We start from the raw sequence: 72089 nt of genomic DNA, 5'->3' as shown, positions 1-72089 counted from the left end.
GCTCCGAGAAATATGAACCGAAACAATGCAGAAAAGTATACTCCTGATTGTTGTAGTGTCAGGGAAATATGCTTCACTAATAACGACTATAAACAAAACTGTGTAATTAGGTTGATTAATTTTGCTTAGTTTTCAGAGTCTTTTTATAAATTACAAAATAGAAATTTACTGCAACTGTGTTTATGAAATGAAACACTACGGTCGTCAGTCCAATTAAGGACAAATGTTATGAAACTGACTACGTTGAGTTGAAAGTGAAATTATGTAACAACTACTGAAACGTACGTAGACGACAACTGTCAATACACGTGCCAGAGCTCGACTGAAAATGTCAGAGATTATAAAATGTTTCAAAGTAGTTAATTACCACTGTATTGAATCATATAAATCTAAATTGATGTACTAATTGCAACACCTAATGTGGTACTGTTTTAGAAACGTTAGCTCACTACACTGTTCACTGTTGCTATATTTTACTAACGATTACGTTCATAGATAAAAAGTCATTACCAGAAAACATTATAATCAAGTTCAGATGTTATCACAACTAGTGCCAACTAAACAAGGCGACACCGAAAAGACGAACGCCGAGATCAACACAACATGTTAACAAATACGTAAAACTGAACAACAGTTTAAAATCATAATACAAACCTTTACTTTCTCAGAATAATTGCTTTTGTTGTGTAAGGAGCTTCCTTCTCAAAGAATAATGAATACAACTAAATTGCAAAATTGACAAATACTTTCTGTTAACAAATGAAACTGATCTTTTCATTGGAATATCAAAATTTATGTTTCACTTTGTGTCCGTTTCATGATTTTCATATCACTGACTGAATAACGTGGCTCTCGTTTACTGTAGCGATACGAAAAGAATCCCACTATTGGCAATTGTGACGCAGGAAAATGATTAACACAGAATGAGGATTAAAAATTATATAAGCTCTACATTGTTCGATAAAATGATTCTATGACGATGGCAAGTCTTCGACATTTATAAACATCTGAAATGACACAGTTTGGCGGCAACAGTTATTACGCAAAAGGCTCTTCTTCCTGTTTGCTGTACGATTACTATTTATAGTTAATATTCCAATAGGCCTTTTCCGAACTTCTTCCAGTAATACTGTGGAAACTTCTCCTTGAATAAACATCGTGGTGTGACCCATACAACTGCCCGTTCGTAACATCAACAATGCTTTGGAGCACATTTTGTCACCACACCATCCACACACTTAACTGAGCGCGCTCTCGCAGTTACCTCTTTCACTGTTAATTTATGACTCCTTACCTTTGCTCTCGCATACTACAGACACTAGTACCATTCAGACAGTATCTTTGGATTTAACACAAAGCAAAGTCCCTGAAGTTGCCACGATGTCTACTTACGATATTTACAAAGTACATAGACTGACACTTCGTCTGTACCATTTTCCTGACTTCACATTCTGCGTTGGGTACTTGGTGCAAAATTTTTGCCAGAACCACATCCGTTTTTTATTGCAGTTTCTATGCGTTACTTCATTTAAAATTTGCTACTTTCTATGGATCATTTATTGAGCTATCCTTGTCTTGTATCCATAAGTTGCTGCGATTCTGTTTTTGTTTTTCCTGTCTTTTGTTTTACAGCCTTTCAGACTGCTTTGCTTTTAATTTCGGCATTTAATACTGTTTTGTCATTTGCTGATTTTTCTGTGGCAAGCAACATCTTCTTTTGTATCTTTATAATAGTGTAGGAACTCTGGCTTACTATGAATTTTTCTTATAGAACTACGAAATTTCACGATCTGGAAGGATTTTCTTATACCTGTTGTCATCCAGTTTCCTTTCTTTATTTTTGGACATTACTGTTGTTGTGGATACTTACTGAAATGACTACCCAAAGTTTAGTTTAATTGTTGTAATAACTTAGAAAAAATTACATGTACATTGTTTTCTGATGGTATAATAACACTTAAAAAATGGAATTTTGTATTTAGAAAGTAGTGATTTACTTTTCTTAACTGGCAAAAACAATCAAGCAGTACAAGATCTTTTACATGTAAAACACAGTGTTCCCTGTTTATACTTGTAACAATGTGATCGGTTAGTGATGACAAGGTTTTAGTTACCCCTGTAGCACTGTTCACCAACTGTGATACGCCAAAACTGCGAAGAAAGTTTGTAAAACTGCTATTGGTTTAATCTACGATATTGTTGTTTATGTGTCTCCGCATAAGATTATGTTGTCCTTGAGAACTGAAACTTTGTCCAGAACATATGTTAATCAATGGTAAAAGGTGTCTGTATTTCCATTAGTTAATCGCACACACAAATATGTAAATGAAAAGCGCTACTTTGCTTTTGTTCTACAGTACTGTTTTCACTGTGGTAACCGGCTTTCGGTTTATAAGGCCATCTTCAGACATTTATTGGCTACTGTCGATAAAGAAGCTACAGTGTTTGTAAACAACATTGGAAAAGAAGTTACACTTCTAGATTGCATCAGAAACATACAGCAAATACCATCTTTGACAATATGGTGGTAATACAATGTAAAACGTAAAAAGTTGAATAGTAAATAAACATAAACGGAATAAACAGGAAAAACTTTAACACAAAACTGAAACAGCTAGCCTACACAACAGTTTATATTAAAAACAAAAGCAGCAAAATAAATTAAATTAGTACTTGACAAGGCTACTTCAGGAGGTATAAAACATATAGACTGATGCACAAACCAATGACAGAAGAAATAATTGTCAGTGTAACTACAGAATATCTGAGGAACTGAAGCAATATCAGTAAGATAAACAGAAATGAATAAATGCAAGAAAATGGAGGAGTGTGAGGGAACACACAAATAATGATTATTCCATTTCTGTTAGTTCAGTCCTTGATATTTCAAAATGTCTCTCATCACTAACTGTGGTAAGGTCATGTCTGATTTTAAATTGTGTTCCCTTCTTGATAAATATATGTGATCCTCCTCCCTTTAAGGAAGTGCTGCAATGAGAGCTTGCCCTTTCATACGAGGATAGTGCTGTATGTTGTGTTTTAGTATCTTTCCACCAGTGTTCGGAGCCGTAAATTACTGTATAATTTAAAGATTGAAAATCAAATTCAACTTGATGTATTTCATTTTTTCATGAAGGACTGTTAGATCTGTATGACTTTAAGTATTAATCAACCCTGTGGCCTCTTTCCGATACTGATACACAGGAAATTGTGCAGAGCGCCTTTTTACATGTGCTAAATCTATCTTCAATTTGAGCATGAATCTGTACGATTTACCCCTTTATGACTAGACTGATTATTATTTATTCCTTTATTATTAAAAGATGAGTATCGCCGTAAAAGGAGATAACACTATGTTACAGTTTTAATTATCACTTGACATTACTTGGTTTCCTATCGGATCATACGTTGACGAGCTAAAACATTATGACCAGCCGCCTCATAGCTTGTTTGTCCATCACTGGAACGAGATACATCACTGATTTTGAGTATCTTGATCCGACAGTTTGTTGTTACGTTTGTCGAGGTATGTAGCGTTAGATGTCTACGCACAAGTCATGTAATTCGCGCAAATAACGGGCCACTGATGCATACGCGGTGATGGCGCCCGATAGCGACGCAAATGGGTTCCATAGGGTTTACATCAGACGAATTTGGTCGCCGAGACATCAACGTGAGTTTACTATAATGCTCCTGAAACCACTACAGCACGGTTCTGGTTCCGAGGCACAGAAAATTATTTTTCTGAAAGATGACATCGCTATCGGAAAAGACACCAAGCATGAAGCGATGCCGGTGGTTAGCAGCTGTCAGCGTGTCTTCAGTTACTACCACAGGTACCATGCATGGCACAATGTTTGCTATAGAAAAATACTGCTCCCACCAGCCTGCGTCCGTGGCGTGCTGCTCGTTTCAAACTGCTGTTCACCTCGATGACTACGTTTATGGAGACAACCATAGACCTAGTGTTGCAAAAATGGAGGTCACCCGAAGAGCCGACACGTTTCTATTGATGAATAGGCCAATCTCGATGGTCCCGTGCCCTCTGCAATCGTAACTGACGATGCTGTTGCGTCAACACGTGAACACGTAGGGGTGGTCTGCTGCATACCTCCATGTTCGACAATGTACGATGAACGCTGTGCTCCGAAACACTTGTGCGTGCACCAGCATTTTGCTCTTTCTGGAGAGACGCCACCGATCACCATCGATCCTACTTAACAGGGCAGACAAGTCTCCAAACACCAAGTTCTGTGAAGAGTCGGGGATGTTCAACCATTTCACTATCCTTCTATCTCTTTCTGCAGTTTCTGACGACAGTAGCACTTGAAAATTCGACCAGCTTCGCCGTTTTCGAATATTCGTTCACAGGCTCTACGTAAGAATAATCTTCACGTTGTCAAAGTCGCTCATCTCAATGGATTTCCCCATTTGCAGCCCATATCCAGCCTAGGGTGACCGCCTTTGCGTGTCTGCTCCTCTTACATGGTTTTGTTACCGCGTCACGTGCCCGCAACACCACCAGGCGGCAGCCAACGTCGCGGTGGGCAGTGGTTGTGTTCAAATGTGTGTGAAATCTCATGGGGCTTAACTGCTAAGGTCACCAGTCCCTAAGCTTATGCACTACTTAACCTAAATAATCCTAAGGACAAACACACACATCCATACCTGAGGGAGGACTCGAACCTCCGCCGGGACCAGCCGCACAGTCCATGACTGCAGCGCCCTAGACAGCTCGGCTAATCCCGGGCGGCACAGTGGTTATAATGTTTTGGTATATCAGTGTATCTCCTTCAGAAGCAAAAACGAATGCCGGAACTAAAACGTAGTTTCACTGTTGTTCTAAATTTCTCTTTTTTCCAGTTTTCACTGCGATGTTGTTGTGCAAGGTAGCTAGTAATATGCCGAAATTCAGTTTTGTTTGACGCAGTAAATTACATTAATACTTTCGTATCCGACGTATTTCATACTGACGGTAAAATACTTCTGTACAAAATGTTAGCACGCAATGAACTAAGATAAGAAATATTTCATTTCTGCATATCTCAGTACAATCAAACACAAAAATGCACACTCCAAACAATACTGGGAAGAAAATTTATTTGCTTCCAATGACAGGTGCAAGACCGAATCAAATAATCGCAGTTTGCCTTCGACTTATGTAAAACTTTTATTGATGCCAGAATCAATCTGTCAATCTACTGGATCCAACGTTAAGACAGTTTTTGCGAAGTATTCGGACGAATTTCTGGCCAGTAAGTAAAGTTTGAAAAAATGTTATTTAAGTGGCTGTTACGTTCAACTACTGCAAATCTTTGAAGAGGAAATAAAAATTAAAACGATCTGGATTTCAATCGATGAATCAACTAATCTTACGTTTTATTGCCAACTGAACCATTAGTTTCTTAAGAAGGCAACTGAATAAGAAAAGTCTTACTTACAACAGAGCATCTGAAAAAAGTTAAAATTCAACTGACGCATTGTTGTTTACCAGTTCATTACGGTTGCAATGGTCTGAAGAAACTCTATACGACAATGCATTACTTTCCAACTCGGGCGCTGCACCATACATGAAAAAGAGAGGGTCATCTTCAAAAGTGCTTTTTCCAAACATGCTTCACGCAACTTCAGTAGTACATGGTTTTCACAGAGTGTCAGAGTAAATACATAGCTTGTTTCCGGGTGTCGACGAATTGATTTCCGGTAATAAGATCTTTGTGGAATCCTGTCAAGGATTCAGCCATTTAAAGACATTGCGGCAGGTGTACCTTTGCCCCCTCAACCTATCATAACGAGATGGGATTAAGAATATTAGCATCAGTTTACTACTCTTCAAATTTCCCGTTTATAGCTAAGGTGGTCATGCTCTGAAAGATGAAGTATCTTCAACTATAGCAGCAAAGAAACTTCTCGTATCTTCGGAAGCAAGAAACGACTTAACTTTCATTGTGGCCGAGTTCTGTTTCCTTCCACAAGTACACTAGCTTCAAGAAACAGGGCAGCCTTTGATGAGTCAGTAAAAAATGTCGATGATGTGGTGCAAAGACTGGAGAGCCTGGTATGGAAATCGGGTTCATTAGTTAGGGGAAAATGTAAAACGGGGTTTTCAAAAAATCCTGATCTTCACAAACTTAGATATAATTAAAAAATTATACAAGTGACAATTTGTCCTATCGCAATAGAACAGACCCTACAATATTCGAGTGTTTTAGGTGTGATGCAGCTACCTATTTAGATGTTATGAGGTCATTTTCTCAGATGAAAAATGTATTATCTGACAGGTAACTCAGCATGGCCCAGAAAATTTCAAAAAGGACTTGGCTGTCATGTCCAACCAATAGGACGTTAAGGCATTGTAACGCTTAGGATACAGTAAAAAAATTTATTTTTCTATCAAGTACAATCAGCATTCTGTATACAACTTTAAATGAACTTTAAAAATATAATACAACACTATGTTAACATAAAGACGCAGGTTGTGTGATTGTCTGAATAGCGCAATCTAGTAAATAAATAGGCATCATGTGAGAAGTTTTTCTGCACTGCCTTTTATTGCTTACTTTAGCTTCCTATAACGTCTTTAATCAACCTATTTTAATAATCTATTATTGCTTGCTTTAGCTTTTTATAACGTCTTTCACCAACCTATTTTAATCATCTATTACGTCTAAATCTTCAGTGTCTGCTAATAAGCAAATTATTTTCTATCATGGCATCTGTCTTTCGTGAAATATCTGACTTTCAGTGATGCAGTTTCATAATGAAGAATATTATATGACTGTCAGAATTCTTTCAGAAATTCCCCACTACAGACACTTTCAGGCAATGTTGATCACACTTTACAGACCAGTCAGAAGGGAGGAGATTCGTGATCACTTCATTTACCTCACAGACCATACACTTTGTCATGTCATCCTGCACTTTAAAGAAGTACTCGTATTTGGTTTCATAACAGTTTAAGAAGATTCCACCACGATATCTTATACAAAGCGAGCTGGAACGCTTACTCGGGAATGCTTCCCTACCTCTCTTTCCATCTTTTTTATTAACGTCAGAAAATTACTTAGGCGGTAGAGGCAGGGCCTAATTCACGTGGTTCCTCTGGCGCTGGCGAAGCTATGATGATAGTGGTTAGCATTAATCCCTCGCATGCTGAAGCTCCCAGGAGACTATTAAACACACATTTCATCCAAAAGCCCCTTGCATGTAAACGAAACACTCAGCTTTACTAATAATTTTATGCGCGATCAGTAATCCGCCTGATAACAATTTCTTCTTGAGAGAACGCATCGTTAGCCCCACACATTCCTACTAAAGCAACATTTCGTTGTGAAACGAAATTACTCTCTGCATCTTACTATCGTTTTTCCTATTTCCTTACTTTTTACTGATTTCTGAATGATTTCTTTTGTCTTATTTATTTGTCATTTTTCCACTGGTTTTGTTTGCGTACTCTATATCTAATTACATATGGGGTACTGTCAATGTACCATATATACCAAGCCGTCAGTGTACACTAATGACCCAAAGTAATATGCCCTGCCCACAACGAGACTGAACCCCACCTGATGATGCGGTAAAGAAATTCGAGCTGCGTTCAATAAGTAATACAAAACTTTTTTTCTGAAAGTAAGTTGGTCTTATTAAGGAGTCCAGTACGCAGTATTATTCCCTACTCCTTTGGCTAAAAAGCCCTATTTTCCAGCACAATGTCCGTTCAATGCGACGGCCTTGCACAGCTCACTGGGAGGGCCTGTGTGCCCAGATGGTGCCACTCTGCTGGTCGACGAACCGAACTACCAACAGAGACGCCCAGTTGAGCGGCGAGGTGTTTGTTTGTGATTCGACGATCACCTCGAATGAGAGTGTCCATACATTCCAACATTGCAGGAGTCACAGCTGTGTGCGGCCTTCCGGCACACGGGAGATGTGAAACGCTAGCACGTTCTTGATGCGATGATGACAGACGCTTCGCTCAACGATTCACCGTGCTTTTGTTCACTGCCAGGTCTCCGTAGACATTCTGCAAGCACCTGCGAATATCAGCGATGTTCTAGATTTCCGCCAAAAGACACTCAGTCACAGCTCTCTGCTTGGAACGCACATCCGTTACAGACGCCATTTAAAAAGGTTCGTATAGTGCAGCAACCTATCTGAGCTTCTTGACAGTATAGTGCTGAAGTGGAAATATTCCACGATGTCCCACGGCAAATTCTGCAATTTTTCAATCGAAAATTGACGAAAATAAAAAGTGCTGCATTACTTATTGAACGCCTATCCTATGAAAGCGGAGCACAGATGAATGCCGAATCATTGTAGCGACGATAAGGGCCGCACATGGGAAAATTCTCTGAGGTAAGAGACTTTGACAAAGGACAGATTGCTGTAACCCAGCGATCGGGAACGAGCATCTCGGAAACGGTGAAACTAGTAGGCTGTTCACTTACGGCTGTGAACATCTACAGAAAGTATATTAATGAACGGTAAAAGCAGGGGACAGGCTATTGGATGTACAAGTCTCGTCGTAGAATGCGGACCTCGGAGACTCGCCCGCTCTGTAAAACGGTATAGATAACGATCTGTGGCAGATCTGATGACAGATGGCGCAGGCACAAGTGTTTCTGAGCACAGCGTTCAACATAGTTGATTGAACGCGGGACTCCGCAGTGGACGACTGCTACGTGTTCCCACATTGATCCAACGACCCCATCAATTACAATCGAATTGGCCAAGTGAATGTCGAGATCAAACCGTGAATCAATGAAAACGTGTTGCCTGGTCGGTTAAATTACGTTTCATGCTGCACTAGGTCGATGGTGGTGTCTGGCTAGCTCTCGATCAGTTTATGGCAGCAGGTTGGAGTATCTCGTACATCGTGTCTCCGAGTCCTAAAAGATATGTAATTAAAATTCTATCGTGTCAGGGTTGCGCTAGAGTTGAAATTTCACTAGCAGGAAAAAGAGATCATTATTGTAACTGGCTGTTAACATCAATTTCTAACGGTTACTTGGACCCTTTACTTTACTTCACGTCAGATGAGGCCTGCTTTCATTTGTCAGGTTATGTAAACTCCCAGAATTGCAGATAATCGTCGCAGGACAACCCACATATTCTGCATGAAGAACCTCTCCACTCAGAGAAGATAGGTGTACGGTGTGCGCTGTCCAGCATCCGCATTATTGGCCCATATTTTTCAATTGCAATTTAAACAGTAGAGATCTTTGAGTCTTTCTGTGTACAATTAACAGATACAGAGAAGATGAAAGCAGTATACCAACAAGATGGAGCAACCACACACACATCCAATCGAAGTGTGGCCAACATCATCAACTTTTTCTCTGAAGACAAACTTGTCAGTGGAGACCTCTAGCCCCCAGGGTCGCCCAACTTAATACCGTACGATTTTTATTTATGGGATACGCGAAACCAAAATGTATGGTATGAATCCACGCCCAATAGACGCCCTTAAACGGAATATTACTAGAGAAATTAACAAATAACTTCTGGGAATTCAGCCAGGTAACACTTTCAGCGACCTCCGATATTTCGGCGGGAGAACACCCCGCCATTTTCTAGGCCAACTGCAACAGACAGGCGACGTACATGCAAATGCATTTACGTCTTCTGACCGTTGCAGTTTGCCTTGATAATGGCGGGGTGTTCTCCCGCCGAAATATCGGAGGTCGCTGAAAGCGTTACCTGGCTGAATTCCCAGAAGTTATTTGAAAGTTGTATACGCCAGGAGAAACTCAGGTCTCATAGAGAAATTAACATCATCACGCCTGCAGAATTACAGCGTGTTGCTGGTAACGTCATCACACGAATTCAGCGATGCCTGGATGCCCATAGTCACCGCTTCCAGCATCTCTTATAAACAGGTAATTACATTTTTTTAATGTTACTATTATCTATTGTTTTTAGTTAGTTCGTCGTTACTTGAATTTCAGGTGTGAGGCGTACCGGTTTTATGTGGGAGAACCTGTACTAATCGAAAGCACCATCACAGCCGTCGTCTATGTGTACATTACCGTTCGCCACCTTCATTACTTCATGCTTCACGCCTTCCCCGACAGCGATGGCATTTTCAGATACGATAACTAGGCATGTCACAAGCCTGTATCGTACTGCAGTGGTTTCAGGAGGATGATAGTCAATTCACGCTCTTGTCCTCACTGTCCAGCTCGCTCGATCTGAACATCTGGGACGCTATTGTGCCCTATCTCCGCACCCACAAACTACCACCCCGTAATATACGGGAACTGCGTCATCTGTGCGGAGATATTTGGTGCCACATGTCTGCAGAATCTTATAAATGATTTTTAAAATCGATAGCACTCAGAATCGGTAATGTCTTGCGTTCCAAAAATGACCACCACGTTATCAGGCAGGTCATCGTACTGTTTTGGTTCATTAGTGTAAAGGTAGCACATTGCGAAAGAGAGAGAGAGGGAGAGAGAAAGCATTAGTGTAAAGGTAGCACATTGCGAAAGAGAGAGAGAGAGGGAGAGAGAAAGCATTAGTGTAAAGGTAGCACATTGCGAAAGAGAGAGAGAGGGAGAGAGAAAGCATTAGTGTAAAGGTAGCACATTGCGAAAGAGAGAGAGAGGGAGAGAGAAAGCATTAGTGTAAAGGTAGCACATTGCGAAAGAGAGAGAAAGGGAGAGAGAAAGCATTAGTGTAAAGGTAGCACATTGCGAAAGAGAGAGAAAGGGAGAGAGAAAGCATTAGTGTAAAGGTAGCACATTGCGAAAGAGAGAGAGAGGGAGAGAGAAAGCATTAGTGTAAAGGTAGCACATTGCGAAAGAGAGAGAGAGAGGGAGAGAGAAAGCATTAGTGTAAAGGTAGCACATTGCGAAAGAGAGAGAGAGGGAGAGAGAAAGCATTAGTGTAAAGGTAGCACATTGCGAAAGAGAGAGAGAGGGAGAGAGAAAGCATTAGTGTAAAGGCAGCACATTGCGAAAGAGAGAGAGAGAGGGAGAGAGAAAGCATTAGTGTAAAGGTAGCACATTGCGAAAGAGAGAGAGAGGGAGAGAGAAAGCATTAGTGTAAAGGTAGCACATTGCGAAAGAGAGAGAGAGGGAGAGAGAAAGCATTGCTGCAGCCACGAAAAATGGAACAGTTCGGCGTGCACGTGACTGGGCTGTCACCAAATAGTGAACTGGCAGTCGTCTGCCGACTGCAGAATGGATAAGACTTAAGATATAAGCTCATGTGATCGTGCCCGGTTCGTGGATGTCCAACGCACGGAACAGACCATCCCCAATGTTCTACAGGTATTGGCTGGGCTGCCCACGTACCACTATGCCAATGTTGTATCATTAGCAGTTCGATTCGGGGAAAACAACCGCCACCAGAGTCAACTGCAGTTACCGTCAACGAGATAATGACAGGCCTCACCGTCAAACATCAAAGATTTAAACAATGGAAAGATGGGCCGCAGAGCAACGAATCACTCTCCAGTTCAAGACCAGCCACAACATCTATTACCACCTCCTCTCTATGGGGCACAGAAGCAACTGTATCACTCATGTATCTCTGCTTTTCTCAAGCCGTAGTGCGCAGGGATAAACAGGTGTTCAGAAAAACCTTCGTTGGTTGCTGGAAGCACAGGAAAATGACCCCAGGACTGGAGAGTGGCGATCTGCGTTGGTACATACCGAAGGCGATGTACACCAGTAGGTCCAAAATTACGTAAGGGAATGTATTTTTTGCCAACAGGACATCTCTCAAGCTGGTGGGAAGGTATCTTTTGGTTACAGATGATTACATGGGATGAAATTGGGCCGCTGATGCGTCTGCCTTCGTCTTTCATAGATTAACGATACAAGACTGTATTATCTGACCACGTGCTTGTGTTTGTTCGCCTACGGCGTCCTATAGACGATCTGTACGTTCAGCAAGACAATATATCACTCCACTCTGTAGTTAGAGTCTTTCCACAGGCATGAAGATACTTTTGTGTGCTAGAGCGCTGATTCCGCTTGGTTAAACCGAAAAAGCGAACTCACGCAGTTCCGTCTCCGTTCACGTGGCGGGCACACGCCGATTTCTTCTCAACAGGAGCGTGGTCTCTTCCACGTAACTTAGGAAACAGGTCGGTTAGCGAGACCAGAATAAGAGCATCGAGCCTGCGCACACTGCAGTTTCGTGGTCTATACGATCCGCTATGTTCTTCGTGGCTATGCAAACCGTACAGGCGACCTTCCCACTGGGCAATGTAGTGTCAGTCGTCCTCGGCAACATTTACCGTGATGTGCCCTCGCACGCCACAGCCGTGTGAACACTGAGCAGATCGGACGCGCGCCTGCAGTAATGTAGTGTGCACCCCCAAGTAATCAGTCGTAGTGAGCTGGTTCATGGTGCTATCAAGTGGAATGTGCGAGCGTTTGACTTGTCCCTATCTCCTACATTCTTTGAGAACGGCGATCGTTCGATCGTGCTCGAGGATTACTGCCAACATTTTTTTTTCTCGCACAGTTCGTATCTCAGAGAATCCCATGGATCAAACATCTGAATATGTATGACAGAGGGGTACCAATATTAGCCACTCGCTGTCCTAACCATTAGGTTATAGAGAAAGGAAAGTATGAATGTCTGTATACCTCCGTACGCGCCCTCATTTCTTTATTGTATCCTCATTTTGCTATGCAATATATAGATGTGAACTGCTCCACAGTCTGCCTCAAATACCTTTCTTCTTCTTCTTCGTTTTCCTACTCCTTATCCTGTATTTTCATGAGTCGCCAGCCGGAGTGGCCGAGCGGTTCTAGGCGCTACAGTCTGGAACCGCGCGACCGCTACGGTCGCAGGTTCGAATCCTCACTCGGGCATGGATGTGTGTGATGTCCTTAGGTTAGTTAGGTTTAAGTAGTTCTAAGTTCTAGGGGACTGATGACCTCAGAAGTTGAGTCCCATAGTGCTCAGAGCCATTTGAACCAACCATTGAGTCGGCAAGTTAATTATTGGATTTGGCAATATTAGTGATAGAGGGTGGCGGGATGCTGTTCCTGGCCCTACCCCATTCCCCACCAGGATTGGATTTGTGTTCCGCAGCTGTCTGCGTCTAGTGTTGTCACATACGAGTGGGTAAGGATGTTTTCTAGATGTTTGCGAACAGTGTAATTGTGGCGCTACGTGGATGCCACAATGTCTTCGTTTTCCCAAAGATTCTGATTTTATCATCTCCCTTACTCTTCTTATGGGCTTTTAACGAACTGTTAAGAGTTCAACAGCGTGTGTTTTAATGTAGTGGATGACTGCACTTAAGCCTGCTCGATAAAAGTTCCAGCATCGTAGCAATGCTCTAGAATAGTTCGCTGAAGCGTCTTTTGTGCGTTTTCCTTAACAGACGGAATGAATTTCCTTAGAACTGTCACAACAAATCTTAATTGTATTTAATGAACCTTTCTTTTGAGCGCTCACATCCTTGTGCTCGAGCCGCAACTGAGGAACATATGGGATGAGTCTACTTTCTGTTCACGAGCACGTCTTGTCATTGTAAGTTCTTTTAATATTCTCTGGGTGCGCAACTGATGTATAAAGGGTGATGATGTTACAATCTTTCAGGGATGATGAACACGTATAAATGTATCAATTTGAAGCGAGGGTCCCTGGTTCTGAAAATAAATAGTCGATAGTTAAAAGCGAAAATCTTTCTGATACCTCTGACAGTGGAATGCATGTATCGCTACTGTTGTTACTAAGAATGTAAGGTGTGTAACATTCAGAGGTAGTAGTACGGAAAAAAACAAGACACAGTGTCTAGTACACATTGGCTCTTAAAATGCATACCATAAGAGCTATGAGCGCTAGAGTGTGTTTCACGAACAAGTGCCCATAGCTCTTCAGGTATACATTTTAGGGCCAATGTATTCGACATTTTTTCCCTGTTTCGGTCCATACTACCACTTCTGAAAGATGCATACACTAAATTCTTAGCAACAACAACAGCTGTTCATGTATTGCACTGTCAGAAGTGCAGTGGTTAAGACACTGGTCTCGCGTTCGGGAGAACGACGGTTCAAACCCGCGTCCGGCCATCCTGATTTAGATTTTCCGTAATTTCCCTAAATCGCTTCAGGCAAATGCCGAGATGGTTCGTTTGAAATGGAGCGGCAGATTTCCTTCTTTATCCTTCCCTAATACGAGTTTGTGCTCCGTCTCTAATAACCTCGTTATCGACGGAACGTTAAATACTAATCTCCTCTTCCTCTTCCTCCTCCACTGTCAGAGGTATAATAATGACTTTCTTTTGCAACTTTCGAGTCGTTCGTTTCCGAACTCGGGAAACTTACCCGAAATTGATACGTTTATCCGTCTCCATCAACCTAGAAAGTTTGTAACATCACCACGGAAACACCCTGTATACATTTACAGGAACCGGCACCTATAACTTCGACGTTCTGAAGCATCATTGGATCAACGTTTCGGGCGTGGGTTCCTATTCAAAATTTTATGTACTCACTCCCTTTTGCAAGCTCTAGTAGGCTGTAACGAGAATTTCGGAACACCCTGTATCGCAAAATGAGACATACTAATGATTGCCTGGTTGCCTCTACTTACCATCTGCTAAAGACGTGTGACTGAAAATTTATATAAGACCCGAACGCGTAGACTCTGAGAGATGTCACAGTCTAGCACAAAACGGAATGGTTGTGGAATGACAACAAGTACTAGCTGTGCAACGAATTGGGAGCAAAGAATCCTATACCATCAGGTAGATTCACGTCGGCTGCCTTTCAAGTTAACTCAGCATGTGGTTTCAAGCAATGTAGACGCCACGTCCGCTAAATTTATAAATTGTCGCAGTTGCTGATGCATTGAGCAGTGATGAAATGACAGGTGTTTTCGCTCACCCACGTCAATAAAGATATTTGTGTGACATAGTGAAGGAACTGTGAGTAGGCAGAAGTGTGGTGGCGGCTCTCAGGCCTTCCACTGCGCTAATGAGGCGCGTCCCTGTGCCTGTGTCGCCACCACACTGGAGGAGTCCACGACACACTCATTTCAGTTTTCCTCCTTCTTAGTCACATTGTTGTGTTTACGAATAGCTGTTGCCTAAATAAACGAGGGAAATAATGTTTCCACGTATCGAGCACCTGCATACTGTTAAACTTCTTTACGTGGAAGGTGCCACTCAGTGTTTGCTTTTTCCGTTGCGCCGTCAGTGTTCCATAAAAGGGCTTTTCAGTCTTCCTGATAGAGATTTTTCCAAATGTGCTTGACATATGTTTTGAATAGCCTCCGTTTGTTTGTAGCCGATGTGATACATTTGGTGGTTTCCCTACTCAATATACAATGAGGTTCCCTCTCACACCATTGAAACGTACCGTTGATTCTACCCGTAACTACGCAGGGAGAAAACCTTTGCCTCACACTGTATCTTCCAGAGAAATTGTAACAACCACATATACTTCATGCTAAGAAGTATTTATGCAGTGTATGTCTGTGTACATGCTTTGAGTATAGGTTTTTATATCAAGACAAATAAGATACGACGTATAAACGCGTGTCGGGATGCAGGCAGAATGCAGAAATGTTTACCAAAAATGAATCGTTCTGTTCTGTGTGCTAATGAGCGCATCCTCTAAGTTCTAAGGATGCATGAGGACTTTAATTTTTCGGTTCAAGTCCCAGTCACATTTTATGTTGTACTAACGTTAATTGTCACAAGAGGACAGGTAGGGCAAACCAGTCCCATGACCTGCACGTTCGTTAGATCCAATTTCAGTAGATTTATATCTATGGAGACTTTTAAAATCCTCAGAACATGCAAGTGCAAGATACAATAAGTAGATACTGCGAATAAGTCCGAAACCATTAGCAATTAGCCCTGGAGTTTTAGAAAGTGTGAGACCGTTTATAGTTTATTGTCCAGGAGTACAGTGAAACAAGAAGAGGTAATTTGAAACTACTTTTACGATTTGGTACTACAAATGAGTTGTTGCAGTAGGCCTATATCAATCAACATTGTTTTGCACATAAAATGCAAAATCTGCGGCATTACGGTTGTGTCACGTTTGCACATCTAGCTAGGAAACCAGGCATTTCCGGACAAATCTTTATACGGTATTTCTTACCTTGATGTGAGTAGCCTGTACTGAAAATACGCTGCCACCTTTTTCTGTAAGTTCATTGTGAGGGAGCCACACCTGCTGTCTACTGCAAGTGTTCTTCAACTAGATTGTAATATTCCTGTTTCTACATTTCATCGTATATTGGTTTTCTTTAGAGAAGTTATATTCTCACAATGTTTCACAGGGTAACCACTGTCGAGTAATACAACAAACATTTCATACATTTTGTTTTATTTTACTTATTTTCCAGAATTCGTACCGTTCCTCCAACTGGACTTGTTTCGGGAAACGGAAAAAGGCTTACATATCTCACGAATGGACAGGCTGTTGCTTCACTGGTGGAATCTGGTGCCTAGCCAAGACCTGTTGCACAAGCTGTGATCCACTCTGGCTTTGCTCGCCTCCGCGGTAGTATAGCGACGACCTCTTGCGATTCTTACTACGACAATTTGCCCTAACGATCATGTGTAAAAGTTTTCATTTAATGTTACACTTGCCATATGTTGAGAAGTTCTATTAAAGTTAACTTACAAAGAAGTCGTCAGTCCCTCAACATTGCTTTATATCGAATAATTCCTTCTTCTTGACGTTATTCTCTACATACATACATGAACTGACGGACAGGTGAGCATCAATGTACGGCTGTCAGCTGATGAGGTTAGGGTGTAGACGAAAGTGTCGTCGTTGAGTTACCCTAGGAGTGTACAAGATGATCTAGACAAAATTTCTAGTTGCTGTGATGAATCGCAGCTTGCTCTAAATGTAGAAAAATGGAAGTTAATACGGATGAGTGGCAAAAATTGTTCTGTAATTTTTGAATACAGCATTACTAATGTTCAGCTTGAATCTGTCACGTCGATTAAATATGTAGGCGTAACGTTATAAAACGGTGTGAAACAGAATGAGAACGTCAGTTTGGTAGTAGGGAAGGCAAATGCTCTACTTCATTTTATTGGGAGAATAATAGGAAAGCATAGCTCATCCACAAACGAGACTCGTGTAGAAGGTACTGCTCGAGTGTTCGGGATACCCATCCAGTGGAATTAAAGGAAGACATTGAAGCAGTTCAAAGTCATGCTGCTAGGTTCGATCAGCACGAAAGTATTACGGAGATGCTTCGTGAACTCAAAAGGCAATCTCTGCAGGGAAGACGACGCTCTTTTTCAGAAGGCACTATTGTGGAAATTTTGAGAACCGGCATTTGAGACCGACTGCAGAACGATTCTACTGCCGCCAACATACGTTCCGCGTAACAGGAAAGAAAATGACAAGTAGTGGTCTGAGGTACACTCCGCCATGCACAGTACGGCGGTTCGCGGAGTACGTATGGAGATTTAGTTTCAGATAATCTCACTTTTTGTAGGTCACTCATTTTATTTTTAGTATTTATTTTATCAATAAAGCATAGACTATGGATGTTTTACGCTATTTATCTTTTGAAGCGGTTTTCTACTTACGAAACTATCTTCAGACTATAAATTACAATGGCCCTCAAGGACCTTAGCATGCCGGTGAACAATTTTGAGCAAGATACTACACAATGAAAGGTGTATAGCAAAACTCACAGAGCAAAACTCACCTTTGACAGTCCAGTCGTAACATAATGAAAAATAAAATAAATTTTTTGTCTGTAGTTGATTGTGCTTCCGAGACTGTAAAGTTAGCCGTGTGATATATCCGTCCTGGAAACTGCAGACTTCTATAGCGTGCCTGATTCCAGACGAACATTTCAAACCTTTCCTTTCCTGCATGCATCATACATCCCATCTGTTTGTCCCTTCTCGCCAACACACCCTATATAATTTTTCACCTTAACTTTCCTCCAGTACCACCTCATTATCAAAATATTCTATCCAGAATTATCACCAGCAGACCTTACAATAAACTTCAACATATCACGGAAAATGGCTCCTTATCATCAGTATCTCGTCACGCAGTTTACTAGCAACAAATATTTGTATGTGTTAAATGTTCTAAAACAAAGGCTCAAGAAAAATAACACGGCTACCGCCAAGCCGATACAACGGGAAACGTATGTAACAAATTTATAAAATCTCTAGCCAAAGGCTTTTCCTGTCGCTACATATTTATCTTAACCCTTCACAAGAACTATCGTACACAACTGTCAGCGTACCTTGCAATTTTGTTGTGTATCTATATATTGCGTTTAACTGTTCATAAGCTTGTTTCGTAGGCGAAGGGGTAGATTCAAATGGTATTGGTGTACTTTTGCGTGAATAACCGTCCCAACACCACACTCAGGCTATCCGGTGTACCAGACAAACGGCCGTATGGTAGCCACCTCAAAAGCTTGCGGCATTGGCCAGACAACATTCTAGCTGCTTTATCTTAAAGAAGAAATTAACAGCGTCTGTATTTACGGTCTGACTGTTCTTGACGTCTAATATCATTAGAAAAATTACGTTATTCCAACTTCCACATAATAATGGGTACCGTCTGTAGATCACATCTTTTCTGCAAAGTCCAGAAATTATACAGACAGAACGATAAAGAGGTCAGCAGGGATCAACAGATTTCTGTTTAAACAAAGTACAGCGCTGGTGACGTCCGAATTCTAATCTCTCGGAGTCTTATACGACTCAGTGACATTTCGACGCGGCCACGCAGACAGATGTGCTACGCACGCAAATGACCAGGTCTATTTAACCGGTAGCTTTTGATCGGAGCCACTATGTAGCGCGAGTGTCCCACGTAATTTTTTGTACATCCGTAACTCGGTGGAAGTGTTCGGTAACAAGGCTTTGAACGCAAGCAGCGCGCAGCGCCGCGGCGCGCGCACAAGGCGGCATTGTTCGCGTCAGCGCACAATCGGTTCCCTGTACCCGCCGTCTGCTGCTAAATGCATGCACACCTGCCGTACACAGCGGAGAAACCATGCTCTCACCACCTCCCAGACTTCGCACTTGTAGCCCACGCTCGCAGTTTTCACTGAAGAGTAATCTGTACCGTCACTGAAGATGCATGAGAAATAAGAACTGGGCGCCGGAATCGGTAATCGAACTTGGAACTGTAGCTCTCGCAGGCAGTGGTCTCACATGGCTGAGCTATCCAGCTACCACTAACGGCTTGCCCTCATACCTTCCCTTCTGCCAACACCATCCTCATATTTCGGATCTTCACAAACGATTCTTAATTGTGGAAGGAAAACATCACAACACCAAAAAATAGTTAATGTAGGGTAATGAAATTTCGGAAATAGATTTACCTAGGTGGCATATTTAAGTGAATGACGTTGCAAGATCATGGGCTTCCGTAAGCGCGAGATAAAAATGGTTCAAATGGCTCTGAGCACTATGGGACTTAACATCTATGGCCATCAGTCCCCTAGAACTTAGAACTACTTAAACCTAACTAACCTAAGGACAGCACACAACACCCAGCCATGACGAGGCAGAGAAAATCCTTGACCCCGCCGGGAATCGAACCCGGGAACCCGGGCGTGGGAAGCGAGAACGCTACCGCACGACCACGAGATGCGGGCAAGCGCGAGATAAGCCATTACAAATGTGAAATGTGAAATGCTGGTACATTAATAAGCAGTGTAACCGCCAGAAAGTTGAATGCAAGCATGCAGACGTACATGCATTGTGTTGTTCAGATGCTAGATGTCAGTTTGTGGGATACAGTTCCATGCCTGTAGCACGTCGATCAATACAGGAACGGTTAATGCTCTTTGTTATGTCGCTGGATTTGTCATCCGGTTACGTCTCATATCTGCTCGACTGGAGACAGATTGGCGATCGAGCAGGCCAAGGCATCGTGTCGACACTCTGTAGAGCATGTTGGAGTGAAGTGGATAGCACATCTGTCTAATAAGCAGGAAACCGAGGTTCAAATCCCGGCCTTCACACAAATTTTAATTCATTACTTCAGCTTCTGTCCTTATCGAACTTAATTTTATATTCAGTGTTACTAAAGCTCTCTTTCTCTATAATTCTTGTTTTGCTATTAGTCTGCATTTTGTATCTTCTATACTTCGGCCATCGTGAGTTATTTTGCTGCCCGAATAACACGACTCATGTACTAGTTTTCGTCTCTCATTTCCTAATACTCTCAGAATCGCCTGATTTAATTCGACTACATTCCACTGCCCTTGTTATATTTTTATCGTTGTTTATTTTTTAACCTCTTTTCACGAGGCTATCCTATAGCGGAGAAATGGCTTATCCAGAATGAATCTTTCACTCTGCACTCTGCAGCGGGATTTTGAAACTTCCTGGCAGATAAAAATTGTGAGCCAGATCAGGACTCTAATCAAACAATAGGCTAGGGCTAAGCCATTTTTCTATGACAGACAGTTTTTTTCGGAGTACTGGTTCAGAAAAGTATGCAAGCGTTCAGTGGATTTTGGAAAGTAGGAGAGAAGAAGAGACAGAATTGTAGCTGTGATGGCGGTTCGTGAATCGTACTTGGTTAGCTCAGTTGGTAACAGCATTAGCCGCCGAGCACTGGGATACCTCAGCCATTTGTCCGCCATATCGTTTCTTCCAGAAAGATGTGTAGGAAAGCTTCTGTGAAGCTTAGAAATTACAACACAAGTAGTGGTGGAACTGAGAGCTGTGGCTGGAGCCTGGATAACTGTATCGGTAGTGGCGCTGCTCATGGAAGGCAAGGTAGCCTTGAGCTAAACCACCGTTTTGTTAAACAATAGTGAAATAAATTTTCACTATAACACTCTGTTGCCAAGGACAGGCGTTACAGAGACAGTAATGACCCACTCGAAGCATTAAGCAGTGCAATTGCATCAGATCGCAGCCAGACGCTTATTCGATCATTAATTATCTCGAAGACAATTGCCTCAGTGTGGAATAATGTTGCTAGTTCGTAATCGGGGTCCTTTCTTTACACGGATTGTAAATTTTTTCTCGCCTGGCTCACTCTGTATTTTATATTACTGATGCTCACTTGGACTTATGACAAACAATTTATCGCTGCTGTAGCTGAAGCAATAATGAAGGAATAGGTATGGGTTTCCAATTGTGAAACAACAATGGAACCGCGAGAAATCATTTTATTTTTGGTTGGCGAACTTTATACACAGGCACGCCCACTCCAGGGGCGATCTGTTACTGCGGAGCATTTTTCCATCCCTCTTGAATGGAAATTAATAGTTTCAGAACATTCGTGGGAGTAACTAACAAGATGTACGTCCTGAAAAAAATCTGGTCACGCCGTCCAAGTGAAAGGTACCCTCACGTCACAGTACGTCGTCCGTTATCTGAGTTCTGTTGGGGAAAGCAATTTCGTCTGAAGAAGAAGAAGTAAGCTCTTCCCTTACACCAGACCGTCACTGAAATAATGAGATATATCGTGCACCCGCTCCCTCTGCATGCAAATATTCAGAAATCAAGCTTGGCACCAGACTTTAGCTTGTCAGAGAACCAAATACAGCTGTTTTTTTGGATGCTCCATTTATCATGTTCCTCCATTTATTGTCTTCGTATACTACAGAGTCACTTTGTTAACAGAGTAGACACCTCTATGGCTGCCTGCATAGAGGCTATCTTCGAATACGATTGTGGACTGTTTTGGCTGATATTCTGTATCTCTTTGCTCCTTACTCTGCTGAGCTTCTTTCTGCCGCATACTTTAACGGACTGCAAGCGATATGATGCTATGGTCAAGGCTCTCGACTCGCATTAGGGAAGAGTGGGGTTCAAATCCCCATCTGCTCACTCGGATTTAGATGTTCCTTAGCTTCTCTAAATCGATAAAGGTAATTGATGGGATGGTTCCTCAAGAACATGGCCAACGTCCTTCGGCATCCGTGTCCATTCAAACTTTGTGCTCCATATCTAATGATCTCGGCAGGACTTTAAATTTCACTTGTGCCTTTTTTCCTCGAGCTGCAGCAATCATTAAACTACTTTGTTCTAATCCTCTTCGTACCATTATCTTTGTTTGATAGCGAATCAACAGACTTGAGATGATACTTTGCGTAACTCTAGTGCCTTTTGCTACTACAAATTATGAATGAGGAGTTGTACCAACCGTGGTTCAACAGGTTAGAGATCCCTCTAAATCACCATGCTGAGACCAAAAACCGCTAAGTGGGCACTAACAACAAGTACAGCAAACTCCGAGAGCAAAAGAACCCACCTGAGTCACATGTCTTTTCTCGAGCTCTAGTAACATTTGCACACCATTGTTTGTGCTAGAAACTCTCATTGAATGATGTCTAGTCGGGGTAAGAAAAGCAGTTGAGTTGAGAGGCTAAAAATCTGTTTTACGGCATCAAGACCCCAGAAACGATAGATTGCTTACACCTCATGTTGTTGAATTGTGTTGGTTTCCTGCAACACCAAGCCGGCCGAAATGGCCGAGCGGTTCTAGGCGCTGCAGTCTGGAACCGTGAGACCGCTACGGTCGCAGGTTCGAATCCTGCTTCGGGCATGGATGTGTGTGATGTCCTTAGGTTAGTTAGGTTTAACTAGTTCTAAGTTCTAGGGGACTAATGACCTCAGATGTTGAGTCCCATAGTGCTCAGAGCCATTTGAACCAACCTGCAACACCAGTCAGTGTTTCCTGCAACACCTTCAAATGATTGGATCTAGAATAGTTTAAATTCTTTTCAGATATGTTTTACACTGGTGTCCAAAGGTTAATGTCGTGAGCATGTACGGAAAGAGGTAGAAGGACAGCGAAACTAGCAGTAGGTGCCAAATGGTTGGACGTCCACTACTCTTCACAGAGCTTGGAGTTAGTAGACTTGTCTGCTCTGTAATGTAGGATAGATGGTGATCTGTGGCGTCTCTGCCGAAAAATCACAATTCTTGTGCACGCACAAGTGTTTCAGAGCACACCATTCATCATACATTGTTGAACATGCAGCTCCGCAGCAGACAACCCCTACGGGTTCACATATTGATCCAGCGACATCGTCAGTTACGATTGCAGTGGGAACGGAACCACCAGAATTCGACCATCCATCAATGGAAACGTGTCGGCTCTTCGGATTAATCACATTTTTGCTTCACTAGATCGATGGACGTCTCCACAAACGCCGTCATCGAGGTGAGCGGCGGCAAGAAAGGTGCAGCGCGCCACGAACGCAGGCCGGGAGGGGTGGGAGCAGTATTTTGCTATAGGAGACATTCTCCTGCTCTTGCATGGTACCTGTGATACTGCTTGAAGACACGTTGACAGCTGCTAACCACCGGCATCACTTCATGCGTGATGTCTTTCCCGACAACGATGTCATCTTTCAGCAGAATAATTGTCTGTGACACGGAGCAGAACCGTGCTGTAAGGGTTTAAGGAGCATCATAGTGAACTCACGTTGATGTCTCGGTGACCAGATTCGCTGATGTAAATCCTATGTGTCCCACCTGGGTCGCTATCGGGCGCCATCGCCGCGTACGCAAATCAGCGGCCTGTTACTTACGCAAAGTACATGACCTGTACGCAGACATCTATCGCCACATACCTTCACAAACCTACCAAAAAACTGCCGTCTGCCTGATACGCAGATTTATTTCGTTCCAAAGATGAACAAACAAGCCAGTGGTCATGATGTTTTGGCTCTGTACAGGAAACGAGTGTTCATTGCTTTGAATACGTAAATGTTACAGTGACATCGAAAAGAAGTTCATTACACCCACAGTTCACACTTTCTTAATGAGCAGAATGAAGATTACACCGTGTGCGTTGCAGATTAGAGAGGCGTAGAACGTCTTGAAGCAAGTCCGAAATACACTAGAGAGTCTGGAACACTGAATTTTCTACACGGAGAAATTTAAAGCCTTTGGAAACGATTCAGACGCACAGGAAATGTTCATCATAGGCCAGCAAAAGATAGACTAACAGTGGCTATTCTACAGCCTTGGACAGTTAATCAGAGAACCGACTCGTGTAGGTAAAATCTTAAGCCTGCTGCTGACAAGCGGACCCGAAATTTTCGATTCAGTTAGCCTATGCCCAGGAATCAGTGATTATAACGCCGTTACAACATCACTGAATACAGTTGTGAAAAGGAATACAACGAAGGGTAGGAAGATCCTTCTGTTTAGCAAGAGCGAAAAGAAATAGATTTCAGATTATCAGTGGACAAAGTGTGGTGTCACTGCCAGACACCACACTTGCTAGGTGGTAGCCTTTAAATCGGCCGCGGTCCATTAGTATACGCCGGACCCGCGTGTCGCCACTGTCAGTGATTGCAGACCGAGCGCCACCACACGGCAGGTCTAGAGAGACTTACTAGCACTCGCCCCAGTTGTACAGCCGATTTAGCCAGAGATGGATCACTGACAACTACGCTCTCATTTGCCGAGACGATAGTTAGCATAGCCTTCAGCTACGTCATTTGCTACGACCTAGCAAGGCGCCATAGCATTTGATATTGAGATTATAACATGTACCGTCAAGAGCGATGTACACAAATTGTGGATTAAAGTTAAGTATTGTATCAACTACGTACTTTATTTGCTACTATTAATTCCCTTAACTGTTCCAGACCTCGCGCCAGTCAGCGTGTAATTAAACGCGTGCATTTCGGCCTCCTCTAGCAACACAGTGTTGGCTCTTCTGCCAACACTTCACAAAGTCCAAGAGTACTGTGCAGTACGCTTTAGGCAGGTATGTGCCGAGTGTTGAGGGTTGGACAAGACCCGCCTCGGTTCGACAACCGCGTTGGAAAACTGCAACGAAAACAAAGAGGGTTTCACTGCAAATTTAAACGTAACCAAAGTCTCGCAGACAAACAACAACTACCAAGCGAGATAGTGCAATCATTAGCACACTGGACTAGCATTCTGGAGGACGACGGTTCAAAACAGTGTCCGGCCATGCTGATTAAGGTTTTCCTGACTTCCCTGAATCGCTTAACGCAAATACCGGGATGGTTCCTTTGAAAGGGCACGCCCGCTTTTCTTCTCCAACCGTTTTTAATCCGAGCTTGTGCTCCGTCTCTAATGACCTAGTTGTCGACGGGACGTTAAATACTAATCTCCTCCTCCGTCACAAACAACAACTAAACGAAACCAGTATTATCGCAATGATGGTCATGTGTGAGGCGTTCAGCGAGTTCGAAAGTAAAATTATACATACTGACTTGACAGTGAATGCAAAGAAGTTTTGTCCTTAATCAGTAAACGCATCGAAGCCATCTGTCGAGACACTCTATGACCACAATAGCATTGAAACGGAGGATGACACAGAAAAAGGCGATATATTAAACGTCTTTTTCAAAGCCGTTTCGTAGAGCAAGATCGCAGTGTAGGAGTTCTTTAAATCGTCGCACGAATGGTAAAATGACAGATATAAAAAAAACGTGATCAAGGGATAGAAATGTAACTTAAATCGCTGAACAGAGGAAAGGCTACGGGACCTTACGGGATACCAATTCGATTCTACACAGAGTATGTGTGCCGGCTAGTGTGGCCGAGCGGTACTAGGCGCTTCAGTCTGGAACCGCCGGACGATTACGGGCGCACGTTTGAATCCTGCCTCGGGCATGGATGTTTGTGATGTCCTTAGGTTAGTTAGGTTTAAGTAGTTCTAAGTTCTAGGGAACTGATGACCTCAGATCTTAAGTCCCATAGTGCTCAGAGCCATTTGAACCATTCAGAGTATGTGAAATAACTTGCCCCTTTTCTAGCAGCAATGTGTTGTAGGTCTGTAGAGAAGTGAAGACTTTCTAATGATTGGAAAAGAGCGCATGTTAATTCCGTTTTCAAGAAGGGTCGTCGGACAGACGCAAAAAACTATAGTTCCATATCTCTGACGGTGGTCAGTAGCAGAATTTTAGAACATGTTTTATGCTGACGTATTATGAAATTTCTGGAAACCGAAAATCTCCTCTGTAGGAAACAAGATGGGTTCCGAATACAACGATCGTATGAAACTCAGCTCGCCTTGTTCGTCCACGGAATATCAACCAGAGCAGCTGTAGGATTGAACTGAAGAGTTTCTAGCAAACAGGACACAGCACGTCATTTTCAGCGGAGAGCAGTTGTCAGACGTAAAAGTAACTTCGGGTGTGTACCAAGGAATTTTTGTAGGGCCATTGCTCTTCACAATATATAAAAATGACCCAGCAGTTAACGTCGGGAAGTCCATGAGGCTCTGCACGGATGGTGCTGTTGTATACAGAGAAATGTCAATGCTAGAAAATAGAAGCGAAATGTAGGATGACCTACACAGAATTGTCTCTAGGTGTAACGAGTAGAAAGTGACCCTCAACAAAAACAAATGTAACGTATTGCGAATACATAGACACAAAGACCCATTACTGTGCGATTACACGATTGCAGAAAGCAGTTTCTTCCGTAAAATATCTAGGCGTGTGCGTAGGAAGTGATGTGAAGTGGAACGATCACACAAAATTAATCTCGGCTAAGGCAGATGCCAGACTGAGATACACTGGAAGAACCCTCAGGAAATGTAGTCCACCAACAAAGGAAGTAGCTTATAAAACACTCGTTCAACCAATACTTGAATACTGCTCATCAGTCTGGAAACTGTACCAGATTGGACTGATAGAGGAAATAATGAAGATCCAAAGAAGAACAGTACTTTTCGTTACAGGTTTATTTAGTCAGTTCTAAAGCGTCACAAAGGTGCTCAGCTAACTCCAGTAACAGCCGCAACAAGAGAGGCATTCTGCATTACGGTGTGCTGTACTTTTAAAGTTACAGAAACGTACGTTCCTAGAAGAGTTAGCCAATATCTTACTACATCCTACGTATAATTCGGGAAAATACCATAAACAATAATGATTAATTTAGAGATATTTGTGCCCATACATAGGCTTCCCAGCAATCGTTCTTCGCTTGAGCCATTCGTTACTGGAACAGGAAAAGGGAGAAATGACACTGGTACACAAAATACCCTCCACCACACATAGTAAAGTGCCTTGCGGAGTATAGATGCTTATGTACACGTAGATATACAACTACACTACCAAATCCAGCGTTGTACAATTGTCTGCAGAGATTGCAGCTAACTCAGAAGTTGAAGTTTTGAGGCAAATTGTAACGCATCGGCTGTCAGGCAGGAAAATAAATAAGAAGTCTGCAGGAAATAAAAAGGAACTCTGTCGAGTGTCTCTGCGCCTGGTATTATTTTCAGGCACTGTGATGCGATGTCGTTGATTGGACATAGGCCTACACCTCAAGCCTAGGTGCTCGGAAGCTGTCTCCGCTAATTGTGTGTGGTTTAGGATGAATAGCTGTCTCCTTAGCTATCTTCAAGGTTTACTGCAGTCGAATGGCATTCTGCCGCTTATTCCGACAAGCCGTGGGGGAAACAAAGAGGTTAGGTCCTTAGTACCCCATGAAGAAGAGGTAGGAAAGGAGGGAAAGTTAGTGTTTCATGTACCGTCGACGATGAGGTCATTAGGGACGGCGCGCAAAATCGGATTTAGGAACGACGGGGCAGGAAATCGGCTGTGGCCCTTTCAATGGAACCATCACAGCACTTGTTTGGTGAGATTTAAGGAACTCACAGAAAACTTAAATTAGGATGCCCAGAGGGAATATGAGTCCAGTGCCCCAGGCCCGCCGCACACAGTACGCAGTAGAGGAAGAGCAGAGGAGATTCAGCTTTTGCAAAGGAGACTTTCCAGTGAGGCGTACACTGCACGCAGCCGAGGCGCAGGGCAGGACATTAGCTGCGGCCCCCATGTCCCGTTGTCCGAGCAGCAGTTTCCTTCCACCTGCTCGCACCTGCGTCGTTCTCGGGACCGTCGATTCGGCGCGATAGCTAGCAGCCTAGCTCGATTGAGTGAACGGCAAAGAGCGCAAGCTGGACGATTTGCAGTCTTTCTCAAACGGTTGTAAACAAACCATTCAAAAAAATGTTTTTTTCTCACACATCTCATACCTTCATTCGTCAGCTTCATGATGAACTCCCTGTCATTTTTTAATACTCATATTGAATGTGATATTTCCACATTAGGTAAAATACTATAACGAATTCTTAAAGTCCGCATTGAAAAATACGGGTAGCTATGAATTTGCGTTTAGTGCATGTTAGGAGAAGTGGAACAAAGTATATTTCAGCGCATTATGTTAGAGCGGGTGGCCTATATCAGGGGCAGGTATGCGCTCAGTGGCAAACCTATTGCTCTTCTTTGATTGACAGGTCATTAAGTTATTGCTCTCCTTTGATTGACACGTCCTTAGCCTATTGTTCTGCTAAAAGGATGCTTCATTTTGATTGACAGGTCCTTAACCTATTGTTTCCCCACTCTCTACCCCTCCCCACCCTCTACCTCTCAGGAAACCTCCCCCCTCACTGCTACAGGTACACTTTCAGGTCTGAGCTATAGGATTAGCCCCTCTCACTCTTATCAATTTGATTGACTATTTAATTCAATTGATCCATTAATTTACCTCTCCCCCTCTGGTAAAGCCCTTTCCCTCCCACCATCACTCCCAGAAATTGGCAGGAGAAAGACTCAGTTGATCGGTCATTTGGAGGGAATTCGTTTGCTATGTGTAAAATATTGTTTAAACACTTTAGACAATGTAAGAAAACTATTTAATTATTTATACCAGTGTATAGAACATAGTTTATTTATTTAGTTACAGAATTTGTCCAGAAATCGATTGCATAAAATAATGTTGGGCAGTGTACTCTGGGTGTCTTAACATAGTGTTCAGCCCTTTGGTGGCACTTAACCTGTTGTTCTGTTAAGTGATTATCCATGTCACACCCATTTCCTGAAACTACTGTATCGCCTTTGATACCAAATTAAATAATTAGTTACGTCTTCTCACCACTCTGGTACACTTTTCGAATTTCACATGCTTTTGAACGCCATTTTTCTTTGTCACCTACGCCCTTAAATTATTGTACTGCATTTTACATAAAAATTATGCAAAATAACCTAGTGTTCTGTATTTAACCTGCTGTTCTGATCCATGTCACCAACTCATGCACACCCTCCCCTTAACTATTGTACCACTAACACCATGTTGATATAAAATTTATGCAAATTAATTAAATCAATATTCTTCACATGTATGTGGTAGCTTTTTTTTTTTAAATTCACAGCATCCTGTTGGTGGGTGAAATAGATGACGTATAGTTTAAACAGGCATGAAAATAAATAAGAAGTCTGCAGGAAATAAAAAGGAACTCTGTCGAGTGTATCTGCGCCTGGCATTATTTTCAGGCACTGTGATGCGATGTCGTTGATCGGACATAGGCCTACACCTCAAGCCTAGATGAAGATGAAATGGGAGATATGATATTGCGTGAAGAGTATGACAGAGCACTGAAAGACCTGAGTCGAAACAAGGCCCCCGGAGTAGACAACATTCCATTAGAACTACTGACAATCTTGGGAGAGCCGGTCCTGACAAAACTCTACCATCTGGTGAGCAAGATGTATGAGTCAGGCGAAATACCGTCAGACTTCAAGAAGAATATAATAATCCCAATCCCAAAGAAAGCAGGTGTTGAATGATGTGAAAATTACCGAACTATCAGTTTAATAAGTCACAGCTGCAAAATACTAACGCGAATTCTTTACAGACGAATGGAAAAACTGATAGAAGCCGACCTCGGGGAAGATCAGAAATGTTGGAACACGTGAGGCAATACTGACCCTACGACTTATCTTAGAAGAAAGATTAAGGAAAGGCAAACCTACGTTTCTAGCATTTGTAGACTTAGAGAAAGTTTTTGAAAATGTTGATTGGAATACTCTCTTTCAAATTCTGAAGGTGGCAGGGGTAAAATACAGAGACCGAAAGGCAATTTACAATTTTTACAGAAAGCAGATGGCAGTTGTAAGAGTCGAGGGGTATGAAAGGGAAGCTGTAGTTGGGAAGGGAGTGAGACAGGGTTGTAGCCTCTCCCCGATGTTATTCAATCTGTATACTGAGCAAGCAATAAAGGAAACAAAAGAAAAGTTCGGAGTAGTTATTAAAATCCATGGAGAAGAAATAAAAACTTTGAGGTTCGCCGATGACATTGGAATTCTGTCAGAGACAGCAAAGGACTTGGAAGAGCAGTCTTGAAAGGAGGGTATAAGATGAACATCAACAAAAGCAAAACGAGGATAATGGAATGTAATCGAATTAAGTCGGGTGATGCTGAGGGAATTAGATTAGGAAGTGAGACACTTAAAGTAGTAAAGGAGTTTTGCTATTTGGGGAGCAAAATAACTGATGATAGTCGAAGTAGAGAGGATATAAAATGTAGACTGGCAATGGCAAGGAAAGCGTTTCTTAAGAAGAGAAATTTGTTAACATCGAGTAATGATTTAAGTGTCAGGAAGTCGTTTCTCAAAGTATTTGTATAGAGTGTAGCCATGCATGGAAGTGAAACGTGGACGATAAATAGCTTAGACAAGAAGAGAATAGAAGCTTTCGAAATGTGGTGCTACAGAAGAATGCTGAAGATTAGATGGGTTGCCGCCGCCGGCCTGTGTGGCCGTGCGGTTCTAGGCGCTTCAGTCTGGAACCGCGTGACCGCTACGGTCGCAGGTTCGAATCCTGCCTCGGGCATGGATGTGTGTGATGTCTTTAGGTTAGTTAGGTTTAAGTAGTTCTACGTTCTAGGGGACTGATGACCACAGATGTTAAGTCCCATAGTGCTCAGAGCCATTTTTGAGCTTAAGGGTGCCGATAAGGGGACGTATTGTTACGGCCGTATTGCCCGTCTGGCATGTACACTGTATCAGATCCAGCTAAACACTTGCATTGCTATATTGTGCAAATGTTTACGAAATGAGTCTATCACCACTTACGTCTGGATATACTCCTCAGTCTGTTGAAATCACAATTCACCATGTCCAATATATTTTTCCAATACGGCTACACATAAGTAATTGTTTTTGCTTTTACATGAACAGTAGTTTGATTACCTCCCAGAAACATATGTCAGAACATAAGCCACGGTACCTTTACTTTCAAGCAGCGGCATAACATTTCTGACTATCAATTATAGGTGTATAAAAAAAATTGTGATACCTCCACACTTACACCAGCTGGGTGTCGTTTTCGCACTGCAAAAAAGCCTCCCACCATTATGTACTTGTCAATGAATAAAGGATGTAATTACAATTTAGAGAAGCCCTAGAGTCTTTTCGGTTTATCGAATTCACCACTTCCACGAAACTTCTTGGTACTTTCGATACTTGTAAATCCAGCCAACACACAGTGGCGTCTTTTATATTTCTTCAGATTGCCAAATCGGGGTTGGTGTCAGTGTATTCCACGCATAGCTTCCACCACCCAGATCACACAATTTTCCCCTGACTAAGAAATCATTGTGAGTGCAAAATATACTAGAGTACGTTCATTCTGTATTAATTTTCACGGGCAGAGCAGGTGGGTGGAGAAACCGCAAAACTGTAGTAGTCTAAGTGCATTTTTAAGTTCATGTTCCTAAGCACGATACGTGTTTCAGACTTTGGCGTAGGAGTAGGATCACCGCCAGATGATTCTGTTCTTTCAGGTGGCAAAATTGAGTTTGTTGCGAAAAAACAAAAGAGGCTGTTAGAGCGTCATGTCTAGAGAACCAGCAAACGTATCTTCCGCTCGTCTTTCACCTGCCATATGCTGACACCACAACTGATGTTCCCTCAACTAAATGAAGGTGCGAAATTTGCTGACGCAGTCAACCAGAAAATTTACATGGGCGGGAATAATGGTCCAGCGCAAGCACAATACGCGATCACGAAAGTTGTCCAACACATACTAAGTATTAGTTCACTATTCGGGTGTATAGAGGACGACACGGTGAACTCAACTACATTTCTGCTTCCCAGCAGGCCTCTCCATTCGGACAGCTCTTACCATTAGCCGGAGACGCGAATAATTCCTGTCACAGGCAACTGCCACGCGCCAAGCACGCATAGACAGAATCGACCTAGCAAACTGACCACACATATATTTGATCACTGTACTTACAATTAAATATTACGATCGAGGTCTCAATTAGACTACATTCGACAATGATTGAGGTATCGGAAATACACCCTGCTGACAGCTGTGGTCCTGTAAATAGAAATATCTGTGCCATTCTCATGACTTGACATACTCTTCCCTTTGCTGTCACAGTATTCCACATCAAATCCATACATTCCTTATGACTGGACATACTCATTTCCGTTGCAAATGTCGGAACAAACACACACACACACACACACACACACACATTCTTTATAATCCTGATGCTCAAGGCGAGCCTATCACGCATCCCCAACCACTAAGTATAGTACTTCGCCAATAACTGATTGCTGGCGATACGAAACAAAACCGACGGAAAATCAGCGATGGGTGGATATGTCTCATAAGTTTTTCCTGCGAATACTTCCGCTGCGTCTTAGAAAGAGGCGTAATCGTCATACAAACAGGTATATATGTTTTAAAAAAAACACGATCTCAACGACCATATTACTACACTCCTGGAAATTGAAATAAGAACACCGTGAATTCATTGTCCCAGGAAGGGGAAACTTTATTGACACATTCCTGGGGTCAGATACATCACATGATCACACTGACAGAACCACAGGCACATAGACACAGGCAACAGAGCATGCACAATGTCGGCACTAGTACAGTGTATATCCACCTTTCGCAGCAATGCAGGCTGCTATTCTCCCATGGAGACGATCGTAGAGATGCTGGATGTAGTCCTGTGGAACGGCTTGCCATGCCATTTCCACCTGGCGCCTCAGTTGGACCAGCGTTCGTGCTGGACGTGCAGACCGCGTGAGACGACGCTTCATCCAGTCCCAAACATGCTCAATGGGGGACAGATCCGGAGATCTTGCTGGCCAGGGTAGTTGACTTACACCTTCTAGAGCACGTTGGGTGGCACGGGATACATGCGGACGTGCATTGTCCTGTTGGAACAGCAAGTTCCCTTGCCGGTCTAGGAATGGTAGAGCGATGGGTTCGATGACGATTTGGATGTACCGTGCACTATTCAGTGTCCCCTCGACGATCACCAGTGGTGTACGGCCAGTGTAGGAGATCGCTCCCCGCACCATGATGCCGGGTGTTGGCCCTGTGTGCCTCGGTCGTATGCAGTCCTGATTGTGGCGCTCACCTGCACGGCGCCAAACACGCATACGACCATCATTGGCACCAAGGCAGAAGCGACTCTCATCGCTGAAGACGACACGTCTCCATTCGTCCCTCCATTCACGCCTGTCGCGACACCACTGGAGGCGGGCTGCGCGATGTTGGGGCGTGAGCGGAAGACGGCCTAACGGTGTGCGGGGCCGTAGCCCAGCTTCATGGAGACGGTTGCGAATGGTCCTCGCCGATACCCCAGGAGCAACAGTGTCCCTAATTTGCTGGGAAGTGGCGGTGCGGTCCCCTACGGCACTGCGTAGGATCCTACGGTCTTGGCGTGCATCCGTGCGTCGCTGCGTTCCGGTCCCAGGTCGACGGGCACGTGCACCTTCCGCCGACCACTGGCGACAACATCGATGTACTGTGGAGACCTCACGCCCCACGTGTTGAGCAATTCGGCGGTACGTCCACCCGGCCTCCCGCATGCCCACTATACGCCCTCGCTCAAAGTCCGTCAACTGCACAAACGGTTCACGTCCACGCTGTCGCGGCATGCTACCAGTGTTAAAGACTGCGATGGAGCTCCGTATGCCACGGCAAACTGGCTGACACTGACGGCGGCGGTGCACAAATGCTGCGCAGCTAGCGCCATTCGACGGCCAACACCGCGGTTCCTGGTGTGTCCGCTGTGCCGTGCGTGTGATCATTCCTTGTACAGCCCTCTCGCAGTGTCCGGAGCAAGTATGGTGGGTCTGACACACCGGTGTCAATGTGTTCTTTTTTCCATTTCCAGGAGTGTATAACAATCGGTCGTGGTTCCACAGGTGGACACTAGTATTCATGTTAAAAGCTATACTGGCTTCATAAATCGATGTAGGGTATTACTTCCGAAATATTTGGTTTTTCCCGACAAAAACCGCGACACTGAATATAGAAGGTGATCGTAGGAGTGTGTATTATCAGACCAGCAGTGCGATTACACGTAGCCCACGATGCAACCTCGTTCTAGAATCGCTGAATTTTGAAAGTGATTCGGCATGTGAATGTGATATGAAACCGATATTTGTAACTCCCTCCTGCCACCTCTAGATATGTTCCAGTATTTGTAACGTATTCTGTCTCGATGCCATGTCAGAGGTTCCGCGATATATCCACTGGGTTACAGGCGAGGGTACAAACAGTAGATGGTGTGCTGATTGAGGGCATAAGAAATGTACACAGGCTTCTCAGACCTCTAGCGTAACGCTACGCGCTAGAAATGCTGTCCGGGATTTGGAATCAAGTCTTTCCATTCAACCACATTCCTGTGTTGGATCCTATGGAGAATTCCTTTAATGATTACAGCCACTAGTGAATCATATTTCTGGTAGTCCCATATCTCCAAATGAGTCACCTTTCTCGAACCTGTTTGCTAAAGCAAAATTTCAATGTGGTTTGGGTAATCCATATCCGTCTTGCAACTGCCGCTCAGACTCTGCGCTAGCATCCCTGCAGGTTTGTGCGTGTGATGTTTCAATTTAAGTGGGAACTGAGTAGAAGACGGAGAAAGCTATATCTAACAAATTCTGCAACCCGTGTAGCAACAGGCTAAGCTGAGTTAGTGCGACAGGACTGTATTTTGACCACTCAATGGAAACAGGAACACGTTGTCGTAGCTCTGCCAACTATGTACGATGTGTAAGGTCAGCGCCAAATGAAGCCCGCTCCTTCAACACGATGTAGTTTAAAAGACAGTACGGGAACAGGGAGAAGGATGCGGATTATGCTACTGCATTGTGGTGCGTCACCAAACTTCATACAGATACTGCAGTCCGAAGGAGTTCCGTGTCCCTCAGGTCCCATTCACGTCTGTCATCCCAACATGCTATCATCGTTATTCTCTACCATCCAAGAGAGAATTATTACGGACTATAAAATACAGTCTGCGTGCCGGGATTGAGCACATGTGATGATCCTATTAACTATACAGGTATTAATCCATTGCGTAGACCAGTGTAAAGTAGCATCGTCTGTACTGTAGGAGGATGACCGTATCCCACAAACTATACAATAAGTCGAAAGAGACGGTCCCTGTGACCCTGTGTCATTGTTTCAAACATTGCTTTTTGTGCTGTAACACGCTTTGTGTACTGCCATACGTTTTGTTTTTCCGCCACGACCTCGAGGTACACGTCAGTTTCTAAACTGACATTAAAACGATCTGATCCATTGCTTCTCACAGAAAACTAGACGTTGCACAGTGTAAATCATGTTGTTACTGCTGCTACCACAACATACCACACACACTGCGTGATTTTAAATAAAATACACTTACGAGATTAGAAAACTGGAAGATTTTGGCAGCGTTGTGATGCGTTTCCAAAGTGCTGTCTACATTTAAACTCATCTGTCACAGTGACGGAATAGCTAATGACTCTGTGTCCGATTTCGACTGATTCCTCATATTGCAATCGTGTAAGCGATCGCTGTTTCGCTGCTAACCATTCCCAGAAGGTGTTGCCCCTCCACCGAACTCTTTCTCCATCTGAAACAAGCGATGTCAGTCAATCATTACGTGGTAACCAACAGCGTACCAGTGTATGGCTGGGGTAGAAAAGACACCGTCGATCTACTGTAATAATAAGTATTACAGTTGATAGTGAGAACAATTTTAGCAACTTTACAGTAATTTCGGCACTTACAAATGACGTGACAGCATGTTATCCAGTTTCAATATCATAGCTAAACCGCCCCTTCTCTACTTTGCGAGTATCATTGCGATTGTAGATAGATGACTGTGCACTACGTCCATTCATTGTTAATTCTCGAACATATACATCATCAAAGCATACTAGACAGTGCCCTAAATATTTCTAGCACCTCGAGCATAGTACATAATTTACGATCCATCTCTACGCGGATGGGTGTCAGAGCGCATTCTCTCAGTCTTAGGATAAAATTAGAGACTCAAAGACCCTATCGCACTGTCTTTCACCCACCCACTCTGCAGCATCGTTCTCGTGGTCGTGCGGTAGCGTTCTCGCTTCCCGCGCCCGGGTTTCCGGGTTCGATTCCCGGCGGGGTCAGGGATTTTCTCTGCCTCGTGATGACTGGGTGTTGTGTAATGTCCTTAGGTTAGTTAGGTTTAAGTAGCGACGTCATAAGCGCGTGACTGCGTGTGAGATCGCTCTCTAAGTTTTCATCTATTTTTAGGTTTCAGATATATATTTTAACTGTTTTTGTGATAATATTTACTATATAAGTGACTTATTAGTTGCTTCTTCATTCACCTCTGCATTTCTTGTGCTGTGGCCTGATATTTGTGAGTGTTTCGTATCAAGCAACTTAACCTCTTACCCGTGTTTACATTCCGCGCTGACCAGTTGCAGCTATAGCTAAGTACTAATTAATTGTTTGTGTATAGTAGTTTATTTAGGAACTTTAGTAGTCCTCAACCGGTGTTCTTGGTGTTTTCCGGTGAAATAACTTCTGAAGAAATTTTTGCGAACTGCTTTCAGTTTCGTTACTGTCATTAGACGTTTGATTTTCTTTCTGTGTTAGTATTTTGTTATATTCTCATTTGTTGTTGATTAATACTGTCAATAATAATAGTTACTTCCCTTGTAGAGCAAGTTTGTGATTATTGTAGTCAGTTTTTAACATCTTCTTATTGTAGTAGCGGAACTTAGATAAAGTTGTTTTCTTGTTTCAATAATTGTAAAATTTTACCATGAGTGAGAAGTGTGGGCTTTGCCGTAGGTTCGTGAGTAGTGGATTGCGGTGTGAGACTTGTTCGAAGTATTTTCACTGGGGGGAATGCAGTGGGGAAGCCAGTGGGCATTCTGGTGAGATCCTCTCCTGGAACTGCAGGTTACGTAGCAAGAGTAAGTTGATAGAGGAGCAGGAGCGTAAGATCTGTGCCCTTCAGGTGCAGTTGAAAAACGCACAGGAGGAGCTAGATAGGATGAGGAGGGAGAAGGGGGTTGGGGAATGGGATCTGGCTGTTGGCAAGAGATCTGCTAGGAGAAGGAGATTTTCAGATAGTTTTACTATTGGTGTTTGTAATAGATATGACCAACTGTCAGAGTCTAGTGGAGAGGAATCTCTAGTAGCTGTAGATGTAGGAAGTATGCAGCAGACCTCAGCAGTTACGGCGGCTAGGACAGTTGCAAAGTCTAAGAGAAAGAAGAAGGTTCTGCTGTTAGGTAGTTCTCATGGTAGAGGTGTAGGCCAGCAGTTGCAGGAAGTTTTGGGGAGTGAGTACCAGGTCACCAGCATTGTGAAGCCTAATGCAGGATTGGCTCAGGTGACTTTTAACATAGGGGGGTTATGTAGGGATTTTACTAAAGAGGATCAGGTAGTGATTGTGGGTGGGGCTGGTAATAGTATTGATAGGGATGGGGAGTATGACATAGATGGTGACCTGGAAAAGATAGCCACTCAGACTGGCAACACGAATGTGCATTTCGTGGAACTGTTTCAGCGTCACGATAGGCCTCATCTTAATACAGCCTTCAGGCGTAATAACATGAGACTTGGGGGTGCGCTGATGACAGAGGGCATGAGTCACATTTCAGTGGTGTCGGTGGAGTCTATCAGCAGGACGGGTTTCACTAGACATGGCCTGCACCTCAACAGGTATGGGAAGGGGAGGTTGGCAAAACTTATAGGTGACAGCATAGGTGGGGGTGGTGGGATCACACATGGGAAAATTCCGGTAGTTGTGGGTGTTGGAGCTGTACCTTTTTTAGATTGAAGTCAGCTGACAGGTATTCCTGCTTAAGGGAAGTCTCTCTAACACAGAAACCACTTTCTACAAAGCTTGGGTATCCGATTAATGAGGGAATTAGTATATTTCATCAAAATATACAAGGTATTAGAGATAAAGTTAGTGAACTGCTTATAGATGTTGACTCTGAAATTATTGGTATATCTGAACACTTCTTAAATAAGGAGATAATTCAGAGGCTTCCTTTACCAGGATACAGGTTGGCTGGCAGCTTTTCTAGGAGCTCTTTGCGGTGTGTGGGAGTAGCCATGTATGTGAAAAACGGTATCCCATTTGAGTCAATTGATGTTTCAAAGTACTGCACTGAAAAGGTGTTTGAATGTTGTGCAGGTGTGGTTAAATTTAGTGGAGCAAAACTTCTTACTGTTGTTATTTATAGATCCCCAGACTCCGATTTCACAACATTTTTGCTAAAGCTAGAGGAGGTTCTTGGTTCACTTTATAGGAAATACAAAAAGTTAGTTATATGTGGTGACTTCAATATTAATTGTATAAGTGATTGTGCAAGGAAAAGGATGCTGGTAGACCTCCTTAATTCATATAATCTTATGCAAACCGTATTCTTTCCAACGAGAGTGCAAGGGAACAGTAGAACAACCATAGACAATATTTTTGTTCATTCGTCATTATTGGAAGGGCATTCTGTTAGCAAAAAGGTGAATGGCCTTTCAGATCATGATGCACAAATTTTAAGTCTAAAAGATTTTTGTGCTGCAACACATGTTAAATATAGTTACCAACTTTTTAGGAAAGCTGATCCAGTTGCTGTACAGACTTTTGTAAACCTTATCAAGGAACAAGAGTGGCAAGATGTTTATAGTGCTGATACAGTAGACGATAAATATAATGCTTTCCTCAAGACTTTTCTCGTGCTCTTTGAAAGTTGCTTTCCGTTAGAACGTTCAAAACAGGGTACTAGCACAAACAGGCTGACTAAAGGGATAAGAATATCTTGTAGAACAAAGTGGCAATTATATCAAAACGTTAGAAACAGTCAAAATCTAAATGCAGCAGCCCATTACAAACAGTATTGTAAGGTGCTTAAAAAAGTTATTAGGAAGGCAAAAAGTATGTGGTATGCAGATAGAATAGCTAAGTCTCAGGATAAAATTAAAACCATATGGTCAGTCGTAAAGGAAGTGGCTGGTCTGCAGAGACGGGTCGAGAATATAGAATCAGTGCGTAGTGGGGATGTCCGTGTTACTGATAAGTCGCATATATGTACAGTACTTAATAATCACTTTCTGAATATAGCAGGTGAACTAAATAGAAACGTAGTCCCAACAGGGAATATATAGCGCTCTTAGAAAAAAGTGTTCAGAGACTGTTACCTGAAATGCTCCTCCATGATACTGACAAGAGGGAGATTGAGTTAATAATTAAATCACTAAAGACCAAGAACTCTCATGGATATGACGGGGTATCTAGCAGAATACTGAAGTATTGTTCCACGTATGTTAGCTCAGTACTTAGCCATATCTGTAACGTTTCCTTTAGGAGTGGTCGGTTTCCTGACCGATTAAAGTACTCGGTAGTGAAGCCACTTTATAAAAAGGGAGACAGGGATAATGTTGACAATTATAGACCTATTTCTATGCCATCGGTGTTTGCTAAAGTTATCGAGAGGGTTGTATATACAAGGTTACTGCAGCATTTAAATTCACATAATTTGCTGTCAAATGTACAGTTTGGTTTTAGAAATGGCTTAACAACTGAAAATGCTATATTCTCTTTTCTCTGTGAGGTTTTGGACGGATTAAATAAAAGGTTACGAACGTTAGGTGTTTTCTTTGATTTAACGAAGGCTTTTGACTGTGTTGACCACAAAATATTACTGCAGAAGTTGGAACATTATGGAGTAAGGGGAGTAGCTTACAATTGGTTCGCCTCCTACTTTAAGAACAGAAAGCAGAAGGTAATCCTCCGCAATATTGAGAGTGGTAATGATGTTCAGTCCCAATGGGGCACTGTTAAATGGGGGGTTCCCCAAGGTTTGGTGCTGGGGCCACTGCTGTTTCTTATTTATATAAATGATATGCCTTCTAGTATTACAGGTGATTCAAAAATATTTCTGTTTGCTGATGACACCACCTTGGTAGTGAAGGATCTTGTGTGTAATATTGAAACATTATCAAATAATGTAGTTCATGATATAAGTTCGTGGCTTGTGGAAAATAATTTGATGCTAAATCACAGTAAGACTCAGTTTTTACAGTTTCTAACTCACAATTCAACAAGAACTGACATTTTAATCAGTCAGAATGGGCATGTTATAAGCGAGACAGAACAATTCAAGTTCCTAGGCGTACGGATAGATAGTAAGCTGTTGTGGAAAGCCCATGTTCAGGATCTTGTTCAGAAACTAAATGCCGCTTTATTTACCATTACAACAGTATCTGAAATAAGTGACATTTCAACACGAAAAGTAGTATACTTCGCATATTTTCATACGCTTATGTCATATGGTATTATTTTTTGGGGTAATTCTTCTGATTCAAAAAGGGTATTTTTGGCTCAAAAACGGGCTGTTCGAGCTATGTATGGTGTAAGTTCGAAAACCTCTTGTCGACCCCTATTCAATAGTCTGGGAATTTTGACATTGCCCTCTCAGTATGTATTTTCTTTAATGTTGTTTGTTGTTAGCAATATTAGCTTATTCCCAAGAGTTAGCAGCTTTCACTCAGTTAATACTAGGCAGAAATCAAATCTGCATGTGGAATGCACTTCCTTGACTCTTGTGCAGAAAGGAGTACAGTATTCTGCTGCATTCATTTTCAATAAGCTACCACAAGAACTCAAAAATCTTAGCAGTAGCCCAAACTCTTTTAAGTCTAAATTGAAGAGTTTCCTCATGGCTCACTCCTTCTATTCTGTCGAGGAGCTCCTGGAAGAGCTAAAAAATTAAGCAAATTCCAGTGTTACATTCTTGATTTTCTTTATTTAAACTAACGACTTGTCGCCTGAATATGTTTCTTATATTTCATTTTATCTGTTTCTACAATCGTGTTATAATTTCATCTATTGACTGGTTCCATGACCATGGAGACTTCTCCTAAATGTGGTCCCACGGAACAATATATAAATAAATAAAAAAAAATAAAATAAATAGTTCTAAGTTCTAGGGGACTGATGACCATAGCTGTTAAGTCCCATAGTGCTCAGAGCCCTTTGAACCCTTTGCAGCACCGTTACCGATTTAATCTGCAGCTGACCAGAAGTAGACCGCTACATTCCGCGTCTCGTGAATGAATGGAGATTGCTGAGTCCTCGCTCGTCCAAGTGCACAAGATGTCCCCAGACGCGCACATGTCGAGAACGTTAGCACGCCTTATCGGTGTATAGTAGTAGATTTGAATGTGTTGTGATGTAATAGCAGGCGGTTAAGAAGAACAAGAAATGGGCGGTTTTCATGCATGATGGAGCTCCAGATATATGGAGTTCGAAGCATTTAACGTAAATCAAATACGCTATCAATTTTAAAGTATTGTTCTAGTGTCTGGGATCAGTACCAGAAGGGTATTGGTAAGAGGGAACATAAACATACACACTCCTAAGACTACACGGTTCTGCACTTAAAACAGGCTATAACGTTAGATCGCTTCAGTTTGCGACATACCAGTCAAGTGGAATGCGGCGCTGTTAATATTCCAATGCAAGAAACATATTTGCAGCGCATGACAAACATCCTTCCTTCCTGCAGGTTTCTCTATGATAAACTATGGTAACAAACTGTAAAATGAAAGAAACTACTTCCTTAAAATATCGATTATTTGTGATACATGCACACTGTAGCTTTCCAGAGATGTATAGCGTATATTTTTCTCTGTTGGATGGTACAGAATACCGATGATAGCATGTTGGGGTGATATATGTGAATGGAACATCAGGGATGAAGTAGACCTGCTTCAGACTGCAGAATCTGTATGAAGTTTGGTGACGCACCACAATCAGTAGCTAAATCCATGTCCTTCACCCAGTTCCCGTACTGTCTTTTAAATTACATCGTGGTGAAGGAGCAGGCTTCATTGAGCACTGACCTTACGCATCGTATATAGTTGGCGGAGCTACGACAACGTGTTCCAGTTTCCATTGAATGGTCAAAATACAGTCCTGTCGCACTAACTCAGCTTAGCCTGTTGCTACACGGGTTTCAGAATCTGTTACATATAGCTTACTCCGTCTTCTACTCAGTTCCTACTTAAATTGGAACGATCACATGCACAAAACTGCAGGGATTGTAGCGCGGAGTTGAGGGGCAGTTACAAGTTACATGGGGATTGTGTTAAGGATAGTGAAGAAAATCTGCTGTGTCCTTTCAAAGGAAATCACGTATAATCTAAATCTGGATGGTCGGACGCGCGTTTGAACTATCGCTCTCCCGAATGCGAGTCCAGCGTGCTAACCAATGTGCAGATAAAATCAGGTGGAAATCTCAATGGTGCAATGATGAGGATCTGTGCATTTTGTGACTTATTGTTGATACTGAACTGCCGTATGCATAGGATGCGATGCAGAATAAAAGTGTCTCCCAAAAAAGTCTCATATATTCCGTACAATACCATACCCGCTTAGCTACTAAATTCATTCATGCATTTCATTTGGAACAACAGTAGCTTTCGGAACTATGAGACAGGTGCCGCTCGGTAAGTGCAAAGAACACTGTAACTTGGCAGCTTCAGGAGAGTACACTGAAAGGTTCGAGCTGTATATAATAATACAAATTGCTATGTTGTTCCACCTGTGTGCCATTAGGGAGCTAGTAAATTAGTGTCATTAACGGATACTGGCTAAAGGATAACAGAGTCACCGTGTAATATAGCTAGGTACCATGAAATTAGGATTCAACGTCTATTGTGAGGATATAATTAACAGGACAATCCTAACACTAGCTTGTGATCCATCTCTAATGGCCTCGTCGTCGATGGAATGTGAATCTCCAATCTTCCTTCATTTTTATAACACAATGCTACACAGAGAACACAAAATAACCCCGTAGAAGCAGAGTACTAAAAAGAAATTGATAGTGTTGAGGCAATGGATACAATTTCAAACATAAATACCCTAAACAATCCAGTTATCTGCAAACCACCTACCCCACTGGCCTCGATACGAAACTTCCATTGCAAGTAGTGAACGTAATGAGACAATACAATGTTCAACTAGTACTCTTGACTAACAACAAACTAAGCAAACTAAGACGCAATGCGCGAGAAAAAGCAGACGGCTTCGCAGAAGGAAGCGTACAAAATATCATGCTTCAATGTGCTGCATCTCACATAGGGGTAACAGGACTGTAATTCTGAAAAGCTTTTAGAAGCCTATGGCAACAACAGGTAATCAGTTTTTGCAAAACACACACGAAATACAAGTCACAAATTTAAAGAACGACATCATGGAACCACCAGAAGTTGTACTAACGCACCATAAAACTGGGCATGTTAGTGACTGTGGAATTACTTTGTCACAACAACATGCTCCAATGTTAAAATCTTAAAAACTGCAATTCGAGTCAACATCCAACATACAGCTCTGCTGCCGTGTGCTCTTACACAGTACTACTATTAGTGATAGAAGCTACAAGTAAGTGCATCACACCTGAGTTAGGCACAAAGCCATTTTGATGGCAGCTGGAAGAACGTGTTTGTAGATTTTTGCGAAACTTTCGGCTGCTGGCAATAACTTTCCAGAGCTGTCTAAATTAAGGTAATTTAAAATAAATAAGTTATATGTGTGGATCATTGTGCATGCGACTTAAATTTTACAAAAATTTTCTTCACCCTTGGAAACTGATGAAAGTTACTATCGTAAATTATAGAGGTCACTTCTTGACACAAACATAGCTGCAGAAACAAGAATGATAAATGAAATTGTAGAAAACAAGTCTCATTAATAAAATTAGAGACGTTTGTCAATGGTTTGGAAAAAAAGACAAAATTTTAGTTTGTCTTTTGACTTTGTTTGTAAATATACCATACAGTTGTTCAGAATACAGTACTGAATGTGACACGACTGTTTTTTCTCGTACCACTGAACTTATCTGTTTCAGTGAGGATATGCCTATAATTATCATCGTGGATTTTAAGAAAATCTGAAAAATAAATCTCACCAAATAGGCAAACTTTGTGAGAAATGTTTTTATGAGTACAGATAAAACAAAACTCATAAAACAGAGGAACTTCATGTCATAAAGAAACACTAGATCATGTCACCTTTCACACAAATGAATTAAACCTTTCTTTTCCAGTGTTAGACCTCACATCATAATGTTGTTCTGAAATGAGGGATAACTTTCTGACAATTACAATCACGTGTTTTGATACATCACTGTACATAAAAACTTTATTGCTATCAAAATTAGAGGATAACGCAATAAAATTCTATGTACGTGGAAATTGAGTGTTGCGGTACATATTTGTACAAGGTTATGTTACAAAAAGTGCTGAAACTGTCACAAAATTTGCCAGACGGTATATTTATTCACAAATAATCAGCTGTTGATGCAGTTGTGTATGGCAAAAGAACGTGGCGATATGATAGCATAATTGAAGAAAAACTGCCTGACCTACGATTTCCAATTTACAGGTATATTTAGCCTTAGTTGCTACTTTACTGTTGTCTCGATCGTGGCCAGTATCGAACCCCATCTCTTCTATCAGTGGTTTCTGATAACTAAATGATTAGTTCTAGGAGGCAACAGGGGAATTCAACCGACCACACGTGTGACAGAGCTGATAAAAACTTGCATTTGCTGTTCCAAAGAAATGGATATCCGAGTTAGCCTGTTCCAAGTATAACGCGACTTATCCACACACACTTGACCACCTAGACTGAAAGATCTTGCTGCAGGGGAAGACAAAAGAAACAAGTAATTGCTAGCTGCGTCGTGATAACATGTCCAGCATCTGATCAGGGAGAGAATATACTGAGAAATTCGAAAAACTGATTAATAGTAACAAGAACTGATTAAACTGAAGCCCAGGTAGGGACGCTACAAAGTAGGCTACTATCATTAAAGCACTGATTGTTCCATTGTGCCCGCCGACTGAGATGTAAACCGTTGTATTTACGAGAATTCACTACAGAAATAATCGCAGTTTCATTACAGTGGATGCGAAACAGCACAAACCCGAGGTGTGAGGTCCGTGGCTGCTACTAATAACAGTGAGGGCGCACAATGGCATATGAATGGCTGCAACATCTGCGCTACTCAAGATCACGAAACGACTACGACCAGGAACTAAAAACTGATGTGGACGAGAAGGTTTCAATCGTTAGTTCTGCTTACGATGGCGCTGCACATCAGTATGCGTCCGCCGGCAGAAAGAGCTTGTTGGTTGGTTGATTCGGGGGAGGGGCCAGACAGCGAGGTCATCGGTCCTATCGAATCAGGGAAGGATGTGGAAGGAAGTCGGCGTGCCCTTGTAAAGGAACTTTCCCGGCATTTGTCTGAAGCGATAGAGGGAAATCATGGATGACCGGACGCGGGTTTGTACCGTCGTCCTCCCGAATGCGAGTCCAGTGTGCTATTCACTGCGTCACCTCGCTTGGTAGAAAGAGGCACTCGTGGCCAACGTAAAAAGGGCGAAAGTTAGGATTTGTTCCGGTCAGTAAGGTCTAGTCTCACAGTTCGGAGGTTAGGGTCCGTGGAGTGGCGGCAGTTCTGGGAAAGGACGGAATGGACTAGTGTCACTGCGCCGCGAGAAATCTGTGGCAAAAAATTCAAAGTTACGGATCGACCAGCTTTTGCGGCTAGTCGCCATTTTTCGAAGTATTTTGTATTAATAATTAAACGAAGGTTCGGAAAATTACCCCGTCCCATCCAGACAACAGTTCTCTGATTATGCAAGTCAATGGTGATCGCTAAATATCGGCGAAAATTTATTTGATATCATTTAATAAATAATTAATTCCATCGACTTCCGAAATATTGTTCGGAGCGACCCAATACATATATCAAACGATTCGTAAATTTGTGTACAGTCTGAATCCACCACGGAAATGCAATTTATATTTTATTCGGGCACTCTCTCTCTTTGTAAGGAATGCTGGACAGGGCGGCAGTCGCTCCTACTGCACGCCTTGTAATGGCAAAAGAAAAGTCTCTGGTCTTCTCGGTTACTGTTCAGATGGTTCAAATGGCTCTGAGCACTATGGGACTTAACACATGAGGTCATCAGTCCCCTAGAACTTAGAACTACTTAAACCAAACTAACCTAAGGACATCACACACATCCATGCCCAAGGCAGGATTGGAACCTGCGACCGTAGCGGTCGCGCGGTTCCAGACTGAAGCGCCTAGAACCGCACGGCCACACCGGCCGGCCACGGTTACTGTAAAGTGACTATCTTCAAGTCACGACTGAGAGCCGTCAGTTAATAGTACGACTTTCGCCAGACCACAGGCTTAACGTTGTAATGGACCGTCAATATTTGCACTTGGTGGCTAATGAAAAATATATAACATAACATATGCACGCATCCGTAACAGTTGCTGCAACTGAAAACTGTTGTAGATCTTACGTCAAGAAACATTCTTTAAACTTTTATATTAATCCGTGACACGGTGACGGTCGCTTGAGAGTACCTGGTTGTTAGTGAACAAGAATTCGTTACTATTCGTTACAACAGCTTTGGTGGTTCCACAATGTGAGTCATTAGATACGCTGAAGCTGTGCAGAACTGTCTACAGAAAATATTTAGGTCACAATTTCATCGACATAAGGACGGGACTTCAGATAATACGCAAGTTCGCAGAGTCGCAAAAAATATCAGTAATATTGGGTATATGCCTAGAAATTTACACCTCTTCCAAAAAAATATAACAAAAAATTCAGCATGAAACAATTATAAGAGAAATTTACGCTATACTTAAGAAATACACCCGTGTGCAAAACTTAAGGACAAATTTAACTTTCGCATAATGTGTCACTACCACGTAACATAGCTCGATGAAACTGCTACTGTATAGTGCAGAAGATAACTGAAGGAAATACGCAGTGAAACTAATACGAATGACACTTTTCTCCGAAGACAATAATGACATTGAATTCAGCGTGATTTAAATGGCCCCCTGGATATTATAAAAGGTAAGGCGTGGTGCGTGATCACCAATGACGCCAGTGCTTGCTGTGCAACGTACACCCATGCTGACCACAAGGTTGGTAGTTTTCATTTGATTTGGTTTGATTTATTGCTCATTTAGAGAGCTGTTGCCTTACATTTTATATGAGATCGATCATTTTACAACTTTCCATGAAGATTACAAAACAAATTCCATATTACAAGCATCACTTATTATTTTCAGCAGTTACAAAATGGCTCTAAGTACTATGAGACTTAACATCTGAGGTCATCAGTCTCCTAGACTTAGAACTACTTAAGCCTAACTAACCTAACATTTTACAACTTTTCATGTTGATTACAAAACAAATTGCATATTACAAACAGCAGTTATTGTTTTCAGCAGTTACAAAATGGCTCTAAGCAGTATGAGACTTAACATCTGAGGTCATCAGTCCCCTAGACTTAGAACTAAGTAAACCTAACTAACCTAAGGACATCACATACATCCATGCTCGAGGCAGGATTCGAGCCTGCGACAGTAGCAGCCGCGTGGTTGCGGACTGAAGCACCTAGAACCGCTCGACCACAGCTCAGCAATTACAACGGAGGTAACAATACATTAAAAATACTTTAGAAATTGAAAGAAAAATAAACAAAAAATATTCAAATTTTAAAAAGACATGATGATAGATGATACGAAAGACTTGGACAGTATGAGAGAGAGACAGAGGAAGGTTACTCTATCTGGGTCAAGCTGGTCTGAATGCCTCGGAACTACTTCGAGCCTTGCAGTACCCGGTTTGCTACAGTTTAACTTACGGATTAGTATTTCTAAATACTATTTACGAAAACATTATAATTATTGTGTACATTGCGGAAAGCGGAGTTGTTTGTGAGTGTAAAGTATGTTATTTCTTGGGGTTGTTGATTAACCTTCAATACCTGTATTATGTGTCTTGAATTTTACCTGTTATGTTGCTTATATACTAAGTGTTCACTTACAAATGTTACCTCCCAACAGCGGATAATGAGCGCGGGATGCATTTGCCTACCGTTTATACTTAAGCTCTAACAGGTTTACAGGGTTAATTACATTACATTGTTTATTCTGATACAGTTTAATCGTTATAGATGCTGTGTAAGGTTGTATGTGCTACGTGTCGGTGCAAGTGTTTGCTGTTCGAGTGAGTGTGTGTTTCGGTACTGCTGTCTGTGTTGGTGCAGGAACTGGAGCTGCTGTCTTACGTGCTTCGTGTGCGTTGCAGTGTTCTGTTATACGGCCGTGTCTGTCTGTATTCGTCATGTAATATCCTTGAGAAATCTCCGTGTACTCGTGTCTGTCTCTTATTGCCCGCATCATGTCACTGTTGTACTGCGTTGGTGTCTGGTGCACAGTTCTGTACCGGTGACAGTGAAAAGGTATATGTTGTGAGGATCTGCGTTGCCCACATGTACAAGCAGCACCCTGGCTGAAGCCTACGTGGTGTGAGTGCGCAGGGTAAGGGCCGTGACCTGTCACAAAGTTAACCGTACCCCGGCTAGGATTGATATGTCTCCCTGATGTCCGGGAAGAATTGATATACCATACGGTCCTTATCAATTAAAAATGGTTCGAATGGATCTGAGCACTATGGCACTTAACATCTGAGGTCATCAGTCCACTAGAACTTAGAACTGCTTAAACCTAACCAACCTAAGGACATCACACACATCCATCCCCGAGGCAGGATTCGAACCTGCGACCGTAACGGTCTCGCGTTTCCAGACTGAAGCGCCGAGAACCCTTATGGCTTAACTCCCATTCCGTTTGCCAGGTACCCACCCGACATTTAGCGATTTGGCGCTTCTCGGTAATGTCCTGTCCAGTAATCTCGATTAACTTCTCCAGTCTCCCCCTCCTCAGCCATCACATAGCAGCCTGAAACCGAATAGTTGGTAAGAAGTTGTTGTGGTAGGGCGTTCAGTTTCTCCGCCAACGCTGTTGACAAGTGTTCGCTACGCGGACGTGCAGCAATACGTCTCCCCAACGCATCCCACACGTATTCCATGGGATTTAAGTAGGGGGACGGGCAGGCCAGCCCATTCGCCGAATATCCTCTCGTTCACAGACCTCCCCCATTTTTTTACACTACTGGAAATGGAAAAAAGAACACATTGACACCGGTGTGTCAGACCCACCATACTTGCTCCGGACACTGCGAGAGGGCTGTACAAGCAATGATCACACGCACGGCACAGCGGACACACCAGGAAGCGCGGTGTTGGCCGTCGAATGGCGCTAGCTGCGCAGCATTTGTGCACCGCCGCCGTCAGTGTCAGCCAGTTTGCCGTGGCATACGGAGCTCCATCGCAGTCTTTAACACTGGTAGCATGCCGCGACAGCGTGGACGTGAACCGTATGTGCAGTTGACGGACTTTGAGCGAGGGCGTATAGTGGGCATGCGGGAGGCCGGGTTGACGTACCGCCGAATTGCTCAACACGTGGGGCGTGAGGTCTCCACAGTACATCGATGTTGTCGCCAGTGGTCGGCGGAAGGTGCACGTGCCCGTCGACCTGGGACCGGACCGCAGCGACGCACGGATGCACGCCAAGACCGTAGGATCCTACGCAGTGCCGTAGGGGACCGCACCGCCACTTCCCAGCAAATTAGGGACACTGTAGCTCCTGGGGTATCAGCGAGGGCCATTCGCAACCGTCTTCATGAAGCTGGGCTACGGTCCCGCACACCGTTAGGCCGTCTTCCGCTCACGCCCTAACATCGTACAGCCCGCCTCCAGTGGTGTCGCGACAGGCGTGAATGGAGGGACGAATGGAGACGTGTCGTCTTCAGCGATGAGAGTCGCTTCTGCCTTGGTGCCAATGATGGTCGTATGCGTGTTTGGCGCCGTGCAGGTGAGCGCCACAATCAGGACTGCATACGACCGAGGCACACAGGGCCAACACCCGGCATCATGGTGTGGGGAGCGATCTCCTACACTGGCCGTACACCACTGGTGATCGTCGAGGGGACACTGAATAGTGCACGGTACATCCAAACCGTCATCGAACCCATCGTTCTACCATTCCTAGACCGGCAAGGGAACTTGCTGTTCCAACAGGACAATGCACGTCCGCATGTATCCCGTGACACCCAACGTGCTCTAGAAGGTGTAAGTCAACTACCCTGGCCAGCAAGATCTCCGGATCTGTCCCCCATTGAGCATGTTTGGGACTGGATGAAGCGTCGTCTCACGCGGTCTGCACGTCGAGCACGAACGCTGGTCCAACTGAGGCGCCAGGTGGAAATGGCATGGCAAGCCGTTCCACAGGACTACATCCAGCATCTCTACGATCGTCTCCATGGGAGAATAGCAGCCTGCATTGCTGCGAAAGGTGGATATACACTGTACTAGTGCCGACATTGTGCATGCTCTGTTGCCTGTGTCTATGTGCCTGTGGTTCTGTCAGTGTGATCATGTGATGTATCTGACCCCAGGAATGTGTCAATAAAGTTTCCCCTTCCTGGGACAATGAATTCACGGTGTTCTTATTTCAATTTCCAGGAGTGTAGTTGGATGCGGTTGCAAATTGTCATCCGTAAAAAATGAAGTCAGGGCCGAATGCACTCCTGAAAAGCTGTGGTTCAGTTCAGTTGGTCGTGGACTGGAGGGCCCACTACATCGCGTCCTGCCTCCCCTACTGTGCGTTTAGTGATGATGCATATTGCTGTGAACACTGGACTATGATATCAGATTGTACTTAAAGACTGATCAAAGTTAAGTAAAGGTTAGAGTTTCGCTCTACCAGAACTGCGATTCGGTAGTTTTGGTTGTTGGTTCTTTTATGGAAAAGGAGCAAGTGGCGAAACCGTCGGTCCCACTGGATTAGGGGAAGGATGGGGAAAGAAGTCGGGCGTACCCTGTCAATGGAACCATCCCGGCATTAGCCTAAGGCGATTTAGGGAAGTCACGGAAAACCTAAATCAGGTTTGAACCATCGTCTTCCCGAATGCGAGTCCGGTGTCCTAACAACTACGCCACCTCGCCCGGTTGTTTTGGTACCCTGCATAAATGACGTAATAAATGGTAGGTAGTACTGGTAGCAGTGATAGGAAAAGAAACACGAACGAATGTTTTTTTGTTTGTTTTGTGCATAAGTAGAGCCGCACATCATTCAGTTTTAGTCCACTGTGTATTTCATATCCTTACAGAATATAAATTGCGTTCTATAAGAAACAATAATCATTTCATGGCATAACTTCTGCGCTTTCATGTAAGCAAAGCAGTTACTTTTGATACAACTAGTTAGTTTGCGTGCACACATACACACATGCACATACACACACACACACACACACACACACACACACACACACACATATACTCCACAGAACGTTCTTTGTGTGATCAAAGGCAAGAGTTCCCTGTTATTAGTGATAAATGTGAATCTTGTTTATGAATAAAAGAAACATGTTTTATATGAATTCAACGAAGTATTGAAGCGATGTTTGATATATTTTTGTTTTGTGGTTTTGATTGTATTTTACCTTTTTGTTGAAAAAATCCCGTTTTTTGAGCTATATAATAAATCCGTATTACCTTCTTTATTTTTGCTGTAACGAGAGGTTCAATTTTGCTGTATATGCCGGCTATTTTTAAGTAATAGACAGGAGGATAACCATGTTCAACAAAAATGTTTTGTAGGTTATGCGGCCCTTTTTATCCTCACTCAGTTTCTAGACGGTTCACCTCTTCCGGTTTTCAGGGGGATCTAGTAAGACACTGATCGCACACGTTAGGGAAGCTATCGTTATGAGGTAACCCCCGATAGTGATGCAACACACCTAACGTACAGGTAATGCGTGTACGACCGTAACTGGCAGAAGCTATTAGGAAAACTGCCATAGTCTACGCTAACTTTTGGTAGTCTACAGTAGCCTACGGTAGTTTTACAACTCTAGTAAAGATACGTTTAGAGATTATTGGTGCACATAAATTATTTGGCTTTGTGCAAATCTATGACGGCGACAGCACGCTGCTCCGCCACTCCTGGGTTTCTCTCTCACAGACGGAGACAACAATAAATGCCTTATAATGTTTGAAAAGACTATATAAATTAGGTTATTCGTCATGGGTAAATCAAATATTGGATTAAACCACTTAGCATTCCCGCTAAACATCACAGTACAAGAATATACAATTAAACATTTCAAACATCTAAAACATGGGTATGTGAGTGGGAGAAACTGTTTTTAAGTCACTTGAGCAACAGATACCGATTAACGTGTGTTCTGAAGAGCTCCAAAGCATAACGTGTTCCAAGCCAACCGAGAATGCAAAATGCAACGTGAAAAGGACAAAATTCTACATAAATCCAAGGCCTGCATGGATTCCACCCGCGTTAATACGTAGGTTGGAACTTAAATAGTGGCAACTCTGCTATGGAGACACTATGCAATGGAATCTACTATTGTCGCTGATAACACACGTTGACATACCTACCTTACCTCCGAGCAAATGAACTCGCCCGTCCCACGTCACGGGCGTGCGCACAATCGAGGGAGACACAGTCAGTCACTTGTGAGCGAGCGGTCTAACGTAACGGTGTCACTATGTTTTCGAAACAGGAACAACGGATTTGGATCAAGATTGAATGTGCCAGAGGCCGTACAGCACGACAGTGTCATCAAGGTCTTCAAGAGGCGTGCGGAGAATCGGCATTGCCGTACAGAATAGTGGCACGTTGGGTAAAAGCCTTCAACGAAGGTCGGCAAACTGTAGCAGACGTGCATCGGGGAGGTCGTCCTAGCGTCTCTGAAGAAGAAGTGTATGCTTTTGCCGCGTTAGTGGACAGTGATCGACGCCATACGATTCGTGGGTTCTCCCACGAAACCGGATTAGCGCATACGACTGTGCTTCGCATTCTGAAGGAACGCCTGGGCATACGAAAAATTGCATCACGATGGGTTCCGCTTGACTTGACGGAAATACAGAAATGGATGCGTTACGACGCTGCTCAGACGCACTTTGAGCGCTATGAGCGCGAAGGAGAGGCTTTCTTACGCCGTATCGTAGCACTGGTTGACACATGGGCCACATCGTACGAGCCAAAACTGAAACGCCAATCCGACAAATGGCGTTATTATGGGTCGCCGTGAATGTCGAAAGTGCGTCAGAGTGCCAGTAAGGTGATTCTCGTGTACGACTGTGATGGTGTTATCCTAACGCATTACGTTCCTCCACGGTAGACCATCAATGTACAGCATTACTGTTCGTTTTTGGAGCATCACCTGCGACCAGCTTTGTGAAAGAAGTGGTGACACTTTCTGCGCAACCCACCCATAATTTTGCACGACTATGCGCGCAAGCTGTGGCTGCACTGTTCGGTCGATGGGACTAGGGCGTACTGTACCATCCACCATACTCCCCGGACTTAAGTCCTAGTGACTTTGATTTGATTCCGAAGATGAAGGAACCACTTCCTGGCATTCGCTTCAGACCTGTTCTAGAGATTCGACAGGCAGTAGACCGCTCCATTCGCACCATCAACAGAACAGGTCTGCTAACGGTATACTACGCCTTCCACATCGCTGGCAACGGGTTCTACACGACGCTGGTGACTACTTTGAAGGACAGTAACAGATGCAAACATGTAACTCTTTTGTATCGGTTGTGAATAAATAGTTGCGATATTTAAGTTCCAATCGTCGTACATCCCAAATACTCAGCACTGTTGCGTTACAAGTTGTCAGTAGAATGCACGTATCTGAAAACCACAATATAAGGGTCTAAATAACGTCTGTTCGCTGTGCTGTCAGGAATCAGAGTTCTTTGTCCTTAAACTGCGTGAGGTATCCCCAGTGAAAAATACGCGCCAACTGGTCTGATTGGCCGACACCGATCAAACTTCTGGGTGTCCCTGAGAGAAACCTACCGATTCCTACCAGTCCAGCAGACAGAGTCGGCTAGGTTTATATCGTCTTTGAGTTGACAGTGACTTACGAATGGCGCACGAGTACGTGATTATAAAGGATGCTCGCCTTAAAGCGGTGGCATTTCACTACATCTTTTGCTCTTCAATAATTGTATTTCGTGTATGTGAGCGGGTCGTGATATTGTTTTATATACAAAAGTCGCATTCACCATTGCTAGAGGCTAGTGTGTGTGTAAGATTACAACGATCCATGGAAACCTACGGTATGTACTTGTTGATGAGGCTTACAATTGTTTGAAAATTTGTAAAGCGTCTCCACTACAAACGAGGGCTAACAGTAACGATCCGTTGTTTTATCGCAACAGATAAAGAATCTTATACTGGGTGTCCCAAGAGGAATGGTCAATATTCATGAATATAAGACGAACGCTCATTCGAAACATAGCTCTTAAGGTATGCATTTCAGAGTCCATGTTTGTTTGACATTTTTGCTTCGAAGAGAATTATGAAATTTAGAATGGGCCAGTATTGTAGGAATCTGTAAGGAGGCGCAATACGCCAGAAAGATTTCACAGAAGTTGTATGTACAGTACGTAGATCCATTGTTATCGGTGTGGTTATGGAGCGTAAACGTCAGGTTTATCATCACTCTAGTAGGCCTGAGAAAGGAAGAAATTAAGGAGTAAAGGGAGATTTTGAATTTGCTTCCCGCCTAAGACGAGCTTATTAGACACGGAGAATGCCGGTAAGTTCAGGTTCGATAGAGGTGGGGTAGTGGTGGTGGAGGGGTATAGTCTGTGGCCTTAGCATCTACAAAGGATACAGCCAAACATTGGTTGATATGATTAAATGCAACCAATCCGAATGCCGTTTCTTCAGAATACGAGTGTGGTGGCTTAACCACTGAATCACCTGCCCAGTTTACAGAGACTTCAAATTCCAAATCACACTCCACGATTAAGTAATCAGGCAAAATTTTTAGCGACCGCTGAGGTCTTCCATTCCAGCTCAGATACAGAGGTCTGCGGCCAAATGATCCTTCGGGAGACAACACAACTCATTTCCATGTGCCTCTGCCCAGAAGCCATCGATCGCAGTCACCAATGTGCAACGTCACTTAGCATTTACAACCACATGCATACTCTTTAAGCCACTGTGAACTGCTTGGTAAAGAGCACCTCCCATTTTATCTCACGTTAGGGTTACTTTCCGTTTCATTTGCCTATGGAGTGCAGGATGAAGAACTCATTAGATACCTCTCTGCGCAGATTAACTTGGATAGTCTTGCCTTGGCGGTCACTATTAGTAAGATACGCTGCAGACAGTCGATTTTTCCTAGATTTCCCACTTAACACTGGTTCTTGAAACTCCGCAAATAGCATTCCGTGAAATAGTTGACGTATATGTTCATGCGTCTGACAGTTCAGGTTCTTCAGCATTTCCGTAATACTCTCATATTGGTCCGACAAGCATGTGTCCTTTCGTGCTACCCTTCTTGTTATACGTTCAGTATAGCCTGATTTTTATTTGTTTAGGGTACTGCACACTTTATATTCTAGGACTGGTGGCAGAAGTGTTTTGTAGGCGATCTTCTTTTGTAGAATGTTCCTTGTCTCAATATCCGCCCAATAAACCGAAGTCTACTGCCTGATTTACATAACACAGAATCTATCTGGTAATTCCATTTCATACCCCCACAAACTTTTGCAAAGGAAAACTAGTATTGTCACAATTTAATTCTCGTACCACTGAAAAGATAGGTGAAATAGATATTAGTGTGTGTGGCATTGAGAACAAGCTGAAATCGTTAAAACTCCACAAAGCTTCATGGCCCGATGCAAACCCTATCAGATTCTATACTGAATCTGCGGCTGAGTTAGCCCCTCCTTTGACTATAATCTATCGTAGATACCTCGAACAAAGAACCATGCCCAATAGTTGGGAGAAATCACAGGTCACATTCATCTATATGAAGGTTAGCAGAAGTGATCCACAAAAATTTCGTCCAATACCCTTGACACAGATTTGTTGTAGAATCTTAGAACATACTCCCAGCTCAAAAGTAATAATGTATCTCGAACATAATGACCTATTATTCTCCAAGCAGCATGGATTGCGAAAATATGAATCATGTGAAACCTAGCTAGCACTTTTATCACATGACATGTGAAATTTCGTGGATCGAGGCAGTCAGGCAGGTGCAGTGTTTATTGATTTCCGAAAAGCATTTGACTCAATACCACATCTACTCGTATTATCGATCGATAGTATGGGGTATCAAGCGGAATTTGTGACTAGATAATTTTTTGGTAGGGAGGCGCACCGTTTTATCTAGGATGGAGGGTCATCGCAGATGTAGAAGTAACTGCTGCTGTGCTCCAGGGAAGTGTGTTGGGACCCCTGCGGTTCATGTTAAACACTGAGGTGACAAAAGTCGTGGGATACCTTCTAATATCGCGTAACACCTCCTTTTTCCCTGTGTAGTGCAGCAGCTCGACGTGGCATGGACTCAATAAGTCGCTGGAAGTTCCTTGCAGAAGTATCGAGCCATGCTGCCTCATAGCCGTCCAAAATTGCGAAAGTGCTGCAGATGCAGGATGTTGTGCATGAAATGACTTTTCATAAATGTTCGATGGGATTCATGTCGGGCGATCGGGATGGCCAAATCGCTCGAACGGTCCAGAATGTTCTTCAAACCAATCGCGCACAATTGTGGCCTGATGACACGGTGCATTGTCAACAATAAAAATTCTATCGTTGTGGGAACATGAAGTGAACGACTGGCAACAGGTGGTCTCCAGGTAGCCAGACATAACCATTTCCAGTCAACGGTCGGTTTAGTTGGACCAGAAGACCCAGTTCACTCAGAGCCACCACCAGTTTGCACAGTCCCTTGATAACAACTTGCGTCCGTAGCTTCGTGAGTCTGCCCCACGCGCCACACCCGAACCCCACCATTGACTCTTACCAACTGAAATCGGGACACTTCTAATCAGGTCACGGATTGCCGGTCGTCTAGCGTCCAATCGATATGGTCACAAGCCCAGGAGACGCGCTGCAGGCTATGTCGTACTGTTAGCAAATGCGCTCGAGTCGGTCGTCTGCTGCCGTAGTCTGTTAACGCTAAATTTCGCCGCACTGTCCTAACGGATACGTTCGTCGTACGTCCCACATTGATTTCTGCGGTTATTTCACGCAGTGTTGATTGTATGTTACCAATGAAAACTCTACACAAACGGCTCTGCTCTCGGTTGATAAGTGAAGGCCGTCGGCCACTGCTTTCTCTGTGATCAGAGATAATACTTGAAATCTGGTACTCTCGGCAAACTGTTGACAGTGTGGATCTCGTAATACGGAATTTCCTAACGATTACCGATGTGAAATGTCCCATTGTTTGCTCCAATTACCATACCGTGTTCAAAGTGTGTTAATTTCCTTCGTACGGCCAGAATCATGTCGCAAACCTTTTCACAGGGATCATCTGAGTCCGCGAATCCACCGCCCTTTATACCTCGTGTACGCGACACTGCCACCATCTGTATATGTGCATATCGCTATCCCATGATTTTTGTCACCTCGCGGACAATATTAACCTCATACTTTCGCAGATGATGCACTTATCTGTAACGAAGTACTGCGTGGAAGAAACTACACAGATATTCAGTCAGATCTTGATAAGATTTCATAGTGGTATAAAGATTGGTAACTTGCTTTAAATGTTCAAAAATGTAAAATTGAGCACCTCACAAAACTAACATGCGTAGTATTATATAACTATAAATCATTGAGTCATAGTTGGAATCAGTCAACTCATACTAACACCTCTGTGTGACGTTTTGTGTGGATACGAAATGGAACGACCACAGAGGCTCAGTCGTAAGTAAAGCGGGCGGCAGATTTAGATTTATCGGTACAGTAGAATACTAGGGAAATGCAGACAGTCTACGAAGGAAATTACTTACAAAGCTTTCGTGCAATCCGTCCTAGAATATCGCTCAAGTATGTGGGACGCGTACCACATAGGACTATACGGGATACTGAACGTATACAGGAAGCGCAGCACGAACGATAACAGGTTTGTTTGAACCTGGACGACTGTCACAGAGATGCTGAAAGAACTGAACTTCCAGAATCTTGAGGATAGACGTAAGCTATCTCGAAAAAGCCTGCTTACAAAGTTTCAAGAACCGGCTATAAATCATGTCTCTCAGAATATACAGGGTGTTACAAAAAGGTACGGCCAAACTTTCAGGAAACATTCCTCACACACAAGGAAAGAAAATATGTTATGTGGACATGTGTCCGGAAACGCTTACTTTCCATGTTAGAGCTCATTTTATTACTTCTCTTCAAATCACATTAATCATGGAATGGAAACACACAGCAACAGAACGTACCAGCGTGGCTTCAAACACTTTGTTACAGGAAATGTTCAAAATGTCCTCCGTTAGCGAGGATACATGCATCCACCCTCCGTCGCATGGAATCCCTGATGCGCTGATGCAGCCCTGGAGAATGGCGCATTGTATCACAGCCGTCCACAATACGAGCACGTAGAGTCTCTACATTTGGTACCGGGGTTGCGTAGACAAGAGCTTTCAAATGCCCCCATAAATGAAAATCAAGAGCGTTGAGGTCAGGAGAGCGTGGAGGCTTTGGAATTGGTCCGCCTCTACCAATCCATCGGTCACCGAGTATCAAGTTTCATCCCACACATAGGTTAGTAATCATGTCGTACTGGTCGAAGCAACATCCTACGTTCGCGGTGGGTTGCTGTTTTCGCTAAGGTGAATCTGTCGTGCATATGCAACGTGCCTTCCGTAAGCTTTTCAAGATTCAGTTGCGATGTCTAATTCCTGCTCGTATAATAATATTGAATTGGTTAAGGAACTTCCGTGGAAATGCCGGTGCATCGAATCGAAAGTCAACCGGCCCTCGGAAAACCGTTCGAACACCATACCTTTTACCTGTGTGGTTATTTGAAGACGAAAACGACCGAGAAGCTTGCAACAGTTAAAAAATCAAATCCACGGTGAAATTTCCACAAATACTCCTGCGGTTACGAAAGATATGTTCAAATATTGGGTGAAATGCTTTGAGTGTTGTGTAGCTGCGAATAGTCGTCATTTGTCCGATGTGGTATTTCATAAGTAAACTTGGTTGGTTGGTTGATTTAGGAAAGGGGACCAAACAGCGAAGTCATCGGTGACGTCGGCTGTGTCCTTTCAAAGGAACCATCTCGGCATTTGCCTGAAGCGATTCAGGGAAATCACGGAAAACCTAAATCTGTATGGCCGGACGGGCGTTTGAACCGTCGTACTCCCGACTGCGAGTCCTCATTCGGTAAGTAAACTTAAATAAATGTACCTTGTGTAAAATATTCAACTTTGTTTCGCGATTAGTTTGTATGTTACTCAAATTTGAAACCGTCAAAAACATTGTGTAACACGCTGTACTACAACCCCCTCCGTATTTCTCCCGCAGGGGCAGTGAGGAGAAGATTAGATTAATTACGGCACGCAGAGAGGCAGATAAACGGTCATTATCCCCCGGCTCCATACGTGAATGGAACCGGAAAAAGCTATAATGACTGATACAATGGGACGTACCATCTGTCACGCACTTCACAGTGCTTTCCAGAGTATAGCTGTAGATGTAGATATAGAATCAGCACGAGCTCAAGAACAACAATTTGTATGAAACGAAGTTCATTTTCTTCACACAAGGTGTCCTGCAAAAATTAGATGCCTGTGAACATCATATTCCCTCATGTTAGGTTTCCAAATGATGTTCGCTACTGTAAGAATATGCATAATCTGTATAATTATGACCAAAATATGACAATACGGAAAATATTCACTGTTGTGTAACAAGCTTAAAGAGATTTTGAATAATAGAACCTAGTACTTTCTTACTTGGGAAGAATAAAACATCCCTCTGTTTTCTATTCTCTACCACGCAGCCGGCCGGTGTGGCCGTGCGGTTCTAGGCGCTTCAGTCTGGAACCGCGTGACCGCTACAGTCGCAGGTTTGAATCCTGCCTCGGGCATGAATGTGTGTGATGTCCTTAGGTTAGTTAGGTTTAAGTAGTTCTAAGTTCTAGGAGACTGATGACCTCAGATGTTAAGTCCCATAGTGCTCAGAGCCATTTGCCATCTACCACGCAATTTCAGCTTTGAAGTCATTATGTGAAGAACGTGTTAGATGTAACGGAATTAAAACACAAAATAAAAAAAACCATTAGTTGTTTACTAGAAAGAAGAACGAAAGAACTCACATTAGTGTATTCCATCGAATTTACATATTTCGGTTATAGTCCAAGAGTATCTCAGAGCTCACAATGGTAAAATACGTGGAGGGTTAGCCTATTGCCATATTTTAGAATTATAGAAATGCTTCTTGAACAGCGATGACGTAGCACACCGACAGAGGTGAACCAGACCTGGTTCGATTCCACTCGGTGGGTTAACGACCGTTGATCTGGTTTCTTCGGCCGTCCGGAGTGCGATTTTTAGGCGATCCTATCCACAGTTTTACGTGGGTCAAACTGGAAGACCTTTGACGTCCGCTTCAGAGAACGTTGTAACGTATGTACTAATAAAATATGCTGTTGTAATACTAGACGCATAGATCTACATCTTGATGTCTACTGGAAATAATTAGTCGCGATCGCTAATGACGTTTTATTTATTACTGGCTACTGGTTATACCTTCAGACCAGTGGGTGACATAAAAATTTTATAAAATTCCTGTGAAGGAGGTCAGCTTTAAATAATCATTCATCTTATACAGCAAGCAATAAGCAATAAAGTTACAAAAGTAAAATACCAAATCTATGCCATTTGGCACCACGCTTAGACGATAAGTATAGCGTTGTATATGCCGGGAAGAACCAGTCGTCAACTGCTGAGGAGCGTACGAACGCTACAGGTTATAAAGGAGGAAGCCCGACAATCGTTCTGCTCGTGATCATTGAAGGAGCCAATGAAAAATAAGACACGAAAACAGCTTGTGTATGATGCAAAACATCGCATAATATATGTGAAAAATCATGAAAAACAGGTGTAACTTAGAAATACATTTAAAGAACGTTTATAATACACTGTCCAGTCACATTAATGCGAAGACCTGTCAAAAGCCTGGAGTGCGGAGCACTGCGAAACGTGCAGCACGTGAGTGAGAGTGGTTCTGGGAGGTACTGACATGGATGAGCAGCCATGCTGACTTCAGTGCCGTGGGCAGTTGCGCTACATTTTTCTGTTGAGGATCCATGTAATCAGTGTTGTCCCCACAGAGATTCCTTTCATTCAACACACGTTGTATTTTCTTTAATACGAATGGTGAAGCTACAACCAGTTTGACCTATGTATTGCTTACTGCAGATGCTGCATATAACTTTATAGACCCCTGAACCATAAAATCTGTTATGCTGATTACCAATGGCAAACTTGAGATTTTACTGAATGGAATCACTAGTGGTATAACCTATATTTATTTATTTGTCCCTAAGTAACGAACAATTTTTTTACGATGTTTAGCTCACATAGGTCAGTCTGACAAAATCTGGTCTTGTATGGATGAAATTTTTGATGGTGCTTCTTCATACTTGTTCAAAATTGCGTCAACCTCACTAGCACAAGAACCGTTTGCTCTAGCTATTAGTTTTAAAATTAAAGTTTCTTTTCGAGCCTCATTAGACCCAAGGAGCGAACCTTAGTAGTATGGAATCCTATTTTATATTTATACGGATGACACGATTTGGCATTAATCACAGCATCTGTTGACGTAGGCATTCTGCAGATACCAAAATGAAGTCTGTCTCTACAGATGGTAACAGTCAGATCAAGAAAACTAATATTCTTATTGTGTTTCACCGTAAATTGTAACTTAAGATGTATGTTACTTAGGGATGTTTTACACTATCTGTTCCGTCTATTCCATTCTGTACAGTTATAATGTGTCATCAACATATCTGTTATAGTAAATGCTATTGAAATTAAGCACTGGATTTTCTTTGAAAAAATTCGATTTAATATGATTTACAATCAAATCTGCTACAGTTCCAGCCAAAGAATTATTCATATCCAGTTCGTCTTTTCGGCGATATAGCTTGTCACTGAATGAAAAATTGAAGTATGTTATCTTGCAGGTCAATGAATTCTACTAGTTATCCAGCATTCGCATGTCTAATGTGTCATAGAAGTAGCTTTAATAATACTTATCGTTTCTTTGATGGGCATCGTCCTGCTGCATATATCACTGCTTCGACATCTACGTTGCCATTGACGCGCATTATCACTGGACGCCGCGCCATCTGTCCCCAAGGTAGACACCAGCGTCCTGTTCGACACATATGTGCATCGATGTTTATACTGACCCTCTTTGACAAGATTTGTATGGTTTATTAGTTTTACTTATTACCCGTAAACGGCATATTTTCCTAACCCAGCCGTTTCTTATGGCGTTTCTAGTCTCGTTTCCTCAGTTTTTAATTACTATAAACGTTCTTTAAACGTATTTTTCAGTTAGGACTGTTTTTTAATGATTTTACACAGATATTATGACATGTCTTACATAATTGACATGCTATATTTCGCGTCTTATTTTTCGTTGGCTCCTTCATTGATTGAGCGTCGAACAATGGGCGCAGCCCCTTCTTTATAACTCCTAGTCGTATGCTACTCAGCAGTTGACGACTGGTGCCTGTCGACATATACAGTACAACCGCGCTCTGCTCATAGTCTTCGCCCGTCACCAATGGTTATAAATTTTGGGTTTTACTTTTGAGACTTTATTGCACATTGATTGCTGTGTAAGATGAATAATTGTGTAATTACCGACCTTCTTCGTAGAAATTTTACAAAATTTCAGTGTCACCCGCTGGTCTTAAGATGGTCTATTAAGAATGAAACCAGTCAGCAGTAATAAAATAAAACGTAATTCGCGATCACGACTGATTATTTTCATTCGAATAAGACAGATAGCTGCTGCTCCTAACACGACTTCAGAATTACACTTACGCGCAAAAGAAACTGGTATAGGCATGCGAATTCAAATACAGAGATACGTAAACAGGCGCTGCGGTAGGCAACGCCTATATAAGACAAGTGTCTAGAGCAGTTGTTAGATCGGTTACTATTGCTACAATGGCAGGTTATCAAGATTTAAGGTAGTCTGGACGTGGTGTTACAGTCGACGCACGAGCGGTGGGACACAGAGGTAGCGATGAAGTGTGGGATTTTCCTGTACGAGCATTTCACGAGTGTGCCGTGAATATCAGGAATCCGGTAAAACATCAAATCTCCGACATCGCTGCGGATGGAAAAAGTTCCTGCAAGAATCAACGACGACTGAAGAAAATCGTTCAACGTGACAGAAGTGCAACCCTTCCTCAAATTGCTGCAGATTTCAATGCTGGGGCATTACCAAGTGTCAGAGTGCGAACCATTCAACGAAACAGCATCGTTATGGGATTTCGGAGCCGAAGGCTCACTCGTGTACCCTTGATGACTGCACGATACAAAACCTTGCGCCTCGCCTGGGCCCGTAAACACCGACATTGAACTGGTGAAGACTAGAAACATGTTGCCTGGTCGAACGAGTCTCGTTTCGAATTGTATCGAGCGCATGGACGTGTGCGGGTATGGGGACAACCTCATGAATCCACGAACCCTGCATGTGATCAGGGAACTGTTCACGCTGGGGGAGGCTCTGTAATAGTGTGCGGAGTGTGCAGTTGGAGTGCTATGGGACCCCTGATACACCTAGATACGACTCTTGACAGGTAACACGTACGTAAGCATCCTGTCTGGTCACCTGCACCCACTCATGTCCACTGTGCATTCGGACGGACTTGGGCAATTCAAGAAAAACAACGGGACACCTCACACGTCCAGAATTGGTACAGAGTGACTCCAGGAACACTCCTCTGAGTTTAAACACTTCGGTTGGCCACAAAACTTTCCATACATGAACATTATTGAGCATATCTGGGATGCCTTGCAACGTGCTGTTCAGAAGAGATCTCCACCACCTCTTACTCTTGCGGGTTTATGGACAGTCCTGTAGGATTCATGGTGTCAATTGCCTCCAGCACTACTTGAGACATTAGTCGAGTCCATGCCACGTCAAGTTGCGGAATTTCTGCGTGATCGAGAAGGCCTTAAATGATATTAGGCAGGTTACCAGTTTCTTTGGCTCTTCAGTGTATTTAGCTTGGTGTCTGTCATTAAGTTCTTAAATTTTGTTATTTCTACATAGTCGTTCAGCTTGTTTTTTTTTTACAATTTTTTAAAAGTATTCGCATCAGTTGTGGAACGACCTTAAAAAACCGTACTCGCTTTCCGGCGAATCTATGTTTTTAATGATTTCACCAAATCAGCGGGATGAGTAACTGGAGGACACAACCGATTTCTTCCTCCTTCATTTTCCTGTCGGAGCTTTCGCTCCGTCTGTAGCGACCCTGTTGTCCATGTTGTGGGTTGGCAGGAGAGCCAACACCGCGTTACTAGAGGAAGCCGAAAGGCACGCGTTTTAGCTCACGCAGGCTGGCGTGAGGTCTGGAACAGGACAAGGAAATTAGAATTTAGAAAAAACGGACGTAGATGGTGCAATACTTAACTTTAATCCATTAATGATGAGCGTCGCTCTTGACTGTACATTATTCACAATATCAATAGTAACTGAACATGGCGCCTTGCTAGGTCGTAGCAAATGACGTAGCTGAAGGCTCTGCTAACTATCGTCTCGGCAAATGAGAGCGTATTTTGTCAGTGAACCATCGCTAGCAAATTCGGTTGTATAACTGGGCGAGTGCTAGGAAGTCTCTAGACCTGCCGTGTGGCGGCGCTCGGTCTGCAATCATTGATAGTGGCGACACGCGGGTCCGACGTATACTAATGTACCGCGGCCGATTTAAAGGCTACCACCTAGCAAGTGTGGTGTCTGGCGGTGACACCACAGTCCACTTAACAACAAACACTAATCTTCTGTCATCTCTTCGCGTTTTCAAAGCGCAGTTCTCCAAATAATGCACAGTTTTTTTGTTTTTTTTTGTTTTTGTTTTTGAGATATTAGAGTTCGATATATATCACCAAATAAACGATGATAGGACGAGTGAACCAAAATTCTAGACAGCAGGTGTTAAATTTTCCAATAAGTATTCTGACCATTCTAAGACGCTTTTCGCATGTTTGACAGCTTGTGAGCAAGTTATTTTACTCGGCTGCGGTCTAGTCGGCCGTACGCTCACTTGTTCGCCGTATAACACGACCGTTGCAACGCATGTGAATTTGCCAGTAAGCCTCTTCTCAATTCTTCACGTTTGTTGGTCAGTTCACGTGCCAGTTGCGTTACCCACTCGTTCTCTGTTTAACTCAGCGGTGGCGATCAGTCACATGAATAATGGTCTTGCAGCTCATGTTTGTGCACTCACAGCCTCTTCAGTTACTAAGAAAGGCCCCGACGGACGGTAAATTGCAAAGAGAGAGTTGCAAGAGTTTTTTATGTTATTTCTCTCATAGAAGACATTCCTGCAGCACCCTCTGATTCTAAAGATGAAGTATAGTGAGCCATTGCCTTCCTCGCTTAAACATTCACGTACTCTTTCCGTTTACTAAAGAGTTCCGATTCTTCTCGGTAATGTAAAAGGCTAGTGAAACACTTGTGTCTTTTTCTACGCTGTTTATAGTTTCAAGGCATCACAATTAGGATACTTTCAACAGTCTTTCATGCAGCTCTCCGCGCTACCCTATCTTGTGTTGGCTTGTGCACGTTCACCAAGGTGTGAAGGAAATCAAGGAGAAATTTGGAAAGGGGATTAAAATTCAGGGAAATCAAACTAAAACTTTGAAATCTGCAATGACTCTTTAAAAGGTGTCCATTTATTCATTTTTGAACTGTTAAAAGCAGGTGAAGTATCGCTATTTACTGATTCTTCTGTGTACAATGTCATGTGAAATCGTTGAAAGAATATTTCCCATTAAATTATAGTAAGTGCACAACGGAAATTTGCATCAGTTTTTCAACATGACGATCCAGGAAACGGACTATATCAAATCTTCAGTAATTATTTCTTAAGTAGCGAGTGTTGCTGGCAGTGATCTCACAGGGGATGTAGGAAGATGGCAGAGAACACATGGGACGAAAACGAAAATCGAATTGTGTTCTATGAAGTAAATATTTATTAGCTAGTAAGATTAACCTGCTCATCAAGTACAAGAAACAGAGCATAATTATTGATATGGTTCCGTAAAGTGGGGTGGTTTTTCCGGTAAATATAGTTATCACCAAGGAAGCTCTACCCAGAGGAATTTGATCTTACATACAGTTTTTATCAGACTGACAAACGCAAATTTTGATAACGATCCAGGTATTCGTTTTCCTCATCTACGAACCCTCTCGTTAAGTGTTAGGATGATGATTTGACCGATTAGATCGCACTCATAACTTCGCAAATAGAAAAGCAACAGATCTTAGAAAAATCGTAGCTTAACAAATCATCAGAGTGCTTTCGTTCTGCTGGTGACTGAATTTAAATATTGCAATGATGATTTACAATGAACTATAAATTAGTTAATTTGTCATAAGCGAAAAAGAACTTATGCCAAGTGAGCTCGTAAGAGTAGGTCTTACTCACCACACTGACACAGCTACAGTGCTGTCTTCCAGCTTTTTACAAATGTACGTTAGCAGTCGTGTGATCTGCAGATCTTGACACAGTAAGGGCATTAGCTGGCCAATCTGCAAAACGCGCAGGGGGCACCAGTCGCTTACCCAGTCGGATGTGGGATGGCAAACGGCCAAAAAGGTCGTTGCCTTGATCCCACTGATGTTTACTGGACAAAGTTTTGGATTTTTGATTGCATGTTGTTGTTAGAAGGAGTAGTGTTTATTTATGTTTTAAACTGGATAATAGGTGAGTGAAATTTTGTAGGAAGGTTGCATTGGCCAGCTCTGTCTGTTCATTGACAATATGATGTGGAGATTTGCTTTTATGTGTATGTACTTCTATCTCTTCAAGCAGATTCATGAGGCTATCTTTCTCAGCATGATGCAATACTTGGATGTGGTCTTCAGTGTTTTTTACTCCATGTTTACTGAGAGTTGTGTCCATTGCAAATAAAGATTTTGAAGGATTGTTCAAAAATATAGCATCCAAATGTTCTTTGAATCGAATCTCAAAGTTTCTCCCAGTCTGCCCAATATAGAAGGAGGGGTAAATTTGGCATCTGAGTTTATATATATACTAGGTATTTTGTGTGGGGGGTTGTTATGCTTTATGTTGTGAATGGTTAGCTGCTGAAGTGTATGGTATGTGTGGAAGCTTATATTTATATTTGTGTTTTTGAAAGCCGGCCGGGGTGACCGAGCGGTTATAGGCGCTACAGTCTGGAACCGCGTGACCGCTACGGTCGTAGGTTCGAATCCTGCCTCGGGCATGGATGTGTGTGATGTTAGGTTTAAGTAGTTCTAAGTTCTAGGGGACTGATGACCTCAGCAGTTAAGTCCCATAGTACTCACAGCCATTTGAACAATTTTTTGTTTTTGAAAAGATTACTTATTTTATGGGATATGCTCCCTAGAAAAGGAAGTGAGACATATTTTCTGCTGCTTTCTACAGACTTTTATGTTGACTGCATAGGCGTCTGGTGTGGGGCTTTGTTGTCTGCTGTTTTTTGGATTTTTTGTGATAAGAAGACTGTGGTGTCACCGCCAGACACCACACTTGCTAGGTGGTAGCCTTTAAATCGGCCGCGGTCCGGTAGTATACGTCGGACCCGCGTGTCGCCAATATCAGTGATTGCAGACCGAGCGCCGCCACACGGCAGGTCTAGAGAGACTTCCTAGCACTCGCCCCAGTTGTACAACCGACTTTGCTAACGATGGTTCACTGACAAAATACGCTCTCATTTGCCGAGACGATAGTTTAGCATAGCCTTCAGCTACGTCATTTGCTACGACCTAGCAAGGCGCCATATTCAGTTACTATTGATATTGTGAATCATGTACCGTCAAGAGCGACGTTCATCATTAATGGATTAAAGTTAAGTATTCCACCATCCACATCCGTTTTTTCTAAATTTTAATTTCCTTGTACTGTTCCAGACTTCACGCCAGCCTGCGTGAGCTAAAATGCGTGCATTTCGGCCTCCTCTAGCAACACGGTGTTGGCTCTCCTGCCAACAATAACAAAGACCACATCCAAGTATTGCATCATGCTGAAAAAGGTAGCCTCATGAATCTGTTTGAAGAGATACAAATATATACACATAAAATCAAATCACCTCATCATATTCTCAATGAACAGACAGAGCTAACCAATGCAACCTTCCTACAAAATTTCACTCACCTATTATCCAGTTTAAAACATTAATAAACACTACTCCTTCTAACAACAACATGCAATCAAAAATCCAAACAAAGTCTTACATCATAATATGGCTGCCTGCTCGGTCACACATTACTGCAACTGTAAAACAGATTTTTAAAAAAGTAGTGTGCCATACTACATTAATATAATTTCTACTGTCACATTATTCATGTATCTCATGTATATGTTGTTGCCTGTTTATGACATAGGTTCAAATGGTTCTGAGCACTATGGGACTTAACATCTGTGGTCATCAGTCCCCTAGAACTTAGAACTACTTAAACCTAACTAACCTAATGACATCACACACATCCATGCCCGAGGCAGGATTCGAACCTGCGACCGTAGCAGTCGCGCGGTTCCGGACTGCGCGCCTAGAACCGCTAGACCACCGCGGCCGGCTATGACATAGGATTTACACCATACCATATAAGTAACATTCATACAAACTGGCCACCACATTTTCTCAATTCATTTGTAATTAGTGCTCACTGAATATGGTATGCTCACAATGTAATATTTATTCTTTGTAATATAAATACTTGTAATGCTACCTTGATTCTTCGAAAAAAATTCACTTTAAAATTAAAGCAATGTATATATTGTAATACAAGAACCTCTTTGCCACTGCTTTACACTAAAATATAGCTGCCTGCTTACTCAATCTTCATTGCAACTACACTTGATTCAAAATTTCAGTGCACCATATGATGTTAATACAATTGTTACTGTCATATTATTCATTTTATCTCACCTCTATGTTGCTCCATCAATATAGCACAGTATTTACATAATACCATTTAAGTAACATTCACACAAGCTGGTTACTACATCTGTTAACTTCATCTGTGATATTATATACTCTTAATGTAAGATTTAACTTTGTGTTTTAATTTTCATTATGTTATGTCTATTCTTTAAAAACAGTCATACTGTGAAATCAAACCAATCTGTATATTGTAATATCTCTGAGAGAGAACATCTCTGGCACTGTTGTATGTGTAAAACTACAATGTTTGTGTCCACTTCACATTTGGCAAATACTTTTTGGTGTGTGTGTGTGTGTGTGTGTGTGTGTGTGTGTGTGTGTGTGTGTGTGTGGTGCTTTGTACAATATGGTGATGTGCAAAGCATATAAGTGCTGCATATATTTTGCAATATTTAAAAAATACAATCCTGCAACTTCGCAACAAAATTGCTCGGAATTTTCGATGTAAGAACTAGAACCACTTAACCTTACATATTTGTTTACTTCGTATTTCATCGTTTGGAGGTTAGTTATGTTAACAAAGGGCGCTTCTAATACTGTTTTCTACCGTAGGGTAGCAGCACACCAAAAATATTTTGCAACAGTGGAAGAATAAAAATCGAAAACTGACGATTATGTAAAGTGCATCTTGTAAATCTTGTGAACAGCCGTCTGATGATGCACTTGTCAGTTCGAAACCGGCTACGGCGCTATTTACTTAAATAAATAGCAGTACTAATAGTGGCTGGTTGTTATCTTCTTCTTTGAAAGAATAAAAAAAAATGGTTCAAATGGCTCTGAGCACTATGGGACTTAACATCTATGGTCATCAGTTCCCTATAACTTAGAACTACTTAAAACTAACTAACCTAAGGACAGCACACAACACCCAGCCATCACGAAGCAGAGAAAATCCCTGATTCCGCCGGGAATCGAACCCGGGAACCCGGGCGTGGGAAGCGAGAACGCTACCGCACCACCACGAGATGCGGGCTTTGAAAGAATCAACCTACATTAATTGTACACAGCCACGGTCTCACCATGTCAGTTTTAGACAAAATACCAAAATCAATAAAAGATGGTCTCCCACACAGTAATTCTCTCAGCTATGATTTGTGCAACACAAACAGCAGAAGAGTAATCTGCTGTACTAACTGAATGTGAATTAAGTATTGTAGATAAAAATTACTTTAAAGGGCTTGACACAGAACCGTTTCAACAGTAATTCTGTCAGAGACGGCAAAATACTTGGAAGTTTAGTGTCTTGGAAAGAGGTTACAAGGGGAAAATCAATAAAAGTAAAACACAGTTAAATGAATTTAGCCGCATGAAATCAGGCAATAGTATGGGAATTGCTTTCTAACATTGTTGTTCTGTCATTTCGCAGTTGCTGTTAACACTACATTATCGATTTTGTACTAAGGACCTGTTGGTTACAACTGAATAAAGGCCACGTATGTTTTGTCGCACAGTTTTGCTTCAATTTCTTAAGGTAAGAACACATTTGTATATAAAATCGAGCGATTGTTTATAGATACTGTAGTGGCAGTGTTTGCAGACATGGGGCTAGACAATTTGTGAAGACAGTCTAGATCCTTTGTCTCGTGTACACATCTGAACGCCTCATTCCCCAATATTTGCTAAATATGGCTGATCTTGCCGCGATCGCAGCTTGCGCAATGATAATAATAGATAACGAAAGAAATCGAAAGAGGAGGCGTTGGTCGAAATGCGAACTGTTTGTGGAGGGGCCACGTTTCGGCTGTAATTTTGTTCAACATCACTCACTGATACTTATTGTTATTTGGTCAAATCTTCCATAACCAACTTTTTCTTGTTGTGATTTTTATATTCGGAAATATTAACTTCGCTCAAGCATGATGCTGGGGGAAGTTTTCAGTCAGCTGCAACATTTTTTTCGTTGGCCACATTTTGTTAAGTGATGTTTAACAATAAGAAAAACAATGATGATAAAAAATAGATGAACTTTCTCCACGCACAAGGAGAATAAGTGGAGGCCATGTCTACCAACACGTCTAAAATATGAAATGTTGCGCAATATTGTCTAAGAATTGTCTCATGTCCCCCATTTCAAATGGTAGTAAAAAGTTCTGCGATTTTGTTGCAAAAGCATGCCTACAGATTGTTAATAGAGACTACATAGATATTAAAATCACTCTGTTTTGTATATTAGCGTGTACAATGCCTTAGACATCACAACACTTCCCGTAATAAATGGAAGCAAAACGCGTCTGGCAAAACAAATAGTGCCATTGAAAAGTAATTATCGTAATCTGAAAATTATTAATACCATGTTAGGAAGACTTTTCTGAGGGTAACTGTATGGAGTATAGCCTCGTACAGAAGTGAAACGTGAATCACAGTCTAAACGAAAAGAAAATAGAAGTTCCTGAAATGTTGTGCTACCCGAGAATGGCTAAAGATTATATGTGTTGAATGAAAAGCTTATGACAGGGTACTAAACAGAATTGAGGAGAAAAGAAATTTATGGCACGATCTAACTAAAAGAAGGGATCTGTTAGTTTATGGTGAGACATTGGGGATACGTTAATTTGGTAATGGAGGAAAGTGTAGAGGGTAAAGATTGTAAGGGGAGACCGAGGCCTGAACAAAGGAAGCAGATTCAGATGGATGTACGTAGCAATATTATGTAAGGGAGCAGAGGCGTGCGCAGGGCGGACTAGCGCAGAGAGCTGAACGAAACCTGTCTTCCGACTGAAGACCGCAACATCAATATTGTTTCAATTTTTCGAAAACTGGGATTGAAGTAGTGGCACCTGTAACGGTTAACAGCGATAGCGCTGGCACTGTTAGATGAGAAAACGGTGTAAGCTCCGGTGGCACCTCGGGCTGGGGGCTCGACTCTCATGACACCAGAAGCCTGCCGAGGGACTCGTCTCGGCGCAATGAGAAGTAATCGGACTAAAAGGCTTCGCGCGAGTCGGCCGCCAGCCAATCTATCGCCGTTGACTTTATCGACCGCGGTCGCCCAGCTCGAGGAACCCGATATTCCAGCCGCGTTTCCATCCTGCTATTCCGTGCTATCACCACGTCCTGCATTCCCGCACTGTGCACCCAGTACATCACATCTAGGGCTCCTCTGTCGCTCACTAAGATGGTAGCAAATCA

This window comes from Schistocerca serialis, chromosome 3, assembly GCF_023864345.2.
Source record: "Schistocerca serialis cubense isolate TAMUIC-IGC-003099 chromosome 3, iqSchSeri2.2, whole genome shotgun sequence".
Taxonomy (NCBI): domain Eukaryota; kingdom Metazoa; phylum Arthropoda; class Insecta; order Orthoptera; family Acrididae; genus Schistocerca; species Schistocerca serialis.
The sequence above is the reverse complement of the archived record's forward strand: the minus strand, read 5'-3'. Positions refer to the sequence as shown.